General features: G+C 40.0%; 2 protein-coding genes across 2 annotated transcripts; one reads left to right on the forward strand and one right to left on the reverse strand.

Annotated features, from left to right (window-relative positions):
• Nucleotides 1–27,987: 27,987 nt before the first annotated feature.
• eme1 (essential meiotic structure-specific endonuclease 1) lies at nt 27,988–41,342 on the reverse strand. Its single transcript, XM_063003920.1, has 9 exons — nt 40,691–41,342; nt 40,049–40,176; nt 37,494–37,583; nt 36,781–36,905; nt 33,702–33,834; nt 32,062–32,177; nt 31,703–31,892; nt 30,114–30,378; nt 27,988–29,916 (listed from the first exon to the last, which is right to left on the reverse strand). The coding sequence occupies exons 1-8, from the start codon at nt 41,340–41,342 to the stop codon at nt 30,202–30,204; spliced, it is 1,611 nt and encodes a 536-aa protein (XP_062859990.1). The 3' UTR covers nt 27,988–29,916; nt 30,114–30,201.
• Nucleotides 41,343–48,352: 7,010 nt separating this feature from the next.
• On the forward strand, nt 48,353–55,662 carry mrpl27 (mitochondrial ribosomal protein L27). The gene is made up of 4 exons (XM_063003598.1): nt 48,353–48,438; nt 52,017–52,145; nt 53,209–53,276; nt 55,331–55,662. Exons 1-4 carry the CDS (start codon nt 48,402–48,404, stop codon nt 55,535–55,537), a joined length of 441 nt encoding a protein of 146 aa, XP_062859668.1. The 5' UTR covers nt 48,353–48,401; the 3' UTR covers nt 55,538–55,662.
• Nucleotides 55,663–61,658: the final 5,996 nt, after the last annotated feature.

The raw sequence follows: 61,658 nt of genomic DNA on the forward strand, positions 1-61,658 counted from the left end.
TAAGTCGTAAGACTGAGGTAAATTAGGGTTTTGTTTCATTTAATAGGGAGAGCTGGTGCGATTCCTTGCAGCCCTCGAGCTGTGGTTGTTTTGGCGTTGCCACATAATGTCCCCGCTTGCAAAGCTAGCAGCGGGTTAGCCGCAGGCTAATTGCCACCTTCCGCAGTCCTTTAAAGGCGTGTACTTTTTCAGGGTTATTCACTGCTGTTTGGTTGAGCGGTAAGTCTCCGCTCCTCCATGTGTGAATCCCCGGTTCGAATCCACTCGCCTGAACCCTTTTTCCAAACTCAATCATCGGTTTCTTCCCAGCCTTTTAAAACTGGTGACATAACCGATCCACTATTCCCATTTCAATTATCTTTACAAGTTTTGCCCCTTTTAACGGATTATTTACTAAGATCCGTCTTCTCGTTTCAGCCTTATATTCAGAAGGCGAGTGTGTAACCTCAGCAACGCCGTAGCGTAGCGGGGTGGTTATAAATACCGCGAGTGAGCGACCCGGGTTCGTGCCTCGCGTTGGCTGTTTTTCTATTTTCTGTTTTTGTGTTTCCTTTTCAGTTGCCAGTGACGAGAGTGGCGTCGTTCGGGATTTCCCGAATTGTTTTTTGTTTAACTCCTTTCCTTTGTTCTTCTGTATATATCATTTATTGTTAATAAATATCATTTTTTGCTCCGCACCTTTGGGTCCTACGCCTCTCTTCATTACAATGGGTGTCTGTTTTATATAGCTAAACCAACTCCTAGCCTGCATAACAATTATTGATTCAACTCAAAGTACAGCAAAGCCCTAATCTTATTCTGAAATCCATCATCCACCCTGTTATGGCTGTGTCCACTCTGTCATGCACAATCTTTCCATCCATAATTTAATTAAGATATCATAAGTAATTCACGTTGTTTTTGTCAGTTATTGCATAATCCAAATCATGTACCTGTAAAAAGTAGTCAAAATACATCTAGCATGTATTTTAATCTAAAAGAAAAATGTGAAATCATGTGTTGGTGCAAAATCAGAGATTCAATTCATGCAATATCTATTTTAAAAAAATAAGAATCAATAAAAAAAACTTCAAATCACTTCAAAGCTGAAAAGGGACATATTAGCTTTTAGATAATGTGTGTGTTGCACATCAGACAGTCTTTCAAACAGTTATGCATTTGTCTGTAACAGGGTAGACATCCTGTGGTGGACATCCTGTTTTAATAAAACCTACAGTTTGTGTGCTTGAACTTGACCAATATTAGTTTGGAAAAGTATAGAATGTCCTTTTCATAATAAAACATGAAAAACAAATAAAAAAGTTTCATTTTCAAAAAGTTTTAAGGTCCAAAAGGCACCCAATCCCAGGAATGACCCATTAATGTTTTAACTACACTTTTGTTTTCTTTTCTTTTTTTTCATTTTTATCAATCACTTTATCCTGGTCAGGATTGCGGTGGGTCTGGTTTCATGAGGATACACTGGGCAGGAAGGCAGGAATATCCTGGACAGGACGCAACCCCAAACCCCCCGAACTCGGACATAGACAATCATGTCTATGTAGATGCCCAATTTTTAAGTTTAGCAAACTGAATAGTATGTCTAATTAGTAACTTGCTCATAGTGTAGTTACACACTGTGTACAGTAGATGTGGTTTGGGACACAGCCAGGAAATCTTGTGGCCTGTGTAAACAATGTCTGTCTGTCTTAGCTATGGATGTACATTAGTATGAAAGTGGATTTCAGTGCTGTATGTCTTGGCTGATCACTATTGAAACCATACACTCACAGTAAATACATGCTAAAGAAACAGCTCTAGTCATAAAACACTAGGATGTTTAAAATTCCATTATTTAACTAAATTAAATAATAAGCCTATTTCTAAAACATTTAGATGTGAGTTTTTTTCTACTTATGCATCTCCAAATCTAGTCATATCCAATTACCCACTTGTATCTCCTCTACTGCTGCAGACCCCTAGCATTGTCAAGGAGGCTGTACCTAACAAGTGTGCAGTCACCAACCACGTCTTTTCAGATGGGTTCACATAGAGATCAGTATCACATATGAACAGTCATGCACTGATTTCCATTTCTCCTGATTTTTATGCAGACCCATCAACCAGCAACTGCAGCAATAATAAGGAATCCTTTTAGCTCAGCCTCCCTCAGACTGTGTACGCATTTGACTTGCCAATAGCTGAGCTAAGATTCAAACTCAACAGCTTGACTTTTTGCAGTTTCATAGATGATCTTAATTTCCAGGTGAAATGTAAAAAAGAACTTTGGATCACTGAGCAACAGTTTATCCATGGAAATATGTGCATGGTGGCTCTTGATGCACTCACACTAGCCTCAGTTCACTTCTCAGAAGTTCCCCAAAGTTCTTGAATTGACTTTTTAATCCTTTTGAGCTGTGATCATCCTTGTTACTTGTGTACCTTTTCCTACCACATTTTCCCCTTTCAGTCAATTTTCCAATGGATTAGCGTCCTGTCAGTGTTATTGCAGTGCGCCCAGTGATGCCGTGGAAACCAAACCCACCACGGCCCTGACAAGAATAAAGTGGTGAAATATTAAAGTGAATGCATGAATGTTTCAAATGGGTAGTAAGCAATGTTACTACTACTACTACTACTACTAATAATAATAATAATAATAATAATAATAATACAACCCCAAATCAGAAAAAGTTGGGACAGTATGGAAAATGCAAATTAAATAAAAATGCAGTGTTCCTTACATTTACTTTGACTTTTATTTAATTGCAGAAAGTTTGAACCTGAGATATTTCACGTTTTGTCTGATCAACTTCATTTCCTTTATTAATATACCTCCATTCCTGCATTTCAGGCCTGCAACACATTCCAAAAAAAGCTGGGACAAGGGCAATTTACTGCTAGTAGTGAGGTGAAAAAACGAAATAATGATGTGATTCCAAACAGGTGATGTCAACAGGTGATTGTAATCATGGTTTGGTACAAAAGCAGCATCCAGGAAAGGCTGAGTCTTTGATGAGCAAAGATGATCAGAGGATCTCCAGTTTGTCAACAAATGTGTGAGAAAATGATTGAAATGTTTAAAAACAATGTACCTCAAATAAAGATTGGAAGGGATTTGCATATTTCTTCCTCTACAGTGCATAATATCATTAAACGATTCAAGAAATCGGGAGGAATTTCAGTGCGTAAAGGACAATGGCGCAAACTTAAGCTGAACACCCATGATCTTCGATCCCTCACACGGCACTGCATCAAGAACGGCCACTCAACAATAGCTGATATAACCACATCGGGAAGGGATTACTTTGGCAAACCTTTGTCAAGCACTACAGTACGGAACAAATGGACGCTGTGTGCTCTGGACCAAAGACAAAAAGAACCATCCAGGCTGTTATCAGCAACAAGTCCAAAAGTCAGGGTCTTTCATGGTATGGGGCTGTGTCAGAGCCCTTGGCAAAGGTCATGTACACTTCTGTGATGGCAGCATTAATGCAGAAAAGTACATTGAGATCTTAGAGCAAAATATGCTTCCTATCAAGACGTCATCTTTTCCAGGGACGTCCATGCATTTTTAAACAAGACAATGCAAAACCACATGCTGCACACATTACAAAGAGAGATTGTGTGGGGAATTTTGAAACAAAAAAGGCGACAACGACGACCCCGTACTGTTGCACATCTTAAAACGTGTTTGCAGGAAGAATGGGACAAAATAAAAGCTGAAACACTAAATCACTTGGTATCCTCTGTGCCAAAAGGTCTTTTAAGTGTGGTGAAAAGGAATGGCAACATTACTGTCCTAACTTTTTTTGGAAAGTGTTGCAGTTCTGAAATGCAGACATGAATGTTTATTAATAAATGAAATGAAGTTGAGCAGATAAAACATGAAATATCTCAGCTTCATCCTGTCTGCAATCAAATAAAAGTCAAAGTAAATGTAAGAAACCCTGTGTGTTTTTTTTTTATTATTTGCATTTTCCATGCTGTCCCAACTTTTTCTAATTTGGGGTCGTAATAATAATAATAATAATTAAAGTAATAGGATTCTCTGTAAATCCTCATGTAAAGCTTAAGTTACTCAAATAAGCCTTTGCAAATGTCCTTGTCCAACTTCTAATTTAGTCCAACAATGAAGTCATCTGGCTATTATTCTTAATTTAAGTGCTCCTTTTCTTCCTTAACACGAAGAAATTAGTACCTTCCCTGCACAAGGACAACAGCAACATTAGCCACTTTATTGAGAATGCAGCAATGTCTCTTTCAGGTAATAACATCCTTATCTACCCATCAATCACCATTTGAAAACGACATAAATCCCAGAGCCGCACAAATGTATAGTACATATCATGAATTATATACCAGCCCAGGCAGTTTAATAATACTGAAGCGTGATGGATGAAGTTCACCCAAAGTCATAGTCACTCCATCATGTTTAATGCTGGCACGGTTGGAAAATTTTCCGATAAGTAAGCAAAACAACTAATGATGTGATGTTTCCTAAAGTTTTATGATAAAAACAGAGATCTAAAGCACTTGAGGTGCACTGCTCAGAACTAACTTCTAAGTAGGTTAAATAAAAACCTGTGTTTATTCTTCCATATAAAAAGCACACAGTGTAAACATACTATTTTAGGGTGCTACATATGGCGAACATTTCAAATGAACAATGGTGCTATACTTCTAATGCTGATGTGTAACGGGTCGGGTCATACCTCACCATGGAGGTATCAGATGTAGTTCATTGAAAAGGATATAAGAAATTCAGAACAAGCCAGCAACGGCAGTGAATCGGTGGCACTCTACCCCACCAACTGGTGGAGCCTGTGCCCAGCGTGGGTCCAAACGCCGGGACATCTCTGGTCACACTTCCGGTGTTCAAAGCAGTTCCCTCATGTTGGCCAAAACAATGCTGCATCACCAGTTCCCAGAAAAGATAAAGCCTAGTATTATAAAAATAAACAAGTATATACAGTATATATAGATGGTCTTAGTTTTATATTTAAATTGGTTTGATTCTAATACATATAAACCAATTAGGCATAACATTATGACCACCTTCTAACTGTTGTGTTGGTCCCCCTTTTGCTGCCAAAACAGCCCTGACCCGTCGTAACATGGACTCCACTACACCCCTGAAAATGTGCTGTGGTATCTGGCACCAAGATTTTAGCAGCAGATCCTTTAACTCCTGTAAGTTGTGAGGTGGTGCCTTCATGGATCTGACTTGTTTGTCCAGCACATCCCACAAATGCTTGATTGGATTGAAATCTGGGGAATTTGGATGCCAAGTCAACACCTCAAACTCGTTGTTGTGCCCCATTCCTGAACCATTTTTGCTTTGTCAGGGCAGGGCGCATTATCCTGCTGAAAGAGGCCACAGTCATCAGTTAATACCGTTTCGATGAAAGGGAGTACATGGTCTGCAACAATGCTTAGCTAGGTGGTACGTGTCAAAGTAACATCCACATGGATGGCAGGACCCAAGGTTTCCCAGCAGAACATTGCCCAAAGCATCACACTGCCTCTGCTGACTTGCCTTCTTCCCATAGTGCATCCTGGTGCCATGTGTTCACCAGGTAAGCGACGCACACGTGATTCATCGGACCAGGCCACCTTCTTTCATAGCTCCGTGGTCCAGTTCCGATGTTTACGTGCTCATTGTTGGCGCTTTCGGCGGTGGACAGGGGTCAGCAGCTATGCAGCCCCATACTCAACAAACTGCAATGCACTGTGTATTCTGACCCTTTTCTATCAGAACCAGCATTAAACAGCAATTTGAGCTACAGTAGCTCGTCTGTTGAATCAGACCATGCGGGCCAGCCTTCGCTCTCCATGTGCATGGCTAGGCTACAACTGCCTAAAATAGGGCAGTTGTAGCCTAGCGGTTAAGGTACTGGACTAGTAAGCAGAGGGTCGCTGGTTCAAACCCCACCACTGTCAGGTTACAACTGTTGGGCCCTTGAGCAAGGCCCTTAACCCTCAATTGCTTAGACTGTAAGTCGCTTTGGATAAAAGCGTCTGCTAAATGCCAAAAATTTTAATGTAAATGCATCAAAGAGCCTTGGCCGCCCATGACCCTGTCGCCGGTTTAACACTGCTCCTTTCTTGGACCACTTCTGATAGATACTGACCACTGCAGACTGGGAACACCCCACAAGAGCTGCAGTTTTGGAGATGCTCTGACTCAGTCGTCTAGCCATCACAATTTGGCCCTTGTCAAACTTGCTCAAATCCTTAGGCTTGCCCATTTTTTCTTGCTTCTAACACATTAAGTTTAAGGATAAAATTTTTACTTGCTGCCGAATATATCCCACCCACTTACAGGTGCCACCGTGATGAAGAGATAATCAGTGTTATTCACTTCACCTGTCAGTGGTCATAGTGGTCTAACACAGGTCCCTTTCCATTAGGTTCATGGAGTACAGGTGGTTGGCAAAGTGTACAGATCAACAGAGATTACAGTAATTGTATACCCATAGAGTTCTCTCTCATCTGTTCGATAGGTATAGCTTATAAAATGACATAAATCTACATACAACACAGGTGCATTTGATAAAGTGCCTGATAGATGTATATACAAAGTGTATTATGCTGTACTGTTTTTAGTTGAATTCAGGCATTCCAAGCACAAATGCAATTTGATCCACTAGCAAATGACCACCAAGGTCTTGTGGGTGAAAAAAATTGTAGGAAACCTTCAGCTAAAACGGGAAAAAGGCTGGTCTACCACTCCATCTCTTGGAGGCCATCTACATCCAGGATGGACCTCACAAAGCAGGCTTATAAGCAGGCTGCCATGATCCCACTGGAGACAAAAGTCACCGACTGAGTTCCTGGGGGAGAAAAATCTAAAGAACATCAACAAAAGAGCCGACAGGAAAAAAGAGCTGAATAGAAACAAGCCCAGCATCTCAGCCTTGTAAAGGCATGCAGGTCGAAAGACACACATACAGGTAAAAAGACACACACACACACACACACAGTGAGACAGCCACTAGCTGGACCACAAAGCCAGAATTTAAAGTTCCTCCATGGCCGCAGTAAATGAATGCTTAATAAGGTGCAGGTACTGCAGATTAAAGAAACCGGCACTGTCAGTCATCTGTGTCTCCATTCCCACTACTGGCCATTGCGGCAGGTGGTCATGATACTGTAATCTGTCTGTACAGCAGGTGGGCTCATTACAGTCACACATTTTTTGGTTTAAAGATAGCAAAAATAATGTTAGTCTCTGTAGTACTTGACAAAATTTAGTCATGTGCCATAGAAAAAAGTATCTATAATCAGTGATCACCTTTGACATATCTGGTCATACATTCTGTCTTACATAGCATCCAGCCAATATTACTTAAAATACTAAAATAATCTGCTTTTTATAAAGCGGTTATAAAACTCTGGCTTCTCAAGATAAACAACTGTGATATTAGTCACACGTTTAAACATTAACATGTACATGTATGAAAAGATAATAAGCTGCTAGGCTATTTCGGTATTACTAAATGTACTTTTGTCTACAGGCATGACAAATGAAAAGAAAATTGTAGAGTATGTGTTGCTGGGAAAAGATGGCTGTAGAAGTACAGTAGAAGTTTGACTTATTTAGACTCATTTGTGCAGTTAAAGTCAAGTTTACAAAGACTTGTAAGGAGCATGTAAACAATATATAGCCAAAGGTATGTAGACACCACTTTCATTTAATTTCATTTTCATGTTTTACCCTTGGGCGGCACGGTGGCTCGGTGGCTCGGTGGGTAGCACTGCCGCCTCACAGCAAGAAGGTCCTGGGTTCGATCCCCAGGCGGGGCGGACTGGGTCTTTTCTGTGTGGAGTTTGTATGTTTTCCCCGTGTCTGTGTGGGTTTCCTCTGGGAGCTCCGGTTTCCTCCCACCCTCTAAAAACATGCAGTCAGGTTAATTGGAGACACTGAATTGCCCTATAGGTGAATGGGTATGTGTGTCTACCCTGTGATGGACTGGCGGCCTGTCCAGGGTGTGCCTTGCCTTGCGTCCCGCCACTCTAATTGGATAAGTGTTTAGGAAAGTGAGTGAGTGTGAGTAAAAGTTTTACGCTTGCTTTATTCCAGTTAGGATCACAAAATCACTGAACTCATTGCAGTAACACACACTGGTTGGGATACTAATCCATCGTGGGGCCTTGACCTTATGACCAGACATAGCCAATCATGTTTGTATGTAGTGGCTAAATCAGCAAGTAGCACTGCTGGGAATTTGAACACTAGATTCCAACAGTAGTGGGCTAGCATAATTTACAGCTGCACCAGCCCTTATTTTTTCGTATTATTGGATTCAGGTATAACTTCAACAATAATATTGCCAACAACTGCATAAATTCAATGACATACAGTCAAGCCAGAAAGTCTGCACACCCCTTTCACCTTCTCCACGTTTTATTGCGTTACACACTCATTCTATAGTCATTTTACATGTAGATTTTTAATAAATTAGCACAAATGTCTAAAAACCTGCTTTCACTTTGTCATTGTGGGCTATTTTGTGTAGAATTTGTGACGAAAATGAATTTAATCTATTATACAGTAGAATGAGTCTGTAATGTAATAAAACGTGGAGAAGGTGAAAGGGGTGGGCAGACTTTCCGGCTTGACTGTAAATTATATAAAACTTTTTATTAATGGCCATGATGTTGGAATGGAGTATCTAATAATCAACTGTCCAAAAACTTTTGGCTATATCATTCATGTCATGGAAATCTTGGAATTTCATGACATACACTTGGATTTTTTGCAACTGTTTGTTTGCTGTGCTGTGATCAAATAACTGGAATCAGTTTAAAAATCATTTACAAATTTAAGTTCTTTTATGGCTGGGTCAAAATATTTGTTCATTCTCCCAATGTCCACATGTGTATCTTTCAAACTGGCTGGTCCAAATTACACCTAGATCTGAGTGAATTTTGCCTTGTAAAAAAATTGTGCCCATTCCTGTGTTTTCATATTAATAGGGCTGCAACCTTTACAAAATGCATGGAATGGGGGTCTCTTGCCAAAGTTATTAAAGGAAACACTGTCCAGTCAAGCACTGGACTCTTTTATCGCCTAGTCATAGAGCCTTATTCCCCTACCTGTGTGACACAAAGTAACATGAATATTTGACCAGTTCACTTGCTGTATGACCAGTCTCTGGAGTAGAGCATACTCACACACAATGTGTTCTGCACTAGAGATTGCTCAAAGCAAACCCAAAATCCCTGTATTCAGGTATAGACCTAGGATCACTTCACAGGGTTTTCAAACATACCCAAACTCAGGTCTAAAACAAAAGTTTGAATGCCCCAAACACACCAAAATAAAAGAAAACCCATGTAGTACTGCCAGTACATCCTCAATGCATCCAGAAATACTTTTCATGCAGTGTAAAGTAGGAGTCAACAATGCCAACTAGAAACCAAGATATAACAATATGTGTAATGGGAAATCACTGCTGGTGTGAATGTAGGGTGAGGCAGATACATATCTTCAGGATGAGACAGAGTTCATGAGCCTTGAAACAAGATGCCTCGAGTGGCTCTGACAATGGAAATAACAAATCAACCTCTCTCAGCAGGACGTCTAACAGACCTTGAGGATGGCACACAAGGACTGACACTTCGTGTCTTTCCTTCATCGCCCTGTCTTGTCATTGCCTTGCTGTCAGAGCAAAGTGTTTCTTTTACAGAAAAACTGTACCTGTCAGGCGTCTCTGTTTTGAAAATCCATCAACGACAAAGGAGAGAAATCGGGTCAGCAATAAAGGACGTGACAAAGCTGGAGAAGTGTCTATCACTGAACCAAAACTACTTTTACATATGCAGGGTTTAGTCAGGTGAATCAATTCAGTTTTGTTTGTGTGTGTTTTTTTGATAGTTTGATAGAGAATCTTCAGATGAAAACAATCAAATCAAAGATGGTTTTGGACGGTCTCCAAAAGTATGTTTGTGCAATTTGAAGAAGATGATTTAGATGATTTAACCATAATTTAACACAATTGAAGAAAAAAGGCTGTGCTTTTAGTTAAAAGGATACATATCTTTTGCATGTGAGGTATTTAATTTGTCATTCGAAAAGAAAACAAAATACCAGATGACAAAGCTGGTGTGCTTTACAAGTGCAAAATATTCTGTGAAAAATTGTTAAACAGCTCTTTCTTCTGTAAGAAGGTTGGGCTTCATTCAAGGTATGTTACTGGCACAAGGATGGGGCACCAGTTCCATCACACACTCACTTACTAATTCTCTCACATGGGGGCTACTCCAATTACACGTTTGGGAGGTTTCCAAATGAAAACCCATGTGGGCATGGGAAGAACACAAATGGTAACAAGCTAAGTATAGAATCTGGGTTCCTGTAGCTGTGTAGCACAAACGTTCTTATTGGGCTCCTGTGCTGCCCTTTTTAATGTTCTTATCAACAAGATTATTTTCTTTTGTAGTATTAGAAGAGGAGCTCTTGTGATTGCTGTCCCAGATAACACTGTTGTTTGTAAGGCTTGAGGTCACTGCTGACTGGGTGATCCAGTCCATCACTGTTGTTGACACTGTTCCCTAAAACGTTTTCCTGTTTCCTTCATGTGTGAGAAACTGTAAGAGAACAACTCCTTTGTTCTCTTGGCTGTGTGCTTCAAATCATTGTCATGTTAGAAGGGAAACCTTCACCCCAGTCTGAGGTTCAGAGCGCTCTGGAGCAGGTTTTCTTCAAGGATTTTGGTGTACTTAGCTGCATTCATCTTTCCCTCTATCAGGACTAGTCGCCCCGGTCCTGTTGCTGAAAAAACATCCCCCACATCATGATGCTGCCACTGCCATGCTTCACTGTAGGGATGGCATTAGCTAGGTTTCCTCCAGACATGACGCTTGGTATTCAGACCAAAATGTTTGATTTTGGTTTCATCAGACCAGAAAATCTTGTTTCTCATGACAGTCCTCTAGGTGACTTTTGGCAAACTCTAGCGGGCTGTCATGTGCCTTTTACTAAGGAGTGGCCACCGTCTGGCCACTGCCTAGATGATTGATCTTCAGGTTCTCCCATTTCCACAAGAATACGCTGGAGCTCTCAGTCAGAGTGACCCTCGGGTTCCTGCTCACCTTGCTGGCCAAGGCGCGTCTTCCCCGATTGCTCAGTTTAGCCAAACGACCAGGTCTAGGAAGATTTTTGGTGGTTCCAAACTTCTTCCATTTACGAATGATGGTGGCCACTGTGCTCTTTGGGACCTGTAAAGCTGCAACATTTTTTCTGTACCCTTCTCCAGATCTATGCCTTGACAATCCTGTTTCTAAGATCTGCAGATAATTCCTTTGACCCCATGGCTTGGAGTTTGAGTCCCCAATCATGTCCAATCAATTTAATTTACCACAGGTGGACTCCAATTAAATTGTAGAAACATCTCAAGCAGTATCAGTGAAAACAAAATGCACCTCAGCTTACTTTTGGGTGTCATATCAAAGGGTGTGCACACTTGTGTACATATGATATTTTACAATTAGATTTTTAATAAATCAGCACAAATGTCTAAAAACCTGCTTTCACTTTGTCATTGTGGGCTATTTTGTGTAGAATTTTGTGACAAAAATTAACTCAATCTATTATAGAATGAGTCTGTAATGTAATAAAACATTGAGAAGGTGAAAAAGGTGTGCAGACTTTCCGGCTTGACTGTATGTAGGGACCAAAGTAAAGGTAAAGCACCAAGCCAGGTCTTGACTACCAACAAGCAGAGTTCAGAAGTAATGTTTGTTCTGGGTCTGCTTAAATGTTTACAGTAAGGAAACCAAATTGTACCATATAAAATATCTATTTACTTTCAATTCAGAGTAAGTGTGAAAGAGTCCTTCAACAACAGCATTTGTCTCAAGGGCTTCTGAATGGGTGAGTGGCATATATATGGAAGGTAGAAGACCATTTAAGAAACAGAAAATATTGCTGTCTTTTTAAATTGAGTTTGTGTGCTTTGTGTTTGAAGTATTTTGTTGTGCTTCCTTTTGTAGAAGTGTTTTCAACTCCCACATCAAAAACTATTCCCAATTTGTTTCCGCAGATCAAGCAATCTGGCCGACACTGATTGGAATGTTAATAAAAATGCCCTGAAGGGTGACTGTGTGTAATGAATACCAAGTGCTGGATGTTTCTACTGAATTGGACAGGCTTTTGTTGCCTACAGCGCAAACACACACACACCCTCCAGCCCATCAGACCGCCCCATGGACACACAGACCAGTGACTACACCAGACAGTGGCTTTTAAAACATCATAAAACATGTTTCACTCCTCTCTCCAAGACACAGCATGACAGACAGGCTTGCTCAGCTCTGCACAAACAGTGCAATTAGCAATCGCATCAGGTTGCTGCAGGGCTGAGATCATGAGGAGGGCACGAGCCCAGCATCGATTAATGGTCCCTCCAGACCCGGAGTTGTGACACAGATTAAACAGAGCGAGAACCCGGCTGATTTCACTTTCGAGCTGCCCCTTTTTGCAGATAGATGCCCCCCATCGAGAAGCTTACTCTGTTAAGCAAGATAGTGCTGACTGAGTGAATAGGTGGAAGATTGGAAGATAGTGATCAGAGCTTCCGAAACCCCCTCGAATTCACGCTCACTAATCAAAGATTGTCCTTTTTCACAAGGTTCATAGGCTATGGCAAAAATATGCTGTAACTGGTGGCGCTATAACTTGCCAGATATTGTTATGCAAACAAAGATTGTCTGATCGATATGACATGTGGCATAGTGCTTCTGTGCCCTATCCTCCTTCAGTAAAAACACCATACTTACTTACTTACATATTAGGCCACATTGGGAAAATTGCAGCTTGTGGCTATACAGTGGTACCTTGTAACTCAATGTCCCCTAAACTCAAAGTCTTTGAAACTCAACGTCGAGAAATTTGTACCCTTAAATTCAACGCTTCCTTTAAACTCAACGTGTTCAGTTTTTTTTTGTTTTGTTTTTTAATTAATTTATTTAATTTCAAATTAACAATGAACAGTCGCGTTTTTCAGTGCTCGGCTTGAGCGGTGCAGTAAAATGTCATCAAAGTGTGCACATGAGACGAAATTGCATTTCTATGGAATAACCGTCAGATTTACTTTGAAAGCGTCCACATGTATCTGTGTTTAGCTGGATTTTCCTTACTGTTTCACTTTTAAACTTCAAGAATTTCAAGAATCAGCTTTTTATTTCAGTGTTTTATATTATATTTGTTATTTTTAGTCTATAAGTGTCAAAAACAACCCCATTATTTTACATTAGCCTAAAATGTATGCAGTTCCACGTGACCATGGAACACATTAACAGGTTTCCCATACATCCTTATGGGAAAAAATACCAACTGACATTGAGTTTCAAGGTACCACTGTATTTAAAATTGGGTTTGTAGGAAAAAGAAAAAAAACAAAAATAGCAGGTGTTTTCACCAGCTACATCTTTAAAACACAGTAATTATTAGACCACAGAAAATTAAAATGATAGAAATCTAGGCAGTCAAATCCTACATGCAGGGTTAAGGGCACACATTTTTTTAGCTAAGCTAAGTAAATTCATATTTAAAATCTGCACTTTGGTGTACTCAGTTTGCCTCCTGCCAATACCCAAAAAGAATCACAGCTGCCATCACAACATGCAGGATGGAGGTAATTAGGCTCTAAAGAATCTTACAGATACACTGAAGAGCTAGTCTCACAGGGCCAGCCATGATCTATAATAAGAAAGTCTTTTAAAAAATTGGCTATGAATTACATTGAAACCAAACACACCAAAATTTAAACTAAAGATCTAAAACCTGGCACATTAGAGCATTAGAGGGGTTTCATCCACAACACAGGCAAATGAGCATTTCCAGTGTTAGCAACAAACCTTTATCTTTAAAAGAAACATTTTATAAATATAGCTGTTGTCTCAGTTTTTTTTTTTTTTTTTTTAAATGTATTAGCAGTGGTTTACTGTTTACATCCTTTTTAACAACAGCACACCACTAAGCTCCACTAAAAAACTACTTATTTATTTCATTTTACTACCCACTTCATCCTGTTATGAGTCTCAATGCCTGTTTCCACCCAGAAACACTGGGCAGCAATAGATTCTGGAAAGGGACCACACCATTGCAGAGCAATGAAAATCCTGCTGTGGGTATTTTCATGACCCTAGCTGGTTATTTACTCCAGCTGTTAAGATCTCTTAAGTAATCAGCAGAGACACATATTTACCTCACGTACAGATATTTTTATTACTGCTATAATAACAATACAGTTTATTTAATGTACTCTGCACTCACATAAAATAACTTCACACTAGTGATTTCTTCATGCATCCCTAGTCACAGTTACACAGAGTATGTGTTCCTAATAAAGAGTCCAGAATCAGTATTCAAAAAACCTAACAACATTGCTTCACAAAATACCTCAATTATTATTATTATTAATATTATTATTATTATCTTTTTTGTTATTGCAACTTATACTCACTGCAATACTGACATTATAGGAGGCAATGCAGTTTTCAATATGAAGTTGTATCTCTGCATTTTGTTTCAGTTACGTTTTTAGTTTCTTCTGTATTTCTGTATTTCACAGACCAGCAGTTTCTAAGGAAATTGTTATTTTTGGAAAATAAGGTTTAAAATCTAAAACCTTTTGTAAATCGTCAACAAGTTATATTTTATTCATATGTACTGTATATTTATCCTAATTAATTTTATTTCGGATATCGAGTTTGCACCCAGTGTCCATTTATTAGCTCCATATAAAGGCACTTTGTAGTTCTACAATTACTGACTGTTTTTCTACATACCTTTTTAGCCTGCTTTCACACTGTGCTTCAATGGTCAGGACCCCCACAGGACCACCACAGAGCAGGTATTTTTTGGGTCATGGATATCTCTCAGCACTGCAGTGACTCTGACATGGTGGTGGTGTGTTAGTGTGTGTTGTGCTGGTATGAGTGGATCAGACACAGCAGCACTGATGGAGTTTTTAAATACCATGTCCACTCACTGTCCACTCTATTAGACACTCCTACCTAGTTGGTCCACCTTGTAGATGTAAAGTCAGAGATGATCGCTCATCTATTGCTGCTGTTTGAGTTGGTCATCTTCTAGACCATCATTAGTGGTCACTACCACAGAGTAGGTATTGTTTGGGTGGTGGATAACTCTCAGCACTGCAGTGACACTGATATGGTGGTGGTGTGTTAGTGTGTGTTGTGCTGGTATGAGTGGATAGGACACAGCAGCGCTGATGGAGTTTTTAAACACTTCACTGTCACTGCTGCGTCCTGTGACCACTGATGAAGGTCTAGAAGATGACCAACTCAAACAGCAGCAATAGATGAGGGATCGTCTCTGACTTTACGTCTACAAGGTGGACCAACTAGGTAGGAGTGTCTAATAGAGTGGACAGTGAGTGGACATGGTATTTAAAAACTCCAGCAGCGCTGCTGTGTCTGATCCACTCATACCAGCACAACACACACTAACACACCATCACCATGTCATTGTCACTGCAGTGCTGAGAATGATTCACCACCCAAATAATACCTGCTCTGTAGTGGTCCTGGGAGAGTCCTGACCATTGAAGAACACCATGAAAGGGGGCTAACAAAGCATGCAGAGAAAAAGATGGACTACAGTCAGTAATTGTAGAATTACAAAGTGCTTCTATATGGTAAGTGGAGCTGATAAAATGGACAGTGAGAGTAGTAACAAGGAGGTGGTTTTAATGTTATGGCTGATATATATATATATACTTTTTTAAAGGGATGTATCCCACCAAAACCACTGAAGAGTATGCAAATGTCCCTTAACCTGATAATTATTATTTATTATTATTTAGCAGTTGTACAGCTAGTTGTTAATCTTGATGCGTTGGAAGCAGGGAAATTGGGCAAATGTAAGTATCTAAACCTTGACATTAGCCAGTATTGTGATGACTAGACAACTGTGTCAGAGAATCCTCAAAATGGCAGGTCTTGTGAGGTGTTGTGAGGAGCGACAGGTTCAGGTGCGCATGTGATACACATAGGGAGCAAAGGCTAGCATGTTTGGTTTGTTCCCACCAAAGTGCTACCGTATCGCAAATTGCTAAAAAATAATGCTCGCTATGATGAAAAGGTGTTAAAAGACAGTTGCAGCTTCATGACCAGAGTTTCTGTCCTGATCCGTACCCACTGTTGAAAGAGCCTATAATAGGCACGTGATTATCAGAATTGCATCATGAAGCAATAAAAAGGTAGTATGATCTTGCATGCATTCATGGCATTTTTTTTCCTAATGTCAGTGGCATCTGTTAACATGATTAATGTGTCCTGCCAGCCAAACACCATCTCCTAAAACTAAATGACTTTGGCCAGGGAGGTTAGCAGAAACCCGAGGGTCACTCTGGCATAGCTCCAGCATATTCTTATGCAGATGGAAGAACATATAATCCAGGCATAACCATTCAAGCAGCACTTCACAAATTATGCCTGTATGGTAAAGTGGCCAGACAGAAGCCACTCCTTACTAAAAGGCACATGACGGCCCACTTGGAGTTTGCCAAAAAGCACCTAGAGGACTCTCAAACCATGACAAACAAGATTCTCTAGTCTGATAAAACCAAAAACTTTTTAGTCTGAATATCAAGCGTCACGTCTGGAGGAAACCAGGCACCGCTCATTACCTGGCTAAGGCCATCCCTACAGTGAAGCATGGCGGTGGCAGCATCATAATGTAGGAATGTTTTTCAGCAGTGGGATGTTTTTCAGCAGTGGGACCGGGGCGACTAGTCCTGATTGAGGGAAAGATGAATGCTAAAAGGTTTACCTTCCAACATGACACTGACCCGAAGCACACAGCCAAGAGAACAAAGGAGTGGCTTCGGAGAAAGTCTGTGAATGGCCTTGATTGGCCCAGCCAGAGCCCAGACCTGAATCCAATCAAACATCTGTGGAAGGAGCTAAAAATGGCTGTGTACCAACGCTCCCCATCCAACCTGACGGAGATTGCAGGGGTATGCCAAGAGGAATGGGCAAAAATGTCCAGAAACAAGTGTGCCAAGCTCGTACCTTCTTTCCCAAGATGTCTTGAAGCTGTAATTGCTGCCAAAGGTGCATCAACCAAGTATTAGGCTAAGGGTGTGTACAGATATGTAACCCCTAAATAAAGGATTTTATCAGTAAAATAAAATGGCATATTTTCTAAACCCTGCTTTCACTTCATAATTATTGGCGATTGTGTGTAGATGTTTGAGGCAAAAATAATCAATCTATTATACAGGGTGAGTCAAAAGTCGCAGGACACTCTTTTATTTCAGAAACGAAAGGGAAAATGACATATCTGAATACCCCAACAAGTAATGGGTGAGGGGGCCTATCTTTTAGGCTATGTCCGGAACATGGCCGCCATCTTGAAAGCCACCATATTCGATCAAGGGCAAGTTTTTCCAATGGGAAGGTGGTCATGTAGCATATCAAAGAAGACCAGAATTTTCTCAGAAATATATTGCCGCAATCAGATTTGCAATATCTCTTGTGCTTCAAACGTTATCAACACAGAAATTTGCAACAACAACCGGGAACGTTCCCTGTGATGCACAGCTATTTGACGTGTTCAGTGTGTTGTCCCTGGTGCTGAACACAGAGCTGAAGGCGCTGGATCCAATCGTTATGAACCCACATGAGAATCTCTGGAGAAATGCTGTCACAAGCCTCCACGATGCGGTGCTGAAGGTGGTGTTTGTTGCGGATTTTCTCAGCATACACAATTTGTTTGAGATGACCCCAGAGATAAAGACGAGTGGTGTGAGGTCGGGTGATCTGGGAGGCCATTCCACAGGACCACGACGGACAATCCAATGACCAGGGAATTGAATATCCAGCCACTGACGAACACCTGCTCCGTAGTGTGGTGGAGCCCCATCCTCTTGGAAATAACAGGGGAAACTGCCATCTTCAGTCAGAATGGATGGGAACACTGTTTCCTGTAGCATTGTCAGGTAGCGCTGAGTATTTAGGGTCTGGTCAATGAAAATGGGTCCGATTACACGTGTGCCCCATATTCCACACCACAGCATAACCTTCACATCACCTATGACTTTGGTGTCTGCTGTCCAGTGAGGGTTTTCGTCACTCCAGTACCTCACATTCTGGTGGTTGACCTCACTACTGACATAAAAATTGGCCTCGTCACTGAACAGAATGCCCTGTGCGAATGCGGGATCCCGTTGATGTTGCAGAACTCGACACGTCTATCAGGGTCATCCTCTGATAGTTTCTGTTGCAGCTGGATCTTGAAGGGGTGCCACTTATTGGTATGAAGAATCCGTACAAGGGATGACTGGCTGACACCACATTCTGCTGCGAGACGTTGCGTGCTGCGTCATGGACTTTTTGCAAAGGCTGCCATAATTGTTGTTGAGGTTTCTTTGTCGGTGGCGGTCTTCGGATGACCACTACGTGGCTTGTTGTCCACAGTCCCAGTTTCTCGGAATTTGCCTATGAGGGATGCAACAGTGCTGTGTGAAATTGGTGGTCTTTCTGGGTGTTGGTTGTTGAAGTCTGTGGCTATTATACGGCAGCTGTGTTTCCCAGACATCAGAATCACCTCAATCCTCTCTTCTTTAGTCAATTCAATCTTCAGTTACCTGTAACGAACAACAAAAGTTTTGAACTTTCTGTGTTGATAACTTTTGAACCACAAGAGATATTGCGGCAATCGATTTCTGAGAAAATTCTGGTCTTCTCTGGTATGCTACATGACCACTGGATTTTCCATTTCCAATGCATTTCCCATTGGAAAAACTTGCCCTTGATCCAATATGGCAGCTTTGAAGATGGCGGCCATGTTCCGGACATAACCTAAAAGATAGGTCCCCTCACCCATTACTTGCTGGGGTATTCAGATATGTCATTTTCCCTTTCGTTTCTAAAATAAAAGAGTGTCCTGTGACTTTTGACTCACTCTGTGGAATGGGTCTGTAATGTAATAAAATGTGGAGAAGGTTAAACGGGTGTGCAGACTTTCCGGATTGACTGTAAGTGCCTGGATTTGAATTCTTGGCTGGGTTAGCAAATGTGAAAGCATGGTGTGGATACAACACTAGATGCTGGGTGTGTGGTGCAAGTGGAGACTGAAGGAGGATAAAGAAGAAAGAATAGGTTATAGAAGAGATTGTTGTAAAATACACACAATAAAGCTTAAGAAATACACTTTTTCTCCCTTTCACAGATCTTTCATTCATCACTTTCCACTCATCTTAATTTTTCTAGAGAAATATTCTCCACTTTTTCAGAGAATACCTTCACAGCTCAAAGAAACCTCCTAAACCACCAACCATCCACACCGTGCCACGTTTCTTATTTAAACCTGAGGGGCTTATCCAAAATATGAGATTCAGGTTGCATTACACCTCACCATGTTGATGATTAGCAAACCTATGCTATATTGTTAATACATGCAATTTCATCCAGTTTCAAAATTGCCAGACAATTACCGAGTGAGCTTCCCAAAATGAAAGTGATTCGTTGACCCATCACAAACAGCCTGTGTGAATATGATTTGTACTGAATTGAATCTTTACTTTCTGCCCCTCCTGGTTCATCCACCCCTTCTCTGAAACAAAACGTCTTGGCTAAGGCCAGTGTGTGGCAAGTGTGCCCTCTTGTGGAAACCATTAAATTTACTGTACATATTAAAGCAGTTCAAGGAAAAACTGTGCCTGGGAAATGTACACTCCAAAGTCTGAGAACTGAAAGTCTGAGAAACCATTCTACATAAATCATGCATGTTCTTCTAGTATAACATCATTATATTGTTTTGGAATATACGAGGGATAAACAAAATATAGAAAATGGACAACAATTAGTTATGTTTAGGAGTGAATAATGGATAGGGCTAGCCTTTACTTCCAAAATTCTTTTTGTCATTTAATATGTTTTTATTCTAAATTTTTCAAAATATCACAATACATCCTGGTCAGTAGTGGTGCCACCCACATACAATAAACACATGTCAGAAAAAAGCTCTGCAATAGGGTGTCTAAGACAAGTGAGTAAATCTCTGGAGATTAGTTACAGCATCATGTCCTTCACCTTTATCCAGGGCAGTTCCATTAAGATGGCCGAAAAATGCTGCCACACCCAATTTCCCTAGGGAAAAAAAGTAAATTGGCATTTCATACCAGCAAAAAAACAGACTGGATTGAGGCTGGTATTATAGTTCTAGAGAAAAAGCAACCATCATCAAGTTTTGGAGATATAATAGTGATGGATGGATTGATGGATACGATGGCTTGGATAGTCTAAATCGCCTCTGTAGGCATAAGAGTGCATAAATTAGGGAATTTGTGCGATCATCCAATGAGCTGGTTTCCTGTCCATAATAGGCTTCAGATCCATTGCAGCCCCAAAGATTTCTTACTTAAATTTTGGTAAGAGCAAAGTTTTGCTAGATTGGAAACAAACTTTGCATTTTATTAGAAAATTACACCTCAAAGAAACATAAGTTTCAGCCAGATGTGTCTCAAATCACACTTTCAGGTATTCAATGTTCTAATTTAGTAGTACACTGTGAATGGTATACAGTGGACCCTTGACTTACGAATTTAATTGGTTCCGAACGGCTGTTCTTAAGTCAAAATGTTTGTTAGTTAAACCTATTTTTCCCATAAGAAATAATGTAAACAGAATTAATGTGCCAGACCTCCCAAACCACCGCCTTACCTAACCTTTATGTCTTAAATGATCTTTTTTGTTATAAATACAAGTATATTTCCCTTAAATCTTAAATTATAGAATAGACATTACTGTAATAAACAATAATAAAGAACAATACACAGTAGTACTGTACACAAAAAACACACATTCAGTACAGTACATGTGCAGTACCATACACCATAATACATTTCCTTCTTTTTATATAAAATGTATCTACCAGAAACAACAATAACTCTCATATTTCTCTATTATTTCCTTCTTTATTTCAACAGTATTTTGTAGTTGTAATTGCACGAAAGAAAGAATACTTTACTCAGCGATTACTCACTCACTGTCCCCTCTGTTTGATACACAGTGACAGCTACTGGCAGGAGTAATTATAAAACACAACAAATGTAATAGATTTGTTCATTTTCTCAGCACTGTGCTTCCTCTGCACCTTCTTTGGGGACAATTTAATATTGAATTTTACAAAATATAAAGAAAACACTGGAAAAACACCGTCCGCTGTCCAAATGTTTGCTCACTGTATATATATAGAGAGAGAGACGGTTGGAGTGAACTTGTTCGTGATGTCACGTGTTTCGCGAATTTCAGTTCATAATCCAAAATGTGTTTGTACGTTAAGTTGAAAAAGATCGTTCATAACCCAAAATGTTCGTATGGTAAACGTTCCTAACTCTAGGGTCCACTGTAGTTACACACCTTGTAGCACACAGAGTGCAATTTGAAACACAGCCAGTAAACCACATGTAGACAATGTCTGAATAAGTACAAATCACATGATTCTCAAGTTCAGTGTGAAGTGTCTTGCAAGTAGGAACAATAAAGTACATATTTGTAAAATACATATTGTAAATGTTTTGCAGATTTTAATTAAAAGATGTTGAAATAAATAATGTGCAACTAAATACTGTGCCGTTACTCATCAGAACATCTTGAAGAAGTCTTTTTTCTAAAAAACACTTTCCATTTTCAAGACTTGAATGGTTTATCAAGTTTAAAACACCTTGCATGTGTTTCGGATTAAACGTTTACAGTGTTCAGCTGGTTTCAAGTGAAACTGCGGCAGATGGCAGGTGGCCATGCAAGACAGGCTAAAGCACAATAATGCATATTATTGAATTATCCAATGAAAGAATGATTGTAGTTCTGGGAACAGATGGAAAGCTGTGGACCGATTCCTTTTTTTTCCCACAGAACTGTAGCAAGGGATCAACTACAAAATGGGTCATTATCTGGACAAAATGACAATTGGAGTAAAATACACACACACACACACAAATTAATTTTCTTATCCTTCAGTATAATGTGTTAACACTGTAAAAGATAAATGCCTGCTGTGTCACATATACACGGATCAGCCATAACATTAAAACCACTGCCTTGTTTCTACACTAACTGTCTATTTTATCAGCTTCACTTACCATATAGAAGCACTTTGAAGTTCCACAATTACTGACTGTAGTCCGTCTGTTTCTCTACATACTGTTTTAGCCTGCTTTCACCCTGTTTTTTAATGGTCAGGACCACCACAGAGCAGGTATTATTTAGGTGGTGAATCATTCTCAGCACTGCAGTGACACTGACATGGTGGTGGTGTGTTAGTGTGTGTTGTGCTGGTATGAGTGGATCAGACACAGCAATGCTGATGGAGTTTTTAAATACTGTGTCCACTCACTGTCCACTCTATTATACGCTCCTACCTAGTTGGTCCACTTTGTAGATGTAAAGTCAGAGACGATCGCTCATCTGTTGCTGCTGTTTGAGTTGGTCATCTTCTGGACCTTCATCAGTGGTCACAGGACGCTGCCCACGGGGAGCTGTTGGCTGGATATATTTTTGGTTGGTGGACTATTCACAGTCCAGCAGTGACAGTGAGGTGTTTAAAAACTCCATCAGCATTGTTGTGTCCTATCCCCTTATACCAGCACAACACACACCAACACACCACCACCATGTCAGTGTCACTTCAGTGCTGAGAATGATCCACCACCCAAATAATACATACTCTGTGGTGGTCCTGACCATTGAAGCATGAAAGGGGGCTAACAAAGCATGCAGAGAAACAGATGGGCTACAGTCAGTAATTGTAGAACTACAAAGTGCTTCTATATGCTAAGTGGAGCTGATAAAATGGACAATTTGGGTAAAAACAAGGAGGTGGTTTTAATGTTATGGCTGATCAGTGTAAATAGTATGCTTATATCATGCTAAATGCTTATATATTGCTTTATATAAATGCTAATGTTTTATATGTAAATGATAAGTAGATTTTTTTTTTCCATTCAGAGCTTGGGTGGGGCCCCAGTCTACGCTAGTCCCCCTCCACTGAGATTCAGGTTAAATTACTGATATGATTGGCTGTGTCTGAGGGGGTGGACAAAGCCCTGGAATGAATTGAAATAATGAAAATGAAATGAATAAACACAATTTAATATGTTTATTTATTCATAGAAAACTTTAAATGGCTGACAGACAATGTATTTATATTTATGTATTTATTTATTAGGATTTTAACGTGATGTTTTACACACTTTGGTTACATTTATGACAGAAACGGTAGTTACTCATTACACAAGATTCATCAGTTTACAAGTTTAATTTCAAACACAGTCATGGACAATTTAGTATCTCCAATTCACCTCACTTGCATGTCTTTGGACTTTGGTAGGAAACTGGAGCTCCAAGAGGAAACCCACACCGACACGGGGAGAACATGCAAACTCCACACAAAAGGACCTGGAAAGGATGGGCCCTGCTGAGTCTGGTTCCTCTCAAAGTTTCTTCCTGTAATTTTAAGAGAGTTTTTCCTTGCCACTGTCGCCCTCGGCTTGCTTAACCGGGGTTTTTGTATCTGTTGGTCCTGAATTTTGTAAAGTTGCTTTGAGACAATGTCTATTGTAAAAAGCACTATATAAATAAATATGACTTGACTTTGACTTGAAAGGACTGCACACAGAAAGGACCCACCTGGGGATCGAACTCAGGACCTTCTTGCTGTGATGCGACAATGCTACCCACTGAGCCACCGTGCCACCCAACAGAAAAAGTTAATGTGATATAATAATAATATGAATAATAATGATAATTACAAATAATAATAATAAATCCTGGTAATGTACTGTCAAGCCGGAAAGGGGTTGAAAGGGGTGTGCAGACTTTCCGGCTTGACTGTAGTAACATACCCCAGACAGGATGCCAATCCATCACCTCGGCCATCACAGCTGTGGATTTGATCCCTGGATCCATGCGGTGGTGGGCTAGAGTAATTTCAGCCAAGTGCTTATATTTCAAAATGGTAATTTGAAATACAATTGTTCATCCATTAGGTAATTGATGAACTATTGTTATTTTATATATTTCATTTTCCTGAGCTCCCCCAGGGCCCACACACAGTTACAATACCACTGTTTAAAAAAAAAAAAATCTAAGCCTAGAGGCATCTATGGTTGGTATCACAATAAAAACCCATAAACTTCAATATGCAAACCACTGATAATATAATGCAAAATACTTTGGCTGGTTTGCAAATAATTATCCAGATGTACTGTCTTGGGAATGAAACACGGAGCCCAGAATATGACTACTTAGCATATAGGAAACAGAGTGGAATTTTAATAAGAGTGAATTAGCATTAGCTAATGGAAGCCAAGAAAATACAGAATATGGCTGTATGTAAGGGATTCTATGTACATGAAAGAGCAGGAAGCAAGTAAACCACGATCGAAAAAACTAACAACACCCACAGCTGTGCTTTGGTCAGCAAGATAAGATCCCTCACCACAAGACGCTGAGTAAAACATTGTCAACACTGTGTAACTCGAAAGTGACACCAGCCTAGACTACTACTACTGCCAACTCAGGTCCTTATTAATCTTCACCCAGGGCCACTAAGAATTAGCAGTAAAATAATCCAGTTACTGTATGAGAGCAGATTATGAGGACACAATGCAGCACCGAGGTAGATAACAGGATTCATACATTATACCCACCTTTAGTACTGGATCTGTCCCAAAGCTGCAGATAAACCAGAAAGCAGCTATTAATTCTAAGCGGCTAAATCTCCAATAAATTCATTATTTGCTCTAACTAATCCCAAACTATTGTTTAACTATTTAACGGCTACACCAAATTATGCCAGTTGTAATCAGATATATTATGCAGCAAGTGAACAATTTATCCTCAAAGTTGATGTGTTAGAAGCAAAAAAAAAGGCAAATTGTGATGGCTAGAGCATTTTCCCAATATGCAGCACCTGTGGGGTGTTCCCGGTCTGCAGTGGTCAGTATCTATCAAAAGTGGTCCAAGGAAGGAACAGTGATAAACCCGCGACAGGGTCATGGGCGGCCAAGGCTCATTGATGCACGTGGAGAGCAAAGGCTGGCCCGTGTGTTCCGATCCAACAGACGAGCTACTGTAGCTCAAATTGCTGAAGAAGTTAATGCTGGTTCTGATAGAAAGGTGTCAGAATACACAGTGCATCGCAGTTTGTTGCGTATGGGACTGCACACCCGCAGACCAGTCAGGGTGCCCATGCTGACCTTCGTTCACCTCCGAAAGCGCCAACAATGGGAATGGAAATTGGCATCGGAAATGGAGCCTGGAGCATTAGAAAAAGGTGGCCTGGTCTGATGAATCACGTTTCATTTATATCACGTGGATGGCCGGGTGCGTGTGCGTCGCTTACCTGGGGAACACATGGCACCAGGATGCACTATGGGAAGAAGGCAAGTCGGCAGTGTGATGCTTTGGGCAATGTTCTGCTGGGAAACCTTGGGTTCTGCCATCCATGTGGATGTTACTTTGACACGTACCACCTACCTAAGCATTGTTGCAGACCATGTACACCCTTTCATGGAAACGGTAATCCCTGATGACTGTGGCCTCTTTCAGCAGGATAATGCACCCTGACACAAAGCAAAAATGCTTCAGGAATGGTTTGAGGAGCACAACTACGAGTTTGAGTTTTTCACTTTTACTGGCCTCAAATTCCCCAGATCTCAATCCAATCGAGGATCTGTGGAAGTTGCTGGACAAACAAATCCGATCCATGGAGGCACCACCTTACAACTAAAAGATCTACTGCTAACCATCTTGGTGCCAGATACCACAGCACACCTTTAGGGGTCTAGTGGAGTCCATGCCTGGACAGGTCAGGGCATTTTGGCAGCAAAAGGAGGACCATCACAATATCAGGAAGGTGGTCATAATGTTATTCCTGGTTGGTGTATAAAGATGTGATTCTTGTTAGATTGGATGAGGATGAACAACATTGGGAATGAGTTTGTTAGAGGGACAGCACGGGTAGGGTGTTTTAGTAACAAAGTTAGAGAGAAAAGATTGAGATGGTTTGGGCATGTGCAGTGGAGGGATGAGAGTTCTATCGGGAAAAGGGTGCTGATGATAAAGCCAGCAGGCAGGGGTGACAAAGGAGGATATTGAGGATAGCGCAATGATCCACTGTACCTTCTGCATATTTTTTGAATGTGGAACTAAACCAAAAATTTCATTATTAAATTTCATCTCATCAGATGGGAGAATCTTGTTCTCATGTTACCAGAGTACTTTCTATGCCATTTAGCAAATTGCAGTCAGGATGTTTAATGCATTTTATTCAATATCGAGAGCTGCACAGAAGATCTGTCTGCACAGTAGTTTTGGAGTTCTTTTAGAAGTGCATATGAGGGTCAGAAATAGGTCAATGTTGGGCAGATGAATGTTCCTCTCAGTACATTGTATAAAGACCTGAGTGAGCTTAAAAAGGGTCAAATCTTAATGGTCAGTAGATTGGGTTATAAGATCTCCAAAACAGAACGGGTTGCTCACAGGCAGCTGTAGTGAAGACCCAACAACAGTGGCTTGAGAAAGGACAAGCCATGAACCACTAACCACTAACCACTTGGGCAGCGAAGAATCAGTGCCAGAAGACATGAAGGATATGACGTCTGGTACAAACCACCTAAAGAGGTACTGTGACTTTAATTGCAAACCATTTTAATACTGATAATAAGGTGAATTCATCAACACACTGTGCATCAAACTCTTCTGTGTATGAGGCTGCATACTCACAGGACAGTCAAATTGTTCAGTTAACTCCTGCCCACTGTTAAGAGCAGTGATAGCTCAGTGGTTAAGGTACTGGGCTCGTAAACAGAAGGTTGCCGGTTCAAGCCCCGCCACCACCAAGTTGCCACTGTTGGGTCCCTGAGCAAGGCCCTTAACCCTCAATTGCTCATTGTGTAAGTCGCTTTGGATAAAAGCGTCTGCTAAATGCTGAAAATGTAAATGTAAGAGCACCAAAAAAGAGGCATGAAGACATCAGAACTGGACATATGAGCAATGAAACAAGGTCTGATCTGGTCTGATTAATCCTGTTTTCTTCAAGATTATGGGTACGACCTGGCACTTGTGCACCTTAACCAGGGTAAGAGATGGCACCAGAATGCACTCTAGTATTATCCACTTCGCAACATGAGTCAGAAGTCAAATGGACCTGCTGGTAACAGATACCTCAGAACTCCTTCAGACATCTGGTGAAGTCTATGACTCAGTGGGTCAGAGCTGTTTTGGCAGCATATTAGGCATGTGGTCCTAATGTTTAGGCTTATCAGTGTATATATGATAAAATTCAGCAAAGTTATGGTTAGTTTAACACCAAGAAAGGAAGGCTTTGTGGACGATATAGCTACACACAGTTCATCTCTTAAGCACATTCACCGGCTCGTTAACCTGCCGCTCGTTTCATACAACACCACACGGCTTGGTCCGGTGCCAGTCCCTAATGTGCTGGAAATGAGCCATGAGCCTTTAGAGTTTGAAGACGGCTGTGTAGCATATTTTTGCTCGAGGAGACATTTCAGCCAGGAAAATGACTGTATTGCTGAGAAAAAAAATAATAACAGCAAGAGTAAGCAAATTGTTGTTTCTGCTATTACTGATGCCCTGTTACACCCCTCCAGAGCAAGAGTAGACAGAAGAGCGAAGCAAAATACAAGCCGCTGGTATGGATGTGACCTCCAGTCCTTTACGCTGCATCAAGTGGCAGGTCAGTGGCAGCGGAAAATTGCTTTAAGTGTAAAGCATTTCTGAGAACCACACACTGAATCTGAGCCCAGGGCTGAATGAAGCTCAGCTGGCTTTTACCAACGCCTTGAAAACAGAAAAATCTGTGCTTTAAAAGCAGAAGTATAACACAAACACACCAAACTACTGTACTTTTATATAAACATTTAATAGCAAGTGTAAAAGAGAACATACATTCACTGTCAAAACATTTACAAGACGTTAAATGTACATAAAAATGTCACTGACACATTGCTGATGAGAAAACATTAATAAAAACAAACCTGAAACAATATAATTGCAAGATAGCAATAATAAAATTAGTTATAAATCAGAAGTACACTATATGGCTAAAAGTATATGGACACCTTAGAATAAGCGTTAGAGAATTCTTACATTTTATTCTTATGTTTTACCACTGCTTTATCCTTGTCAGGTTTACTGTGGATCTGATATCTCCTGGAATCACTGTGTGCAATGCAGTATTACACGCCAGACAGGATGCCAGTCCATCACGGGGCCGATAGCACCACTGGAGATTCAAACCCTGGATAGTTTACAACTGCACTACCTGAAAGCCCACACTTGTAAGACACCCCATTCCAAAACTATGGGCTTTCAAATAGGTCCCTCTCTCCTACCCACCGCCACTTCTGTCTATAACAATACTTTGTGTATGTGTGTGTGTGTGTATTTTTTTCCCTTTCTGAGGTCAGGTCCAATTGCTGGACAAAAAGACCTGGCTTGCAATTACATCTTTTCAACTGAAACATATTCCACATATTCATGTCTCACACACTGTTTCAGTTTTGTTTTTTTTGCTGTCAGAAACATTGAGGAAAAACAGCTATAGTAGGTATTTCATATGTAAATATTAGCATTGGCGCAATAAATTACGTTAGCACTACTGCTGGCATCCAGGGTGCGGCTCCCCAGCGGTGTTTCTGGCGGGTTGGGCATCTACATACAAACATGATTGGCTATGTGTCTGGAGGGAAAATGGCTGAGGTCCTGCGATAGATTTGCGTCATGTTACTGCATTGTGCCTAGTGATTTCTGGAAAATCAGACCTACTGCGACCCTAATCAGGATAAAGAAAATGAATTGAAAAGAATTTGCATTTTACATGTTTACATTTTTTGTGTTACTTTTATATCTGAATTAGAAACATTATTAATAAGTCATTGTTCAATAAATGCCACCTGTCGAAAAAATGTTGTTTGATTTAAATCATTTTTTAATCAATCAGAGCAGCTCTGCAAATATTACATCCATCAGCATCAAACATTGCATGCCTGCAGTCAAACGAATAGGAAATGCATTTGAATGATTTTAATCATAAAGATGGAAACTAAAATACGTAATCAACACAAAAACTAAAATTCATTAATATGGAACCGCTGGGAAACTGGCTGCATTTTAAATTAACGTTTGCACATATTGATCTGTCATTTTATCCTGTTAACAGAAATGATTCTGATATTTTGCTGCATGGTCCCATGTTAAGGTAGAACTGTACTACTCAGTGTTGTTGAAAAGACCCTTGATTAGCATATTAATTGTATTTGATTGCAAACTACTGTACTAACTTTGTTTAAAATCTGAACATGTGCCCGGCTGTCTACACAATCGTGGAAGAACAATGAGGTACCTTAGACCACTCCACCTTCTTTCTGTGCACCAATGTTCGGTTCTGATGCCTGCAGCCCATTGTAGGTGCTTTAGACTAAGTGAGAACAGACACTTCGACTGTCTTTGCCTAGGCAGGCTTATACACTGATGTTACAATGCACTGTGTTGTGACACATTCACCCTATCCACCTTACGACTCACTTACAGGTTCACAACTTGTCCCTATTTAGACGTTTATCCTGTTGCTGTTTCAGAGATACAGTTATGTTTTAGCCAATAACAATTGCTAACCGGTCAAATAAATTAATGATATAAAGGGAATTATATGACTTTACAGCAACAGTTTAGAGAATGCCCTTTCCTGTTCCAGCATTATTGTGCTACTGTGCACAAAGCTAGATCTATAAAGACACAAACAGTCTGGTTTATAGAAACTCCAATGGCCAGCACAGAGACTTGACTCAGCCTTCTCAGAGGAGTGGTTGTTGTAATAGCTGGTCAGATGTCTGGATCTCATAATAGACCACTGCACCAGTCAAGTGTCTACAAAACATTTTCAACATATAAACATCTTAACATATTTTGAAATAGGTTTTGGATTTTAAATTGTATTGTTCACATTGATAAACGGCTGTTCATCATCAAAGTACATGTATTATTATACTACTATAAAGGTTAAGTTGTAAAATGAACAGAAATGCCAAATGTTATTTAGCTTAAATGTCATAATTGTGACTTACTGTTGCTTGTTATGCCTCGCTGTGTTTTTTGTTTTTCCAAAATCTGAATGCCTATAACCATAAAATCCAGGGTTTTATACACATATATTTACACAATAGAATCAATAGTCTGCTGGGGGTCGGATGAGTTCATTAACAAGAAGACTCTTTTAGAAAGCTCTGGGCCAATCCTTCGTGTAGTTGAGGTCACTCCCTCCCCACGACGAATCAGCAAGTCTGACAGCAGAGCAACTTTCTCACGTTCAGATTTACACAGCTTGTATGCCTAGAATAAACCAGAAATACTGTATATAAATGGACCTACTGGTGTAAGACACTGAAAACACAAACTGCATATTGAAGTGTCAATGCGTAGGGTAACATTGTTACTACTGTTGGCCATCTAAACAAGGCCCTCAATTGCTTGGATCAACAAACCCTTAATTGCTTGGATTGTATTCAATCACAATTGTACATTTAGACTCATTTATCCAAAGTGACTTACAATTCTGACTAAACACAATCTAAGCAATTGAGGGTTAAGGGTCTTGCATGTGAATGCAGATATTTTCAAATACAATTCTTGTGTTACAATTTTTGTTTCATTTTTACTCAAATGGAAAATATGGCATATACACTAATCAGCCATAACATTAAAACCACCTCCTTGTTTCTACACTCACTGTCCATTTTATCAGCTCCACTTACCATATAGAAGCACTTTGTAGTTCTACAATTACTGACTGTAGTCCATCTATTTCTCTGCATGCTTTGTTAGCTCCCTTTCATGCTGTTCTTCAATGGTCAGGACCACCACAGAGTGGGTATTATTTAGGTGGTGGATGATTCTCAGCACTGCAGTGACTGACATGGTGGTGGTGTGTTAGTGTTGTGCTGGTATGAGTGGATCAGACACAGCAGCGCTGCTGGAGTTTCCTCTCACTGTCCACTCTGACACTCCTACCTAGTTGGTCCACCTTGTAGATGTAAAGTCAGAGATGATCGCTCATCTATTGCTGCGGTTTGAGTTGGTCATCTTCTGGACCTTCATTAATGGTCGCAGAACGCTGCCCACAGGGCGCTGTTGGCTGGATATTTTTGGTTGGTGGACTATTCTCATTCCAGCAGTGACAGTGAAGTGTTTAAAAACTCCAGCAGTGCTACTGTGTCTTATCCACTCATAACAGCACAACACACACTAACACACCACCACCATTTCAGTGTTACTGCAGTGCTGAGAATCATCCACCACCTAAATAATACCTGCTCAGTGGTGGTCCTGATAATTAAAGAACAGGGTGAAAGGGAGCTAACAAATCATGTAGAGAAACAGATGGACTACAGTCAGTAATTGCAGAACTACAAAGTGCTTCTATATGGTAAGCAAAGCCGATAAAATGGTCAATGTGTGTAGAAACAAGGAGGTGGTTTTAATGTTATGGCTGATCGGTGTATGTGGACAGGGCTTTAAATAAGGGTGTGTGGATATTGTCTGTTTGCTTGGCCCTCAGTGTTATAGATGGATATGATCTCTCTAAAGACAGCAAAACTCTGGGCAGTATATAGTGTTATAGTGCATGTGAAGTATTTTTATACAGTGTAGTTTTTACCTGGGTAAGAAGCTGAGGAGATGGGTATCTGCTGAGTATAGCCGTAGCCATGTCTGCACTGACCCGATTTAACTGCTGGATTTGCCTCTTCCATACCTGCAGCAAACCTTTTCCTGTACGCTCCACTTTCTGGCCACCTGCCCATTCACCATCCAGACAAAAGCTAAAACCTGTCTTCTCCCGGTCACGCCTGCCAAACAAACACACACACATACACCCACACATACACCCACACATACACCCACACACATGGAACAGACAGTAATGCCGCAATCTGACACCTCAGCCTATGTATAGCTCTGAGCACACTGATGGAAGAAAAATAGAGATGTGTATTAGGGCACCTGCCACCCACTCACTTGAATGGAGCTTCAGCTACAGCCTTGGTTGACATAGTAACGTAATTAGTGAAGTCCTTCCAGGTTGAGTGAAAATGGACCTGAACCCCTGTGTGCAGCTGTAGGTCAACTAAAGCCTGAAGAACAGGGACATGGCAAAGCATTTAGATGTTAAGAAAAGAAGCTACACTGACAGATAACTAAAATAATTTTAAATGGATAACTGACTGGCTGACAGCACTCAAGCAACTTCCATCCACTGTACAAAGGTCTTCATAATGTTTATGCATCAGGTTAATTTTATGCAACTGTATCAGAAATATTCTTTAGCCTTCTTGATCCAAAATGCGGTTTAAATATGTCTAAATATGCTCCGTGGGCACAGCGGCACGTGTTAGCGCACCGCCACTGACATCTCGAACTTTCGAGATTGAATCTCAGTTGTGCTATCGACTGGCCAGTGGCCCGCACAGGCACAATTGGCTGTGTCTGAGGAAGGGATTGCTGCTGCAACTGTGACTTTTACTGGCTGGTGGAGGCGCGTGCATTAGAGATTATGGCAGGTTTTAGCAGGTAAAAAGAAGCAGTTGATGACAGAACGCATGCCAGAGGGGAGCAGTTACTTTTTCCACAGTTACATTTGTAAATACTTATTTTTCTTTATCTATAATTATATCACTCCATTAAACCCAATATCACATCCTCATTACAAATGAGAGACTGTAAACTTTTATTCTCTATAAACTTCTATTGTCACTATAATGACATCACATGGACATGGACACTAATATTGGACAATGAATTCATTCCAATGTATCCCAAAGGGATAATGGGGTTGAAGTCAGAAGTCTGTGCAGGGCACTGGTCAAACCATGTCTTATGGACCATGCTATGTTCCCAGACGCCAAACCATGCTGGAACAGTAGCCACAGTTGCCACAACGTTGGAAGCATTTCATTCATTTTAAATGATTGATGTGATAAATCTGTTAGCAACGCATGTGCTTGAAACATCAGAGCTAAATAATTAGGAGGGGTGTCCACATACATTTGGCAATACAGTGGACATGTTGTGCTCCAAGAGTTACATGACTGTTGTATTCCGGTTTACATCAAATGTTTTGTACGTCTAGTTAGCAGAGCAATGGTGCTGCTCGAATGGGCCGCTTAATGACAAGACTACATAATGAAACAGGGTCTCACATGAGTAACTCGGGCTGTCGCCAGCTTTTTATGGCAAGTGTGTTTGATTACAAAAGAGCCAGTGATGCAACAGCCCAACCAATAGCAAAACAGCAAAAGAACCAGTATTACTTGTATAATCATTCAAGCAATGCTGGCTCAGTAATTAATATACTGGACTAGTAACCAAAAGTTTGAAGATTCAAAGCTGCCAGGCTACCACTGTTGGACCCTTGAGCAAGTTCCTTAACCCTTAATTGGCACACCTGTCCAGAAATTACTTGTGGTTTCATAGTAATCGGAAGATCGCAGTTCAAGCCCCACAGCCACAGAGTTGCCCTTGTTTGGCCCTTGAGCAAGGCGTAGATTGTAATTTGGATTAAAAGCATCTGCTAAATGCCATAAATGTAAATAAAAAATTGGTCCTCAATTAAACACTGCTGTTGTTTAAGTAAAAATGCTAAATCAGATTTATCATACCTCTTCCATTTCTACTCGAGAGACTTCAGGTAGCAGCTCCACCTCATTCTTCTTTTTCTTTTTTATTCCTCCTTGGGGTGCCACGTTTAGCACCCTGTCTCGAAACTTCTGATTACTCTTAGAATTCTGACTCCTACAAATGAGTTCAAGCAGATCATGTGAAATCTAAACTAGCCCCATAACAAGGTATAAAAGAGCCAAGTCACATTTACTACACAATGAAATAGGCCAACAGTGAGCATGACAGTAAACTGCTGAAATGACATTGGTGCTATAGAAAATCAGCAGAGGCAAGTGGTGATGACATGTGATAGGCTAAAGTAATTAAAAATAGAAAGTAATGTAAAATTTCTAGTTTAAAATTGTAGCTAAATCGATTGAGGTAAAAATAGTAAATCTTGCTTAAAAGACCAATTAACGTGAATTACTGGGGCTGGGCACTTCTGTGTACATCATATAAACATTGTGTCCTTTTGGTGCACTGTAAAAATTGGCCAAGTATGCGGTAGAAAGCGTCAAAGTGGCAGTTCTGTGCATTGCTAAATGCTCATGTTAGCACAGCGGCAAGCTAAGTGACCATAGCAAACAATAGCATGGCCAGCGCAAAAGTGGTTTTGCCATGTATCATGAATGCAGCCTAAATCCAAAAGTCCTAAAATCAAAAAACCTGTTGGACAGACAGGGATGCCACCATTCAATAACAGACATATGAAGGCGCACTTGAACTTTGCTAAAATCCATGCAAAAACTCTAACTACATTAGGAGATTCTGTGGTCTGATGAGATGAAAATGAAACTCTTTAGGCAGAACAGTAAGTACTTTGTCTGACAAAAAAAAACAGGTACTGTAGATCTCCTGGCTACTACCATCCTTACAGTGAAATATGGTGGTAAAAGCATCAAGCTACAGGAACATTGATAAAGAAAACCTCATCCAGAGTGCATGTAAACTCAGACAGGTAACATTTAAACATGATAATAACTAGAGACAAGCATCCAAAACGGAAATGAAATGGCTATGGAACAAGTCTCTGAATGTCCCTGAAAGGCCCATCCAAAGCCCACACTGAAACCCCATCGAGCATCTGTGGAGACATGATGCTCACCATCCAACCTGACGAAGCTTAAGAGGATCGACCATGAAAATGGAATAAACTGCCCAAATCCAGGTGTGCAAAGCTTGTATAGATGTATCCAAGACAACTTGCAGCTGTAATTGCTACCAAAGGGGCTTCTCCACAGTATTGAATAAAGGGTCTGAAAACTTTTGTTTATAATAATTTTTTTTAAAGGTTTTTAATTTTGAATTCTTTTTAAAAACTCTAACTCATGTTTTCATGTCATCATTAGAAGTGATGAAGTGTAGACCGATGAGTACAAAATGGCAATTACAACCCCAAATCAAAAAAAGTTGGGACAGTATGGAAAATGCAAATAAAATAAAAATGTGTTCCTTACATTTACTTTGACTTTTATTTGATTGCAGACAGTTTAAACCCAAGATATTTCATGTTTTGTCTGCTCAACATTTCATTTATTAATAAACATTCATTCCTGCATTTCAGTGTGTCTGTAACACATTCCAAAAAAAGTTGGGACGGGGGCAATTTAGGGCTAGTAATAAGGTGAAAAAACTAAAGTGATGTGATTCCAAACAGGTGATTGTTTTTTTTTTCTATTTTCCCCCACTTTTTTCCCCCAATTTTCCCCCCTAATCTAGTCGTGTCCAATTACCCTGATTGCGTCCTCTATAATGATTCGACCCTTTGCCGCTGACTGAGGACGCCTCTCAACTGACATACACCCCCTCCGGCACATACAGTCAGTACAAACTGCATTTTTCACCTGCACGAGTCGAGTTCAGGCACTGTGTACGGAGGGCCACACCCCCATCAGCATTATTCCTCAGCCCTGTGCAGACGCCATCAGTCAGCCAGCAGGGGCTGCAGTTGCACCAGTTATGAGGACCTATGATCCGACTTTTTACCCCTAACCCTAAACAACAGCCAATCGTTGTTCATGCAGCCGCCCAGCCCAGTCGGAAGGCAGAGCTGAGATTCAACACGATGTATTCGAAACCCCAACTCTGGTGTGCTAGCGTACTTTTTACCGCAGCGCCACCTGAGCGGCCACCAACAGGTGATTGTAATCATGGTTTGGTACAAAGGCAGCATCCAGGAAAGGCTGAGTCTTTGATAAGCATGATGATCAGAGGATCTCCAGTTTGCCAACAAATGTGTGAAGGGATTTGCATTTTTCTCTCTCTACAGTGCATAATATCATTAAACCATTCAAGGAATCGAGAGGAATATTTTGGTTAGATGAATCAGCATTCCATGTCTTTTTTTTTTGGACAAAATAGACGCCGTGTGCTCCGGACCAAAGACAAATAGGACCATCCAGACAGGGTCTGTCATGGTATGGGGCTGTGTCAGTGCCCTTGGCAAAGGTCATTTACACTTCTGTGGTGGCAGCATTAATGCAGAAAAGAACATTGAGATCTTAGAGCAACATATGCTGCCTTAAAGATGTCATATTTTCCAGGGACGTCCATGTATTTTTCAACAAGACAATGCAAAACCACATGCTGCACACATTACAAAGGCATGGCTGCAGAAGAAGAGGGTACGGGTACTGAACTGGCCTGCCTGCAGTCCTGACCTTGTCCCCAATAAAGAATTTTGAAAGGAAAAATGTGACAACGACGGCCCCGTACTGTTGCACATCTTAAGACGTGTTTGCAGGAAGAATGGGACAAAATAAAAGCTGAAACACTAAATCACTTGGTATCCTCAGTGCCAAAACATCTTTTAAGTGTGGTGAAAAGGAATAGCAACATTACAAAGTGGAAAATGCTTTACTGTCTCAACTTTTTTTGGAATGTGTTGCAGGCCTGAAATGCAGGAATGGATGTTTATTAATAAATGAAATGAAGTTGAGCAGATAAAACATGAAATATCTCAGGTTCATCCTGTCTTCACTCCTGTTTGGAGTTAATTATTGACCTTGACAGAAACTGCACAATCATATTTCTGTCTTTTATTTTCAGGCTGGATGCCAAGAATTGTCTCTTACTTACTTAAAATACTTCTCGATGTCAACTACTACGAGACTGAGAGTCCTGTCAGAGTTTCTGGACATCAGGCGATGAATCCAAGCAGTCAGTGAAATTCCACATTCCTTTCTTTCTCCACCTTTTTGTTCCTGTGCAACATCACAAACAACTTTACACCATTCAGCATTCAAGCATTAAAAGCAAAAGTAGCTAATAGTTCATTTGTTTGATTTTAGACACCACTTTATGCTGGTCAGGGTCATAGTAGGTCAAGCCTCCCCAAAATGGAGTGAAATGGAGTAACACACCCTGGATAAGATGCCAATAGCCATCTGATGACATAACAAATCATGTCTGTAAGCAGAAACCCGACCGGCTGACAGCACAGCTTGGGATTTAATCCCAGGATTCAAAAGGTGGTGAGGTGGCTCAATTTCCAGCTGTGCCACCCAGGGCCTGCTAGCAGTTCATTTGGACATAATTAAAGTATGAGCATGTAATTACATTTATTACTCTTAATAGCTCGATTAAATCTTCTCAGGTCAAAGCTGCCGTTCTGTGCTTCCCTCTTGCCTTCAAACCCCTTTGCTCTGATTTTATTAAAGGCTGAACTCAAGCAGCATGCACACACTGACAAGTTAATGGTCTCATTAGCACGGTAACATTAAAGTGAAAGATTCAGAGCAGGTAATGAGTGTGTGTTTTATGGAACAAAGATGTGCAGACCCGCTGCTTACCTGTGTGGAACAATGGACCATGTTAATAAAGTCATCCACTGGTACCTGGATCAGAATGTGGGAGTCTGGAATTGATAGGAGTTCTCCAGTCTAAGAGCAAACACATAATTAAAAACATACATCAACAAACAGTAATAAAGCATGTTTGTGCTCATTTATTGTGAAAGAAGCAGGAGTGAAGCTTGTAAGTTAGATTAATAGTTAAGCACATTAATGCGCAAATGCAAACAAGTTCTCGGTCAGATGCTAGCAGCAACATGGTAGTGACAGACAGACGCCCGTATTTTCAAGAAATGTTTTAATATGTCGGAGTGAAAGATGAAGTGTCGTATCGGATGAAGTGCCTGTTATGTTTCCCCAAACATACAGAAATATCGGTATTTCAGAACTCCCAATCCAACCTTAAGAAACACACTGATGTAAGTTCAGAATAATTAACAAAGTAAAGCCGCAACATCATAGTTTTTATTTCTAATAATTAGCATTAAGATTGTTCAGATATCTAGCTAACATTTTTATTACATTCGAATCACAGCTCCATACCATGACAGACCCTGGCCGTTGGACTTGTTGCTAATAACAGTCTGGATGGTCTTTTTCGTCTTTTTGTCTAGAGCACACGACGTCCATTTTTTCCAAAAAAAAAAAAAAAAAAAAAAAAAAAAAAAAAGACCTGGAGTGCTCATTCATCTGACCACAATACACGTTTCCACTGTGTGAAGGTCCATCCTAGATGCCTCAGAGCCCAGAGAAGTCGATGGCGCCTCTGATCATGGTTAACATAAGGCTTCTTTTTTGCACAGTAATGTTTTAAGTGGCATTTGTGCATGTAACTCTGTATTGTAGTGCTTGACAAAGGTTTGCCACAGTAATCCCTCACCCATGTGGTTAAATCAGCTATTGTTGAGTGGCGGTTCTTGATGCAGTGACGTCTGAGGGATCGACAAACTGAACAACTCTGTACAACTTTGCTCATCAAAGACTCCGCCATGATTACAATCACCTGTTGACATCACCTGTTTGTAATCACATGACTATTTGGTTTTTGTTTCACCTCATTACTAGCCCTAAATTGCCCCTGTCCCAACTTTTTTTGGAACGTGTTGCAGGCCTGAAATACAGGAATGGATGTTTATTAATAAATGAAATGAAGTTGAGCAGACAAAACATGAAATATCTTGAGTTCAAAATGTCTGCAATCAAATCAAATCAAAGTAAATGTAAGGAACACTGCTTTTTTATTTTATTTGCATTTACCATACTGTCCCAACTTTTTCTGATTTGGGGTTATATATTCACTCACTCACTGTCTTAACCGCTTATCCAATTAGGGTCGCGAGTGGGTGCTGGAGCCTATCCCAGCTTTTCAATGGGCGCAAGGCACACAGTAACATCCTGGACAGGGCGCCAGTCTATCGCAGAGCAGACACACATACACACACCCATTCACCTATAGGGCAATTCAGTGTCTCCAATTAACCTGAATGCATGTTTTTTGGACTGTGGGAGGAAACCGGAGCTCCCGGAGGAAACCCACGCACACATGAGGAGAACATGCAAACTCCGCACAAAAATGATCCAACTTACCATTGCAGATATAAACCCAAGATAGTTCATGTTTTGCCTGGTCAACTTAATTTTAACTGTTAATATACATATACATGCATTTTAGGCCTGCAACACATTCCAAAAAAGTTGGGACGGGGCCATTTAGGGCTAGTAATAAGATAAAAAACTAAATAATGATGTGATTACCCCCTGCTCTAACATTGGCAGTATAAAGCTCAACTGATGGTTGTTGCTGAGTCATTCAGCCACGACGACCAGAAGTATATTTGAAACATGAGGTATTCAAACCCAACATCATTGTACCTACTGTCAAGCATGGTGTCAGTAGAACTAGTGCCAGAGCTGGTTTTTACATTGCAGAAAGTTGACATAATGAATAATGAATAAAGAAGAATAACATGTCAGAGCTGGTTTTGGTATAAATAATTCGGGCCTTAATAAAACTTGACCTCATATTTTTTAAGAACATTTTTTAAGAAAAATTTAGTGCCAGAAAAGTCAGACAGGTGGAGTGGAGTTACCACGTATTTTATATGCTGTCTTTAGATTTTTGACCCATCAAGCCTTTCAGAAACCAGTTTCAGTGTTTTTTTTCCTCAGTTTAGGCATTTCCCAATAAAAAATTCTCGAGGAGGGCCTGAGATTCAAACCCTCCCCCTCAGACACGAGTGAGGATGCGATCCCATCTTTACACAAGCCAGCAATTGATTCTCCTATAGAGCTGTGCCGCATACAGAAGATCACGCTATGCCCCATGTGTATCCTTTACTACCTGTGTCTGCAACTCAACTCACGACTGTATTCATTTTTCAAACCACTGCTAGCTTAAGTTTAGCTGAGTCCGGTGTTAGCCATAAACACTAGATGCAAGGCAGACCTACACACTGGTACAAGGGCAGATTTATTGCAGTGAATTCACAACCTTCAGGGCAAACATGTAGAGACAGACAAAGGGTAAGATTTGTGTTTGTGTGTTGAGGACTTGCCTGAGGACAAGGCGTGCGTCTAATCCAGCACACACTGCGTGGCAGAGGCTGTTTTTCAATGGCGCAGCTGCAACCCATAGCATGCAAAGAAGTCAGGAGCTCTCCACCACCCTCCATCTGCAGCAGACCTACACACAGAGACATCTAATCAATACTAATCCATTCAGCAAATACAGGTTAATACTACTTGCTATAGCTTTTTTAAAAATCAACAAGTCTGGGTGAGAAAGAGCACTGTGAATATGGGCGGCACTCAGGTGGTGCAGTGGTAAAAACATACTAGCCCACCAGTGTTGAGATCTCAAGTGCTTGAGTTTGAATCTCAGCTCTGCTATCAGCTGGCTAGGCATCTACACAGACACACGATTGGCTGTGTATTTCTAAGGGAAGGACAATGGTTGAAAGAGGGGCCCTCGTCGCTGGTGTTATTGCTGTCTCTACAGATTCTTCGAGACACATGGGTGCACGCAATAGTGCACTCTGTAAGACACTGCCCCTGGCAGGTGAAAAGAAAAGAAGCAATCAGCTCTGTGCGTCTCCTTGAATGTTGGCAACGGGAGAGATAAGTTCCAGTTGAGCATGACTCAATTGGGAGCAAAAAGGGGGTAAAAAGAAAGATGCTGGAACAACAGTGCCACCTACCTGGATCAACCATTACCACCATGTGTTTAAGGCATTCCTCTGGTCTCATGGCCTTTACTGTGTCCACCAGCACTTTTTTCTCTGCTGTTATTCGCTCTTTCTCAACCTGCTGCTTCTCTCGTTCAGCTTTTCTTCGCAGGGCCTCTTCTCTGCTATTCCCAATCTCCGCTGGGGTTCGCTTACACTTCTCTGTAACTGCTACAGGCTCTTTTACAGAGCGAGAGGGACCATAACTTGTACTGTGATGACTTATTGCATCTGTATCTGGATGAAAGTTTGTTAAAACACGGTGAGCTGCAGCAGGTACTGAATGGATATTAAAGTTTCCGTTACCATTTACAGACACCCGAACCTCGTGTGTGCCTATTTGACTGGGCAGTCCATTCGGTTTCTGTTTAAGTCTTAAAGCCAGAGGAACAAACACCTCTTCCTCTTCACTGTCACTGCTGACCATATAGACGTCACCTCTAGCAGGACAACTGGCATTAGGTATGACTAGAGGAGTCATATCAGAACCTAATGTGTCTGAATCCACCGGGCTTGATTTTGGTTTTTCTGTACTTTTCTTCTGGGAGAAATCGAAGACGGGTAACTGCTCAGAATCACTGGAGTCAGTGTCGCTCATCTGAAATCCTGCTCGTCTGCTTTCCATTCTGACGTTCCACATAAAAGAAAAAAAATATTTAAAGATAGGAGTTGTTTTTTCTTGTATTATATTATATTATTACCTAATAAAATAAACATTGTATTAGCTTCTGAAAGTTCACAGATGTGTTGGCAGGTACAAAATAAATTATATATAAAACAGTACATTAAATTGCCTGTTATTGCATATTGATCATTTGGATGTGTTTGGATCTTATTGCAGTCGAGGTGGGTATATTGCTGCTCACGCCTCCTCCGACCTGCGTGCAGCCCTTAGCGGAACCCTTTTTTACCTATGCACTCTGCACAGGCACCTCTCTGTCTGCCGATCAGGGTCCTTACACAGCGTTTGAAAACCCCACCCACATAGTCCGTTCATCCCGCCCTAGCAGAATTGTGTCTGCTGCAGGCACTGCCAAATATGCCCGCTAGATGGCACCCAACCAACCGGTGGCAACGCCAAGTTTTGAACTAAGGAGTTCAGAATCTCGGCGCTGGTGTGCTAGCGGAAAATCTTGCTGCGCCACCTGGGCGCCTAAAACTTGAAATCTAACAATAAATTAATGAATTCATATTTAAAAATTGTTTCATTGGGTAATCAGGGCAGCATGGTGGCTCAGTGGGTAGCACCGTCATCTTACAGCAAGAAGGTCCTAGGTTCGATCCCCAGGTGGGGCGGTCTTTTCTGTGTGGAGTTTGCATGTTCTCCCCGTGTCTGTGTGGGTTTCCTCCGGGAGCTCCGGTTTCCTTTCACCGTCCAAAGACAAGCAAGTGAGATTCATTGGAGATACTAAATTGTCCATGACTGTGTTTAACATTAAAACTTGTAAACTGATGAATCTTGTGTAACGAATAACTACCGTTTCTGTCATGAATGTGACCAAAGTGTGTAAAACATGATGTTAAAATCCTAATAAATAAATAACATTGGTTACTCAATGATTGAACCATTTAAGCCAAAGTAAAAATAAGTCAAAACAGTCACATAAAAGTTAATAAATAATAAAACAACAGGATTTTTCTAGACTTATGTACTAGGTGTAGTGAAAATAAGGGAACACTTCATCACTGTATGTAGCAATGTCCAGAAGTGGGTCAATTTTGGCGTAAGGTAAGAGCTGTTATTGAGGACATGTTATCTATAAAGTGTGAAGTGGATCCCAGTTCATATCGCTTATTCTTATCTATATTTAACATAAAAAAGTGATCCTTCAAAGAATTTTTATTGACATAGGCATCTTCTGGCAAAAAGTGCCAAGTTTTTTAGTTTTTTTTTTACCCTCTCCCTTTTTCTCCCAGTCTATTTATTACCAATTTCCAACTGTAACTCCGCTACCGCTTGCACTACCTCTGGTCTGGCCAAGTAGCGCTGTAAACCATCACATGCCCCCTTTGACACGCCCAGTCCTTGTTCACTTATTATCACCTACCTAAAGGTGGTGCACCCAGTTATTAAGATGCTACTTATTTTTTTTACAAGTATGATGGGTAATGGAGAAATGTTTTAATAACATTCCATCTAACAAAATGTGCTGTGTTTTTACTTCCTTTCTCTATTAAACATCATGTTTTTTTATAAATCTGTAGTTATTCAGTGAGACACAAATGCAATAACAGAGGCAAATCACAAAAGAGCAACAACGTTTTACATCCCGGTGTAGAGACATGCAATGAACAATATGGGACACACATTTCCAGCTCCAGCATTTGAGGTTTTCTGTAGAGGAACGCCAGCCCAGACCATTTACCCAATAAACTGCTCTGGGATGAACTGGAACATTTATTGTGAGATAACAGTCACAGAAACAAAAAAAAAACAGTAAAAAAAAACTTGTAAGCCTTTAAAGCCTTTCAAGAAGAGTGTAGGCTGTTATACACTGATCAGCCATAACATTAAAACCACCTCCTTGTTTCTACACTCACTGTCCATTTTATCAGCTCCACTTATAATATAGGAGCACTTTGTAGCTCTACAATTACTGACTGTAGTCCACATACTGTAGTCTACATACTTTTTTAGCCTGCTTTCACCCTGTTCTTCAATGGTCAGAACCCTCACAGGACCACCAAAGAGCAGGTATTGTTTAGGTGGTGGATCATTCTCAGCACTGCAGTGACACTGACATGGTGGTGGTGTGTTAGTGTGTGTTGTGCTGGTATGAGTAGATCAGACACAGCAGCGTTGCTGGGTTTAAATACCGTGTCCACTCACAGCCCACGCTATTAGACACTCCTACCTAGTTGGTCCACCTTGTACATGTAAAGTCAGAGACGATTGCTCATCTATTGCTGCTGTTTGAGTTGGTCATCTTCTAGACCTTCATCAGTGGTCACAGGACGCTGCCCACGGGGCGCTGTTGGCTGGATATTTTTGGTTGGTGGACTATTCTTAGTCCAGCAGTGACAGTGAGGTGTTTAAAAACCCAATCAGCATTGCTTTGTCTTATCCACTCATAGCAGGACAACACACACTAACACACCACCACCATGTCAGTGTCACTGCAGTGCTGAGAATGATCCACCACCTAAATAATACCTGCTCTGTAGTGGTCCTGTGGGGGTCCTGACCATTGAAGAACAGCATGAAAGGGAGCTAACAAAGCATGCAGAGAAACAGATGGACTACAGTCCGTAATTGTAGAACTACAAAGTGCTTCTATATGGTAAGTGTAGCTGATAAAATGGATAGTGAGTGTAGAAACAAGGAGGTGGTTTTAATGTTATGGCTGATCAGTGTAGCTGCAAATGATATGGTACAACAGATGGTACACGAGGAATAAATTTCTGGATATTTTACTGCATATGTATGTTTGTGCAATAAACATGGGACGAGATGTTTACGTTTATATTCATGATGTATACAACACAGACATGGCAGCAGGTAGCAAACAAGGGATTTAAATACTTTTAACAGCAAGCCATTACTTATTCACATACTTAGTGCTATATTTTGGAAACTAGGACAACAGCAGAAACAAAAGGACAAAATGCAAACAAACAACTTTATAACGTAACTTATATCCATAAAACCGCGGTTAAAACTGTAAATAAACTGGACTCACTTTATCTCCAGGATCTGTACACAGAGCACTCAACACTCGCGCCTCCGCGTTCGTTTTCTTCTTCTATACAGAGTTCTTTGACATTCATAATCACACATTATACAACACTGCCACCTACAGCCTGAACTGTCTGCAACGCGTCCTTCACCGATACAAAAACCTGCACAGTTCAACAGCAAAAGACTTTAACACCGAGGGCACTAGATAGGGGGCACAATTCATGTACTTCCCACGTCATGTAGAGCACTTATAAAGCAAACAATGACGCATTTGAAATTGAGCCTTTCTTTTTTCTTATTAACATTAAATTTAAACACAAAGCGTAGGACCGTTTATTTTACCCCTGTTAATTTATTTATTTATTTAGTAGGATTTTAATGTCATGTTTACACAGTTTGGTTACATTCATGACTCACAAGATTCATCAGTTCAAGTCTTTAATGTTAAACACAGTCAAGGACAATTTTGTATCTACTTTACAATGTACCTCATTTGCATGTCTTTGGACTGTGGGAGGAAACCAGGGAGAACATGCAAACTCCACACGTACAGAAAAGGCCGTCGATTTGTCCTACCTTATCGAAATGTCCTACCGTAGCCCAGATTTATAGATATAGTAAATATTTCTAAATTATATCAATTTATTATTAGTAAAACTACACTACCGGCAGCACATCTCGATAGATCTATATCTTATCGTACACTTTAGGTGGGGCGGCACGGTGGCTAAGAGGGTAGCACTGTCGCCTCACAGCAAGAAGGTCCTGGGTTCGATCTCCAGGTGGGGCGTTCGGGTCCTTTCTGTGTGGAGTTTGCATGTTCTCCCCATGTCTGCGTGGGTTTCCTCCCACAGTCCAAAGACATGCAAGTGAGGTAAACTGGAGATACTAATTGTCCATGACTTTGTTTGATATAACCTTGTGAACTGATGAACCTTGTGTAACTACCGTTCCTGTCATGAATGTAACCACAGTGTAAAACATGACTTAGACTTAGACGAACTTTATTGTCATTCATTATACACAAGTGTACGCACGTTAAAATCCTAAAAAATAAACAAACAAACTGTATGTTATTATAACTATAGGTAGCACTTTTCGATAGATCTGTATGTTGTTATAACTATATGTAGCATATCTCGATAGATCTGTATGTTATTATAACTATAGGTAGCACATCTCGATAAATCTGTATGTTATTATAACTATAGGTAGCACTTTTCGATAGATCTGTATGTTGTTATAACTATATGTATCACATCTCGATAGATCTGTATGTTATCATAACTATAGGTAGTACATCTCGATAGATCTGTATGTTATTATAACTATATGTAGCACATCTCGATAGATCTGTATGTTATTATAACTATAGGTAGCACATCTCGATAGATCTGTATGTTATTATAACTATAGGTAGTACACCTCGATAGATCTGTATGTTATTATAACTATAGGTAGCACATCTGGATAGATCTGTATGTTATTATAACTATAGGTAGCACATCTCGATAGATCTGTATGTTATTATAACTATATGTAGCACATCTCGATAGATCTGTATGTTGTTATAACTATAGGTAGCACATTTCGATAGATCTGTATGTTATTATAACTATAGGTAGCACATCTTGACAGATCTGTATGTTATTATAACTATATGTAGCACATCTCGATAGATCTGTATGTTGTTATAACTATAGGTAGCACATCTCGATAGATCTGTATGTTATTATAACTATATGTAGCACATCTCGATAGATCTGAATGTTATTATAACTATATGTAGCACATCTCGATAGATCTGTATGTTATTATAACTATAGGTAGTACATCTCGATAGATCTGTATGTTATTATAACTATAGGTAGTACATCTCGATAGATCTGTATGTTATTATAACTATAGGTAGCACATCTTGATAGATCTGTGTTATTATAACTATAGGTAGCACATCTTGATAGATCTGTATGTTATTATAACTATATAGCACATCTCGATAGATCTGTATGTTATTATAACTATAAGTAGCACATCTCGATAGATCTGTATGTTATTATAACATAGGTAGCACATCTCGATAGATCTGTATGTTATTATAACATAGGTAGCACATCTCGATAGATGTATACAATATCATACACTATAGGTAGCACTTTTCGATAGATCTATTTGTTATTATAGCACGAAATTATACGCGATTCACTAAACGAGTCGAAACAGATGTGCGCATGCTCGCTAGGACATCTCAATGGGTAGGATAAATCGACAGAACACCCCTGGACCACCCCACCTGGGAATCAAATCCAGGACCTTGTTGCTGTTAGTAGTGATGGGTCGGTCGCGTGGGTCGGTCAAAACCGCACGTGATTGGTCAAGACACGTGGCAGCGTTTGTGTTTACACTGAGCAGGAGGGGAGGGGTTACACACACACACACACACACACAGAGACAGCGTGCACACGAACAGGAGGGAGAGGGAGAGAGAGAGAGAGAGAGAGAGAGAGAGAGAGAGAGAGAGAGAGAACTCAGCGCTTTACACAGCCAGACGTTACACGCTGGAAAGGTGAGGAAAATGAGTGAGAGGAAACATAGTAAAGTTTGGACACGAGAAGCCCCTTTTACAGAGAAGTTTGGACTTCAGATGGCACATAGACTGTGTGTTGTAGCAACATCTGTCCTCTCAGAGAGAATCTATTTTAACAGGGCAGATCATAACAGAAAGAAGAAACAGGATCAACCCATCAAAGATGAGCTCCTTGGTTTTTCTGAATGCCAATCTTCACTAAATACTTACAAATACTGTCACCTGGATTTTCTTTTTGTTTTGCACATTTTTATTTATATTTTGTTGAGTGTGAGTGATGCTTCGTTGATGTTGTGTTGTTTCACTCTAGATGCTTGTTTATTTTGTTTTGTTTATTAGGATTTTAACGTCACGTTTTACACTTTAGTCTTTGGACTGTGGGAGGAAACCGGAGCACCCGGAGGAAACCCACGTGGACACGGGAAAGACATGCAAACTCCGCACAGAAAGGACCCGGGCTCTTCACCTGGGGATCGAACCCAGGACCTTCTTGCCGTGAGGCGACAGTGCCGACCACTGAGCCACCATACCGTCCCACTCTAGATGCAAATGTACAAATAATATACACAATCAGATCTTTTTGTCTGATTGAGATAGGTCTTTGTTTTTGTATTTTATAATTTATTGTTGGAGCACTCTGTTCCATGTTGAGTATATAAATAAAGCAATTGAAACAATAAACATTTGATACAATGTTTTTTTACATTAGTAATTCATTTTACATGTAATTTGGTAATAAATTAATTTAAGCAACAAAAAAATCTGAGGAGCCACTTGGGAACCAAAAGAGCCGGCTCTTTTTAGTGAGCCGAGCCAAAAGAACCGGCTCTCTAAAAGGAGCCGAAATTCCCATCACTAGCTGTTAGGCTGTTAGTGCTACCCACTGGGCCACTGTTTAAAATAACTAAAAGACTTAGTAAAAATAGTATTTACAATTAAATAGATAGAAGTAGTAAAAACCGTGGAGAACAAAGTTTAAGTTCGAGAATAAATGCGTAATAAAGTTAAAATATTTCGAGGAAAGAAATGGACAATTAAGACATTAAAGTGGCATCATTCATAACCAGGATAAGTTACAATGTTGTATTCTAACGGTGTTGACAAGGAATATAGAAACATATTTGTGTTAAAATGAGGGACGTTGGGGATTTGGCAAAGTTATAATTTCTTATTGGTTTCACGAATAAAGAAATACTAAATGGCTGTTCAAGAAACTGTTTGGAAAAATCGCGACTTTTGTTTTTTATTGTGCATTGCGGATATTTTTTACCATCTCATTGCGGTTCTAACATACTAAAACATCTTGCAAGATTTCTGAAGCGACCCATAATTAGTGCCCTACCTAGTGGATAAGGTGTGATTTAGGACAAGTCCTGTTGTAAAAAGCGTAACTTGTCATCACAGTCACGTGGTTCAACATGGCAGCGCTGGTGTCCTTGTTGAGACCCAGAACGGGTAAGATTTATTGTTTATTAATATATTTTGGGTTATAGTGCATATCAGAGAGTAGTGTGATAAATATAGAAGCATATGTTATGAAAATAGAAAAAGTACATTCTTCTGGTTAAATGAAGGATGAGTTGTATGCACGGTGAAATAATCCGCAGTTAAAGTCATGAGGGATGGACAGGGAGTTTATTAGAGGGACAGAGCAGGTAGGATGTTTGGAGACAAAGTTATAAAGGAGAGATAATTTGGGCTTGTGCACTGCAGAGGGGAATAAAAGTTCGGGTGAAGAGTGCTGAGGATGGGGCCGTCAGGAACTTAGGTTTATTGATCTGATGAGAGAGGACATGCAGGTGATTGGAGTGACAGAAGAAGAGGTTCAGGACAGGGCAAGATGAAGTTAAATGATCCGCTGTGTGGCTGCTTAGTTGTAGGCCAGTCAGAATGCCCTTACTAATGTTGTCCATGTTTGAGAGCGGCTACAATGGACACGCAGCCATCATAACTGGACATTGGAGCAACAGAAGAAGAATCCTGTTTCGGGCGGTCGAACACGTGTACTTAACACTTACTTAATGCCAAGTTCACAATACACTTTCCAAGTCATCAGATCGCTGTAATAGGTCCACACAACTGGATATCTTGTAATCGGGAGTCTTTGAAGTCGGTGTGGCTTTCACACTACAGGACTGATCGGCGATAGGTGGTCACACACTACACGATCTGTCACCAACTGGAACCACAGACGAGCTTCTCTGGTCTCACAAACTACGTTTTGTCACGAAAACAAACGCGAGAAGTGTTGAGGGGTTTAATGATACCGCGTCCAAAATTGCACGTCGTTTGTGCGCTGATGTGCAGCATAAAATCAAGGAGAAAAACTAAATGAATCTGAGTGGATTTGGCTTGGATTGTTCTATAGTGATATTTTTTGCAATGCAACGTTGGTGTTTTGTAGAGCACGATAATGTCAGAAATACAGTGGACCCTTGACTTACGAATTTAATTGGTTCCGAAGGGCTGTTCTTAAGTCAAAATGTTCGTTAGTTAAACCTATTTTTCCCATAAAAAATAATGTAAATAGAATTAATCCGTGCCAGACCTCCCAAACCACCCCCTTACCTAACCTTTCTAATGTCTTAAAAGGTCTTTTTTGTTATAAATACAAGTATATTTTACCTTAAATCTTAAATAATAGAATAGACATTCCTGTAATAAACAACAATACACAGTACTACTGTACATAACACACACCACATTTCAGTACAGTCTGTGTGCTGTACCATACACCATAATACATTTCCTTCTTTTTATATAAAATGTATCTAGCAGAAACAACACTAAGTCTCATATTTCTCTATTATTTCCCTCTTTATTTCAATAGTATTGTATTTTGTAGGTGTAATTGCTCTCTCACTCACTGTCCCCTCTGTCTGATAAACAGTGACAGCTACTGGCAGGAGTAATAATACAACACAACTGCGCTTTCTCTGCACCTTATTTGGGGCCATTTTAGGATTGAATTTTACAAAATATAAAGGAATTACCGGAAAAAACCACCATCTGCTGTCCGAATGTTTGCTCACTATATATATATACAGTGTATCACAAAAGTGAGTACACCCCTCACATTTCTGCAAATATTTCATTATATCTTTTCATGGGACAACACTATAGACATGAAACTTGGATATAACTTAGAGTAGTCAGTGTACAGCTTGTATAGCAGTGTAGATTTACTGTCTTCTGAAAATAACTCAACACACAGCCATTAATGTCTAAATAGCTGGCAACATAAGTGAGTACACCCCACAGTGAACATGTCCAAATTGTGCCCAAATGTGTCGTTGTCCCTCCCTGGTGTCATGTGTCAAGGTCCCAGGTGTAAATGGGGAGCAGGGCTGTTAAATTTGGTGTTTTGGGTACAATTCTCTCATACTGGCCACTGGATATTCAACATGGCACCTCATGGCAAAGAACTCTCTGAGGATGTGAGAAATAGAATTGTTGCTCTCCACAAAGATGGCCTGGGCTATAAGAAGATTGCTAACACCCTGGAACTGAGCTACAGCATGGTGGCCAAGGTCATACAGCGGTTTTCCAGGACAGGTTCCGCTCGGAACAGGCTTCGCCTGAGAATTTGAGTCCACGTGTTCGGCGTCATATCCAGAGGTTGGCTTTAAAAAATAGACACATGAGTGCTGCCAGCATTGCTGCAGAGGTTGAAGACGTGGGAGGTCAGCCTGTCAGTGCTCAGACCATACGCCACACACTGCATCAACTCGGTCTGCATGGTCGTCATCCCAGAAGGAAGCTGACGCACAAGAAAGCCCACAAACAGTTTGCTGAAGATAAGCAGTCCAAGAACATGGATTACTGGAATGCCCTGTGGTCTGACGAGACCAAGATAAACTTGTTTGGCTCAGATGGTGTCCAGCATGTGTGGCGGCGCCCTGGTGAGAAGTACCAAGACAACTGTATCTTGCCTACAGTCAAGCATGGTGGTGGTAGCATCATGGTCTTGGGCTGCATGAGTGTTGCTGGCACTGGGGAGCTGCAGTTCATTGAGGGAAACATGAATTCCAACATGTACTGTGACATTCTGAAACAGAGCATGATCCCCTCCCTTCCAAAACTGGGCCTCATGGCAGTTTTCCAACAGGATAACGACCCCAAACACAACCTCCAAGATGACAACTGCCTTGCTGAGGAAGCTGAAGGTAAAGGTGATGGACTAAACCCAATTGAGCACCTGTGGCGCATCCTCAAGTGGAAGGTGGAGGAGTTCACGGTGTCTAACATCCACCAGCTCCGTGATGTCATCATGGAGGAGTGGAAGAGGATTCCAGTAGCAACCTGTGCAGCTCTGGTGAATTCCATGCCCAGGAGGGTTAAGGCAGTGCTGGATAATAATGGTGGTCACACAAAATATTGACACTTTGGGCACAATTTGGACATGTTCACTGTGGGGTGTACTCACTTATGTTGCCAGCCATTTAGACATTAATGGCTGTGTGTTGAGTTATTTTCAGAAGACAGTAAATCTACTCTGCTATACAAGTTGTACACTGACTACTCTAACTTATATCCAAGTTTTATTTCTATAGTGTTGTCCCATGAAAAGATATAATAAAATATTTGCAGAAATGTGAGGGGTGTACTCACTTTTGTGATACACTGTATATATATATACATTATATATATATATATATATATATATATATATATATGAGAGAGAGAGAGAGAGAGAGAGAGAGAGAGAGAGAGAGAGAGACGGTCGGAGTCAACTTGTTCGTGACGTGTTTTGCGAATTTCGGTTCGTAATCCGAAATTTTTTCATACGTTAAGTTGAAAAAGATCGTTCGTAACCCAAAATGTTCGTATGGTAAACCCTTCATAACTGAAGGGTCTACTGTTCTGTAAAACTGCAAAAAATAAGCTACAGTAGTTATATAGCTTTAAATGTACCTAAGAAAATTAGCATTGGGTTTAAGTTCAGGTTAAACTGGCAACAAGACATAGTTCCATTATAATTTATCTTATAAAAACACCACAAATGTGAATGTTGTGTTTTTTTTTTCCTGCAGGTATTCTTATTTCATGTCAGACACCAGTAGTTCGGTCAACCAGAGCTGCTTCTAAGAAGTCTGGAGGAAGCAGCAAAAACCTGGGAGGAAAAAGTCCCGGCCAAAGATATGGATTCAAGAAACATGAGGGTGAAGGGACATGTATAAGTGTTTTATTTATAAGCCTTATATGCTTTACAATGAGATTTTCTGAAAGGGAAAATGAAGTGGCATCTCCATCATACATGAGCAACTTGTAAGAAGTACACATGAAAGTTAAGGGTGCTGGGGTGACACAGCAGTCTGATATGCCAAATCCATTACCTCATAGTCAATGGTCTGTGTTTTAGGGGTGCAACAGGTCTGGTTGAGCGCTCCACAGACCCAATAGACAGTGTCTAAGTAAAAAGAGGCTTTATGGGGCATCATTATCTTGCTGCTGCAATGACAAATCATACTGTTGTACCGTTTTTTTGTGCGTTTTGGACTTGTATAGAAACAAAAGCAGCATTAAATCGAAGGAATGGGGTATGTCTGAATTGGGAGAGATTGCAAAAAAATTCCATGATGTTCAATAGCAACTCATACTGTCATACTGTTTGTTTGTACATTATGGGCTCTCTGTAGGAATTTGCAGCTGTTTGTATATTTTGTTTTTGTAGGAGTTTTTGTAGGACAAGGTAAAATAGGGAAATAGGGAAATAGGGAAAAGGTAAACAAATACAGTCTTACCAGTAAACATTTGTTGACTTTTATCTTGAATGTTGGGCTGATGGTATTCGTAGTTCATTTATTGAATGCAGCAGATATGATCAGGTATAAAGACCTGAGTGACTGACTTTGATAAGGGCCAACTCATTATGGCCTGGCGATTGGTTTAAAGTATCTTCAAATCAGCAAAAGGCTGCTCACAGGTAGCTGTGGCTAGTACACACTGACTGTGGTTCAGGGAGGGGCAAGCTATAAAAGTGCCTTAAATGTGACAAATAATAAAAGTGTCTGGTAAATGTCATTAATATAAATGTAAACTACTGGTAATGTCCTGGTACTAGATACCACTCCTTCAGATGTCTTGTGCAATTTAAGAATCGGCATGTCAGATCTGTTTGGACCCCAAGTTAAGCGATTAATTCTTTGGCTCATTGGTGTTTATTCCCTGTATGACGTTTGTTTGTTATAATATTTATTATTAATATATATTTCGTTTTTGTAGGAGACTTTGTTCATGCTGGCAATATCCTCGCAACACAGCGCTTAATGCGGTGGCATCCAGGAGCTCATGTAAGATATTTCTGTGATATATATGTTATGCCCCACCAGCTGATAGCAGATATTACAGTCAGTAATTGTAGAACTACAAAGTGCTTCTATATGGTAAGTGGAGCTGATAAAATGGACAGTGAGTGTAGAAACAAGGAGGTGGTTTTAATGTTATGGCTGATCGGTGTATATATTTATACAGTCATGTCAAAAAGTTAGGACACCCCATGGGAACCTTTGTCTTTTTGAACATATTTAAACATATGGACATTTGAGCTGTATTTGAACAGTATTGAGAGATGGAGCTTATATCATTAAACAAATAAAACTGAAACAATTACTGTTAAACACAAGTTGTTAAATGTAATCAACAAAAATGGAAATTGTCCGTGAGGAAAAAGTTAGGACACCCTACGCCCTGATAGCTGGTATTTCCCCCTTTGTCTGAAATAACCTCAATTAGACGTTTCCTATAACCACCTACCAGTCTCTGACATCGACTGGGAGAAAGTTTTTCCCACTCCTCCATGCAGACTTTCTTCAGCTGTGTGAGGTTTGAGTTTCTTGCATGCACAGCCCGTTTCAATTCACCCCACAGCATCTTAATAGGATTAAGATCTGGGTTTTTACTTGGCCATTCCAGAACTCTCCATTTCTTTCTTTTGAGCCATTGCTTGGTGGATTTACTGGAATGTTTTGGGTCTACTTCCGCTTCAGTTTTTGGACAGATGGTCTTACATTTTTCAAAGCAGCCCCAAACCATGACATTTCCACCTCCATGCTTCTCAGTTGGTATGAGGTTCTTGTGCTCAAATGCTGTGTTGGGTTTGCGCCAAACATGTCTTCTGTTACTGTGCCCAAATAATTCAACTTTGGATTCATCTGTCCAAAGCACATTGTTCCAGAAGTCCTTGTCTTTGTTTAGGGGTTCTCTGGTAAACTTTAGTCCTGTCCTGATGTTTTTTTTTTTGTTTTTTTTTTTACAGCAAGCGTTTCCTCCTTGCACACCTCCCATGAAAATGAAACTTGTGCAGTCTCTTTCTGATGGTAGAATGCATGTACCTTGACATCAACAGTGGCAAGAGCTACCTGTAGGTCCAGTGATGACATTGTAGGATTATTGGAAACTTCTTTACCCATTTTGCGGTCGGTCTGTTCTTGGGCTGAACTTGCTAGGACGGCCTGACCTGGCTATGTTGGCAGTTGTTTTAAATGTTCTCCACTTGTAAATTATTCTCCGGACAGTGGCTGGAATGGCTGGTTTCTAATTGTTTTGAGATCTTTTTAAATCCCTTCCCAGACCCATATGCATCTACAACCTTCTTTCTGAAGGCCTCAGAGAGCTCTTTAGATCTCACCATGATGATAACACTCACTTCAACAATCAAGAGCAAACCAAACTAATGTCTGAGGTTTAAATAAAACCCCAATGTCCTTTAACGATGGTCTAATCATTGCAGCTGATGTGGTGCTCCGGATTCTAATTTTAGACATTTTAGGTAGTAATAAATGTGGGGGTGTCCTAACTTTTTCATTTTCGTTCATTACATTTTACACCTTGTGTTTAAAATTAATTTTTAACATTTTTTTTTGTTTAGTTATATAAGCTCCATCTCTTAGTACTGTTGAAATGAAGCTTAAATATCCATATGTTTAAATAAGTTTAAAAAGACAAAGGTTTTCATGGGGTGTCCTAACTTTTTCACATGACTGTATATAAATCTCAGCAGTGCTATCAGCCCGTGGGGCACCTCCCAATGGCTAAGCTGTCAGTGAGGGCATCGGACATATAAACTGCCAAACCAATGCAGAACAGAATGATCCGCTGTGGTGACCCCTAAATACAGTAGCACTTTATTACAAATATAATTTATTGAACAATTATATAGCAGTTAATTTATTGTTGAAATGTATTTGCCTTTTTAACTGTTTATGTTTGCATTTTTGTCACACTGAATAAATACAGATCATTAAACAGCAAACGTAAAACATGATTGTAGTCGTCTAAGGGATAAAGTTATTTAAATACACATATCACCCTTGTAAAAAACCTTTTTTCTTTTTTTAACTGACAGGTTGGCATGGGAACAAACAAAACTCTATATGCCCTGGAGGACGGCACAGTCAGGTACACAAAAGAGGTGTACATTCCCCCTCCTCATAGTCCCGAAGCCCGTGATGTGATCCCAAAACTTCCTAAAGGAGCTGTGCTCTACAAGTCCTTTATCAACGTCGTACCAACAAAACAAACGAACAGTTTTAAACTAGTAGGCATGGTGTGAAAGAAGAAACTATTTAACAAACTTGTTTCAATCTGTTTGTCAGACATTGAGAAATGTGGGTGCTAGTCACATGCACCAGTGGAGGATTTTTGTACTTAGTTATGTGAATAAATATCATACTTAAACTGTGTGTCTTAATGTTTTGTTACCAAGGAAGGTTCATCTTCCATGTAGTAAATATGTACACTATAGGATCACATCTGGAGCAGATATTATTTAGGTGGTAGATCAGTCTTTGTGCAGCAGCACCACTGACAGGATTTTCATCTGGCTGTGTGTTGTGGCATATTTACTGCAGCATTTACACTTTTCACATAATACACAGTAAAACCACTTTCTGCCGACTTGAAATAATAAACATTATTAACAATATTGACTGGCTGAAGTTAAGACTTGTAACTAGACGAATTTTGAATGTCTTTAATGCAGTCCACAGAGGTTTCTTTAAACCAAGCTTTGCTTTAAGTCTTTATACACCTTATTTTGTGCACAGTGGCAGAGTAATGTTAGAACAGGAGAGGACATATATACTGTACATTCACACCTTTCCAGCTCAACTTAATGAATGGAAAGCTATTTATTGAAGAAATACAACATAATCTATATTTAACTAGTTCCAGATTTCCAGCTCTTGCTGTGACCCCACCCCAAAATGTGACTTTATTATGTTATTATTTCTAGAAAGAGAAGAGATACATTTTTTGGTGTATTTAGCAACAGGTGTGGATATAGTATATAAGTCTATATATTTTATTTGTATGTCATCTGCTATAAAGACATTACTAAGGTGCATTTTTGTAATATTCTATTTTTTGAATGCATTATTATGTTTTTTTAGTGACATATCATGAATCAGTGTTGTTTTCTAAAGTGTACTGCCAGACGGCCTAAGTTAAGATGCAGCCTATAGCAGCATGAACACTGGGTGAAATTGTGTTGTTTTTAAGTTTTTAGTGATGCTTCATAAAATCAGATTTTACCTTTATAGCTATCTCTTATCCACAACCCCCCATCAGGAAAAATGGGACAGCATGGACAATGCAAATTAAATAAAAATGCAGTGTTCATTACATTTACTTTGTCTTCTATTTGATTGCAGACAGTTTGAACCCAAGATATTTCATGTTTTGTCTGCTCAACTTCATTTCGTTTGTTAATTTAGCTTTACGGAGGCAATTTAGTAATGAGGTGAAAAAACTAAATAATGATGAGATTCCAAACAGGTGATGTCAACAGGTGATTGTAATCATGGATTGGTACAAAAGCAGCATCCAGGAAAGGCTGAGTCTTGGATGCGCAAAGATGATCAGAGGATCTCCAGTTTGTCAACAAATGCATGAAAAAATTATTGAAATGTTTAAAAACAATGTACCTCAAAGAAAGATTGGGAGGGATTTGCATATTTCTCCTTCTATTTCACCACTTTTCAAGGAATTTCAGTGCGTAAAGGCCAAGGGTGCAAGCTTAAACTGAGCGCCCATAATCTTCCATCCCTCAGACGGCACTGCATCAAGAACCGCCACTCAACAATAGCTGATATAACCACATGGGCAAGGGATTACTTTGGCAAACCTTTGTCAAGCACTACAATACGAAGTTACATGCACAAATGGCACTTAAATCTAGGATGGACCATCACACAGTGGAAACGTGTATTGTGGTCAGATGAATCAGCATTCCAGGTCTTTTTGGAAAAAAATGGACGCCGTGTGCTCCGGACCAAAGACGAAAAGGACCATACTGGTGCTGGTCATAAAATTAGAATATCATGAAAAAGTTGATTTATTTCAGTAATTCCATTCAAAAAGTGAAACTTGTATATTATTTTAATTCATTACACACAGACTGATATATTTCAAATGTTTATTTTTTTTAATGTTGATGATTATAACTGACAACTAATGAAAACCCCAAATTCAGTATCTCAGAAAATTAAAATATTGTGACAAGGTACAATATTGAAGACACCTGGTGCCACACTCTAATCAGCTAATTAACTCAAAACACCTGCAAAGGCCTTTAAAAGGTCTCTCAGTCTATGTCTGTAGGCTACACAATCATGGGGAAGACTGCTGACTTGACAGGTGTCCAAAAGACGACCATTGACACCTTGCACAAGGAGGGCAAGACACAAAAGGTCATTGCTAAAGAGGCTGGCTGTTCACAGAGCTCTGTGTCCAAGCACATTAATAGAGAGGCGAAGGGAAGGAAAAGATGTGGTAGAAAAAAGTGTACAAGCAATAGGGATAACCGCACCCTGGAGAGGATTGTGAAACAAAACCCATTCAAAAATGTGGGGGAGATTCACAAAGAGTGGACTGCAGCCGGAGTCAGTGCTTCAAAAACCACCACGCACAGACGTATGCAAGACATGGGTTTCAGCTGTCGCATTCCTTGTGCCAAGCTACTCTTGAACAAGAGACAGCGTCAGAAGCGTCTCGCCTGGGCTAAAGACAAAAAGGACTGCTGAGTGGTCCAAAATTATGTTCTCTGATGAAAGTAAATATTGCATTACCTTTGGAAATCAAGGTCCCAGAGTCTGGAGGAAGAGAGGAGAGGCACAGAATCCACGTTGCTTGAGGTCCAGTGTAAAGTTTCCACAGTCAGTGATGGTTTGGAGTGCCATGTCATCTGCTGGTGTTGGTCCACTGTGTTTTCTGAAGTCCAAGGTCAACGCAGCCGTTTACCAGGAAGTTTTAGAGCACCTCATGCTTCCTGCTGCTGACCAACTTTATGGAAATGCAGATTTCATTTTCCAACAGGACTTGGCACCTGCACACAGTGCCAAAGCTACAAGTACCTGGTTTAAGGACCATGGTATCCCTGTTCTTAATTGGCCAGCAAACTCACCTGACCTTAACCCCATAGAAAATCTATGGGGTATTGTGAAGAGGAAGATGCGATACGCCAGACCCAACAATTCAGAAGAGCTGAAGGCCACTATCGGAGCAACCTGGGCTCTTATAACACCTGAGCAGTGCCACAGACTGATGGACTCCATACCACGTCGCATTACTGCAGTAATCCAGGCAAAAGGAGCCCCAACTAAGTATTGAGTGCTGTACATGCTCATACTTTTCATGTTCATACTTTTCAGTTGGCCAACATTTCTAAAAATCCTTTTTTTGTATTGGTCTTAAGTAATATTCTAATTTTCTGAGATACTGAATTTGGGGTTTTCATTAGTTGTCAGTTATAATCATCAACATTAAAAGAAATAAACATTTGAAATATATCAGTCTGTGTGTAATGAATGAAAATAATATACAAGTTTCACTTTTTGAATGGAATTACTGAAATAAATCAACTTTTTCATGATATTCTAATTTTATGACCAGCACCAGTACAGACTGTAATCAACAGTCCAAAAGTCAGGGTCTGTCATGGTATGGGGGGGTGTCAGTGCCCCAGGCAAAGGTAATTAACACTTGTGTGATGGCAGCATTAATGCAGAAAAGTACATTGAGATCTTAGAGCAACATATGCTGCCTTCAAGACGCCTTTTCCAGGGACGTCCATGCATTTTTCAACAAGACAATGCAAAACCACATGCTGAACATTACAAAGACATGGCTGCGGAAGAAGAGGGTACGGGTACTGGACTGGCCTGCCTGCAGTCCTGACCTGTCCCCAATAGAGAATGTGTGGAGAATTTTGAAACAAAAATGCGTCAACGACGACCCCGTACTGTTGCACATCTTAAGACGTGTTTGAAGAATGAGACAAAATAAAAGCTGAAACACTAAATCACTTGGTCTCCTCGGTGCCAAAACGTCTTTTAAGTGTGGTGAAAAGGAATGGCAACATTACAAAGCTGTAAATGCTTTACAGTCCCAACTATTTTTGGAATGTGTTGCAGGTCTGAAATGCAAAAATAGATGTTTATTAATAAATGAAATGAAGTTGAGCAGACAAAAAATGAAATATTTCAGGTACATCCTGTGTGCAATCAAATAAAAGTTAAAGTAAATGTAAGAAATTATTATTTGCATTTTCCATCCTGTCCCAACTTTTTCTGATTTGGGGTTGTAAGTGGTTTTTGTTATTTGACACACATGTTAAACAGCTGACTAGATCTTGTTTTTTCATTTAAGAAATATAAGCAAATTGAGATCTATAGTTTCAAATGCTGACCTAGAGATGATTATACATGCTTTTATTTCATCTCGTATTGACTTCTTCAATGCCGTGTTTTCTGCTCTTAGTATGTCTGCTTGTGATCGGTTGCATACAATACAGAATGATGCTGCTAGATTACTTACTAGCTCAAATAGACAGTGTCACACAACCCCACTGTTAAGATCTCTACTCTGGCTTCCTGTGCAGTATAGGATCCAGTTTAAAATTTTGACTTTTACCTATAAAGCTGCAATGCTTTATACATACATATGGTACATATGGTACCGATACATATGGGTGAAGTAGCTCTGATATATAGATGGGAGCCTGACCATGCAATTGGTCAGGCTCCCATCTATATATCAGAGCTACTTCACCCATATGTATCGGGGCACTCTCTTAGGTCTAGCAAGCTGAACTTGCTGTCTGTCCCACACTCCCGCTTAAAGACTTGTGGGGATTGCGCGTTTGAGGTCAACGCTCCAAAATTATGGAATGCACTACCCAACTTTTTAAGATCTGCAGATTCTGTAGATTATTTTAAAAAACAACTATAAGATTTATCTTTTCAAGCAGGCATTTGTATAATGTTGAATGAATTATTTATTTATTTTTATTTATTTATTTATTCATTTATTTGTTTTTGTTTATTATTATTATTGTTTAATTTATTTTATGTTGTGTTTTATTATGTAGATGAGTGTGTATATTTTGTCATGCAATGTTTTTGTAAAGCACTTTGTGATTCTTATCTGTGAAAAGTGCTATATAAATAAATTGTACTTACTTGTAATTTGCTATATAGTTTATTGTTGCATTTTTGCAAAGTATTAATGTAGTTTATATTTTGCTTAAAGTAGCTACAAATATACTTATTTGGTGATTTTTTAATTTTGAGTATGAACTAGCAATATGTCCATAATTTATGTAAATTACTGACGTTGGTATTGCAAGGGGTTACATACTTTAGCTAAGCTGCTACCATTTTCTGTGTGTCTGATTGTGGTGATGAACAGAAATTAACATATATTATGTGGTAGTTCATTGTTTAACATTTTCGAAAGGCCAACTTCAAATTATTTCAATAATTTGATGACTGGTGATCTGATACCATTAATAATAACTGTGCATGTCAATTTGCCTAGGAGAACTGAATCAAATGGTAAGCTGATATCTATAATGTTTAAAGACTAGGCTTGTTTGTTGCATTTTCAGATGTTGACCTGTGTGTGCTGTTAGTTAAAGTACTACAGGGTTAAACAGAGATGGGTTTTAAGGAAGGACTCATTCTATAATACTGTAGATTGAGTTCATTTTTTGCCTCAAACATCTACACACAATTACCAATAATTATGAAGTAAAAACAGGGTTTAAAAAATATGCAATTTTATTTTACTGACAAAAATCCTTTATTTAGGGCTTACATATCTGTACACGCCCTTAGCTTAATACTTGGTTGATGCACCTTTGGCAGCAATTACAGCTTCAAGACATCTTGGGAAAGAAGGTACGAGCTTGGCACACTTGTTTCCCCATCAGGTTGGATGGGGAGCATGACAAAAATCATGCATTTTCAGCTCCTTCCACAGATGTTTGATTGGATTTAGATCTGGGCTCTGGCTGAGCCACTCAAGAACATTCACAGACTTTCTCCAAAGCCACTCTTTTGTTCTCTTGGCTGTGTGCTTCGGGTCGTTGTCATGTTGAAAGGTACAGTAGTGTTCAAAAAAATAGCAGTGATTTTAAAAAAGTGAATAAAGCACAAAATCATTATAATAACTTATTTATTATAACATATAACATTTATTTCCATAAATGCAAATGCACTGAAAATACTACACTTTTAATTCTAAATCAAAACATTAACAACATTTAGCCAGTTTGTGCTAAGCATTTTAAATACACTGAAAATACTACACTTTCAATTCTAAATCAAAACATTAACAACATTTAGCCAGTTTGTGCTAAGCATTTTCATCCTTTACAGAAAGTTAAGAAAAAT

The sequence above is a fragment of the Trichomycterus rosablanca genome, chromosome 10 (genome assembly GCF_030014385.1).
Source record: "Trichomycterus rosablanca isolate fTriRos1 chromosome 10, fTriRos1.hap1, whole genome shotgun sequence".
Taxonomy (NCBI): domain Eukaryota; kingdom Metazoa; phylum Chordata; class Actinopteri; order Siluriformes; family Trichomycteridae; genus Trichomycterus; species Trichomycterus rosablanca.

Excerpts from the sequence above, each read along its gene's own strand:
- eme1 (XM_063003920.1), bottom strand. The coding sequence starts at position 41,342 with ATGGAAAGCAGACGAGCAGGATTTCAGATGAGCGACACTGACTCCAGT. Across the intron at positions 33,835-36,780 it reads GACATCGAGAAGTATTTTAA|GAGTCAGAATTCTAAGAGTA; the intron begins GTAAGTAAGAGA and ends ACTCATTTGTAG. Across the intron at positions 31,893-32,061 it reads GTAGCTGAAGCTCCATTCAA|GCGTGACCGGGAGAAGACAG; the intron begins GTGAGTGGGTGG and ends TTTGTTTGGCAG.
- mrpl27 (XM_063003598.1), top strand. The coding sequence starts at position 48,402 with ATGGCAGCGCTGGTGTCCTTGTTGAGACCCAGAACGG. Across the intron at positions 52,146-53,208 it reads TGGATTCAAGAAACATGAGG|GAGACTTTGTTCATGCTGGC; the intron begins GTGAAGGGACAT and ends TCGTTTTTGTAG. Across the intron at positions 53,277-55,330 it reads GGTGGCATCCAGGAGCTCAT|GTTGGCATGGGAACAAACAA; the intron begins GTAAGATATTTC and ends TTTAACTGACAG.